At 39.4% G+C, this 66,075-nt stretch overlaps 1 long non-coding RNA gene and 1 pseudogene across 1 annotated transcript; one reads left to right on the top strand and one right to left on the bottom strand.

The window, feature by feature from the left end:
- Positions 1–26,155: 26,155 nt before the first annotated feature.
- LOC135322860 (uncharacterized) lies at positions 26,156–47,065 on the bottom strand. The gene is made up of 3 exons (XR_010383761.1): positions 46,849–47,065; positions 45,425–45,597; positions 26,156–27,916 (listed from the first exon to the last, which is right to left on the bottom strand). It is a non-coding gene; the product is annotated as an uncharacterized LOC135322860 (long non-coding RNA).
- Positions 46,818–65,751, top strand: LOC116156972 (guanylate-binding protein 6-like; annotated as a pseudogene).
- The last annotated feature ends 324 nt before the right edge of the window (positions 65,752–66,075 follow it).

Here is a 66,075-nt window from a genome sequence, read left to right as displayed (position 1 = left end):
ATTGAGATTGAAGTCAAGTTCTGAATGATGGTACTCGGTTGATCCTATCCACTACTAAACCAGCCACCACATAGGCTATTCTCTGGTACCTGGAAACAGCTTCAAAGCATCTTCTGGTACTCATTTTCAATGATGGGGTGTCCATCTCTTTTCATCACCAGGGTGAAATCCCGAGAGTCCCAACAAAGCCTGGGGAAAAATGTAAAACCTCAGTGGAACCTTCTACTTCATCGGGTGTCAAGGAAGGTTTTGCCCTAATTGGCTGTGTTAGTTGAGTCACACAGCTGGGAACTGAGCTAAGGAAGGAGAAGAGTTCTACATTGTGAATTTCCATATCTTATAAAACGTTTTTATAAATGTTAACTTTTGCCAAGTGTCCCATTTCCAAACATGATGAATGAGTCCCAGGAAAGAAGAAACAGTCTCAGTTGCCTTAACTCTAATCCCAATAAACCGTGGAGGTTTCATCCACCAGCTTGATGATGGTGCCCATGCTACTGTAGGCAAAATTGCTACTCAGAAGCACAGCCAGTGCAAGGTCCACAAGTCATTCTTAGGGTCACCCTAGAAAGTGTATTAGACCAAGGGGCTAAGAAGTTTGTTCTTCTTTCATTCATTCACTCAATGACTATTTAATTCATTCGTACATGGTCTAGTACACAGTAGGTGTGAACTACTCAGCAGGGTATTATATCTTTAGCAAATTTTATTTACCATGACAATATTAGAGACACAACACTAGTTGATTCAATTCAAAAACAATTCATTGGCTGTCTGCTAAATACCGGGCAGTGTATTTAGTTGTGTTTAATGCAAAGTTCCATATGACAGTCCTTGTCCTCAAGAAAATGACTTTCTGGATAGGCACACAACTAAAGTAAACATAAAACTGTGACCAAGTTTATCATCTCTGCCAGCTGTGGAACCAAAGCTTAGTGTAAAACACAAAGGAGTAAATTCAGTTAACAAAAACAAATATGTTTTGAAGACAGAGCAAGAGGACTCTACATCAGATTATGAAATGATGGCAGTAGGGGAAATAGCTGGGCACTACAGAACTGATACAATGTAGAGCAGTGGAGATGAGAGGATCGTGCAGGTGGAAGAACCAACACAAGCCAAGTCAGAACTGTTAAAAGCACCATCACGTGAAAAGTGTGGTAGAGTTATGACATTTGGCTGAGGCAGTGGATCGCTCTGTGGGAGTGAGAGACAAGGAGAGTTGGGGCAAGATGTGAAGAACCCTGAAGGCTGGGCAGATGGAATTAGACACCACCCAGATCCCACTGCAAGTGCTGAGATTAGCAAGCAGCTCTATCTCCACCAGTCAGTTACAGTTTCATATATCTTGGTCCCCTAAACAAATGCAGTCAGATGAAAATAAGTTTAGGTCAAAGTACAATCAATTTCAACATTGAACCCATCTAAGTTTTAGACTTTATACTGAAAATTTCAAATATAATTGAAAACATTTTCCAATTTTGAAATTAAAAATAACTTTAATTTAGAATTTCTAAATCCTCCCCCTCCCTTTTTTCAATAATGGGAGTCTCCAATCTGCTGGTTCTAATTTAAAGGTAGACTCTGACTCGAGTTATATTAAAATTATCGATTTCACCTAACAGAAAAAGTCAGTGTACCTAAAATTATCACATTTACTATGTTTTCCTTCGGTCAAGCTCCTGCTTTTCAGAAGTCAGTGAAGAATCAATCTTCAAAGCCCAAAACTTAGACCAAAACCTTTATGAATATTTCTAGTGCAGCTAAAGATTTACTGAACACAGTTTATTGCTTTTTTTCTTAAAGTCAGTTCACAATGTTGTGTCAATTTCTGGTGTATAGCACAATTTTTCAGTCATACATGAATATACATATATTCATTTTCACATTCTTTTTCACCATGTGCCCTGTGCTATACAGTAGAAACTTGTTTATCTATTCTAAGTATGCCTGTTATTATCTGCAAATCTCAAACTCTCAGTCTATCCCTTCCAACCCCACTCCCCTCTGGCAGCCACAAGTTTGTAGTCCATGTCTGTGAGTCTGTTTCTTTTTATATTTAAGTTCATTTGTCTTTTTTTTTTTAAAGATTCCACATATGAGTGATATCACATGTTATTTTTCTTTGTCTTTCTGGCTTACTTCACTTAGAATGACATTCTCCAGGGACATCCATGTTGCTGCACATGGCGTTATGTTGTCATTTTTATGGCTGAATGGTATTCCATTGTATAAATATACCACTTCTTCTTTATCCACTTACTTATCAAAGGACATTTGGATTTTTTCCATGTCTTGGCTATTGTAAATAGTGCTGCTGTGAGCATTGGGGTGCAGGTGTCTTTTTGAATTAGGATTCCTTCTGGATATAGCCCAGGAGTGGGATTATTGTGTCATATGGTAAGTCTACTCCTAGTCTTTCGTGGAATCTCCACACTGTGTTCAGCAATGTCTGAGCCAAACTGCATTCCCAACAACAGTGTTACGTTATAGGAGTGTTCCCTTTTCTCCACAGCCTCTCCAACATTTATCATTTGTGGACTTTTGAATGATGGCCATTCTGACTGGTGTGAGGTGATATCTCATTGTAGATTTGATTTGTGTTTCTCTGATAATTAGTGACATTGAGCATTTTTTCATGTGCCTATTGATCATTCATATGTCTCCATTAGAGAATTGTTTGTTTAGGTCTTCTGCCCATTTGTGGATTGGGTTGTTTCTTTTCTTCCAATTAAGTTGTAAGAGCTGATTATATATTTTGGAGATCAAGCCTTTGTCAGTTTCATCTTTTGCAAATAGTTTCTCCCATTCTGTAGGTTGTCTTGTTTTGCTTATGGTTTCCTTGCTGTGCAAAAGCTTGTAAGTATAATTAGGTCCCATTTGCTTGTCTTTGCTTTTATTTCTATTGCTTGATTAGACTGCACTAGGAAAACATTGCTGAGATGTATGTGAGATACTGTTTTGCTTATATTTTCTTCTAGGAGTTTTATTGTGTCTTGTCTTATGTTTAAGTCTTTAATCCATTTTGAGTTTGTTTTTGTGTATGGTGTGAGGGAGTATTGTAGCTTCACTGATTTAGATTCTGCTGTCCAGTTTCCCAACATGATTTGCTGAAGAGACTGTCTTTATTCCATTGTATGTTTTTGCATCCTTTGTCAAAGATAAATTGACTAAAACATTGCAGGTTCATTTCTGGGTTCTCTATTCTATTCCATTGATCCACATGTCTGTTTTTGTACCAATACCATGCTTTTTTGCTTACTGTAACTCTGTAGTATTATCTGAAGTCTGGGAGGGTTATTACTCCAGCCACATTCTTTTTCTGCAGTAATGCTTTGGCAATTCTGGGTGTTTTGTGATTCCATATAAATTTTATTATGTTTTTTTCTAGTTTTGTGAATGAATACAATTTAAGTATATTCCTTCATTGGAATCCCGTTTTCAAGGCTTTTTTATCGAACCTCATAACTCCACATATTTTAAATGGTATCACCCATGAACCTCATAAGTTACAGTTTAGAGGTTCTCTCACCTTGAAACTATCTCTACGTGTCCAATTGGGCTGCAACCATGGCATCCTATACTGATCATGATTTGATCATTCTGTTGTCCACCCAACTAGCCTCTGGTCCATTACCTTCCTCACAGTAGTTTTCATAGGACTTAATAGAAAGCCCTGGATTCACCTGTGAAATAAAATATTTATGAAATTGTGTTATTCTCCACCGTGTTAAAAATCAGATGAAAATCTTGCCCTGAAATACAAATATATTTGTACTGATCACAGAAATATGTTTAAAGTAAGAGAATTTAACTTCATTATCCACAATTTGGGTTTAAATTTGGCAGGAATATGTCACAAAAGTTGAATTAACATGGTAAATTAAAAGGCAAGAGCAAAAATGGTTTTCCCATGATCCTCACTGTCCAGGCCATCTGTGTCTAAAATGATAAGGCTTTGAAGGTATGGGGTCTATAATACATCTAGATTTCCTGGATTCAGATCTCACTGTACAGCCCAGATGGAAGCTTCCAAGGGAGAAGAAGTAAACAGCATAAAGTGCCAGGAGATGGTCCAGGCGGCCCAGGGACCACAGGGTTTACAGTTGTAATAAAGTAATGGCCCAACAGGGAGAGGAATTTCTTCTATCTCAGAAAAGACAGGTGATCCAGTCATAATTATAATTGAAGAATTTTCTCAAGAAACATGTTTTGTCCCTGATTCACCACATACTTTAAGAAACTAAATGCCAAAACAGTACAGAATTAATGTATCTTCTGTTAACTTGTATAGTTTTATCTGATGGGCAAGAAGAAAGAATAAGCATGCATTAATAAGCAGAATTTGTGAGAGGGAGGAGATAACAAGTCTGCATTCCTGGTCACCTTCACGTAGCACTTTGTTTCCTTATTTGTGTCATCCTAAGAGGAGGACCATTCATTGGGGGAGCTACCATCTGAAGAAGGAGAGTGGGAGGCTACCATCATGGTGCAGGCCTGAAACAGATTTTCAATAACACAGGATGGAAGACTGTGTCTTCAACCTAGTTGCAGAACCCATAATGAGAACCGAACACCCAGCTAAGTGGGCAGAATTTGTTAGACAACAAAACTACTTACCTCTTAGTGATGACCACGTGATGTTTAAAATGCATAGAATGAGAAAAGCAAAGGATGTCTGTCAGAGCCTTGAGAACGCTAACATTTCAGGGTTCAGCAGAGGCCGGATGGGACATGAAGGAGGTGAGAGAATTGACCAGAAATGTTTCTAGGAGTTCCAGGACAACATAATGTCGCATTAATTCAACCAGTATTTGTGGAGTCCTTACCTTGTGCTGGGCACAGTTCTAAGTGCTCAGGATCCAGAAGTGAACAAAGGGGTAAAATCTCTGCCCCAAGAAGCTCTAGTCTACTTGGGTCATCAGGTAATTTCCAAAAAAAAAAAAAAAAATCAAAGTCCGTATGTGTGTTAGACGATGGTACATGCTCTGGAGAATAATCAGCAAGGGATGAAATTCTCAGGAAATTGGACAGAGATTGTTGTGTTGAGTTATATGCAGTGTTTTCTGAGAAAGAGTCCAAATGAAGGTGATCAGCAACCTTGATGAGGGCAGATTTGGTGACATGATGGGAACAGGACACAGATAGGGTGGAGGTATAGCTGTGAAAGTAAGCAGAAGGGATGCAGAAAGCAGTTTGTCTCCACGTGGAAGGGAGGACCCACATGGTGCCTAGAGGAAGCTCTGAATCTAGGATTAATTTATTTAACTGGAAGAAGACATTTCTTATTTATACATTGACAGGATGACAGCAAACAGCAAGGTGTCTGAGGATCTCCCAGGTCTGACAGTCCCACATCTGAGGGAGGCTCTACTTTGTAATTTTCACCTCGATGAGAGGGATGTTTCATGACACCGAGGGACTTGTACGTCCCTTTAGTCTATGAAGTGCTAAGCAACATACTCATGTCCCCACATTGCATCCAGCCCTCTGACTAATGTGGGGGTCACTTCAAACAGTAACATTCAGGCCATCCTGGATCCCATGTCTGAAGAGCTCTCATGTCCAAAGGTGCCCAACTCTTAGACGTGAGTGTGTACAATTATAAAACCTATAATTTTATTTTTCAAAATATTCATTATCATTTAGAGGCTCATTCTTACATTGTTTCTCATTGGGGTGGATGCAGAACTTGGGGGATGGGGCTGCACTTTTATATTTTGGGAGCCCACTTTCAAAGATGCAAAAATAAAAATTAAAAAGTAAATATTTATTTAAATTTAAAAAGCAATCATAACCAACAAAAAATTTTAAAAATTTGTGAAATCATCAAACATTTTCTCTCAGTTTTCAGTTTTTCTTCTATTAGTGTACTTCTGATAATCACTGAATGTTAGTGTGGGCAATAGTTCTGGGGAAACTAAAAATATATGAATGTACGGCGTTTTTCCATATTGAACTGCAGAGCTATCTACATATGTCCTCAGCCAGGAAATACAAAGGAAAAGGAAACAAAAGGGATGACATCAAAGTAAAAAGCTCCTGCACAGCAATGAAAACTATCCACAAAACAAAAGGCACCTACTGAATGGGAGAAATTTGGCAAATGATATGTCTGATAAGGGGTTAGTATCCAAAATATAGAAAAAACTGATACAACTCAACATCTAAGAACCAAATAACCTGATTAAAACTGAGGATTTGTATAGGCATTTTTCCAAAGAAAATGTACAGATGTCCAAGAGACACATAAAAAGAGGCTCAACATCACAAATCATCAGAGAAATGGAAATCCAAACCATAATATCACCTTATATCAAACAGAACAGCTAATATCAAGAATCCAACAAATAACAAGTGTTGGCCAATAATATAGAGAAAAGGCAACACTTGTGCCCTGTTGATGGGAAAGCAAAAAATAAAGAAAAAGTAGCATCAATCCCCTTGAAACCCTCCAAAAAAACTGAAGAGGAGGGATCACTTCCAAATTAACTCTATGAGGCAAGCAGTACCTGATCCCAAAGTCAGACAAAGATACTACAAAAAAAGGAAGTGTGCTACAATGAGGTATCACCTCACACCAGTCAGAATGGCCGTCATTCAAAAATCCACAAATGACAAATGCTGGAGAGGCTGTGGAGAAAGGTGAACACTCCTACACTGCTGGTCAGAATGCAATTTGGTGCAGCCACTATGGAAAACAATATGGAGATTCCTCAAAGACTAGGAATAGACTTACCATATGACCCAGGATCCCCACTCCTGGGCTTGTATCCAGAAGGAACCCTACTTCAGGGTGACACCTGCACCCCAATGATCATAGCAGCACTATTTACAATAGCCAAAACATGGAAACAGCCTAAATGTCCATCAACAGGTGACTGGATAAAGAAGATGTGGTATATTTATATAATGGAATACTACTCAGCAATAAAAACAGACAACATAATGCCATTTGCAGCAACATGGATGCTCCTGGAGAATGTCATTCTAAGTGAAGTAAGCCAGAAAGTTAAAGAAAAATACCATATGAGATCGCTCATATGTGGAATTTAAACAAACAAAAACAAAAACAAACACAAACAAACAAACAAATGAAAACAAAGCATAAATACAGGACAGAAATAGACTCATAGACAGAGAATAAAGATTTGTGGTTGCCAGGGGGGTGGAGGGTGGGAAGGGATAGACTGGGATTTCAAAATTGTAGAATACATAGACAGGATTATACTGTATAGCACAGGGAAATATACACAAAATATTATGGTAGCTCACAGAGAAAAAAGTGTGACAATGAGTGTGTATATGTCCATGTATGACAGAAAAATTGTGCTGAACACTGGAATTTGACACAGCATTGTAAAATGATTATAAATCAATAAAAAATGTTAAAAACAAAAACAAAAACAAAACGGAAGTGTGAGTCCTCTAACTTGATTCTTTTTAAGGATTCCCATGGCTATTCAGTATCCCTTGAAAGTCCATTTGAATTTGAGTTTGGCTTTTAATGTTTCTGTAAAAGATACCATTGGGCTTTTGATGAAGAATGCATTGAATCTCTAGATTGTGTTGTGTAGTATGGTAATTTTAGCAATATTAAGTCCTGTAATCCATGAACATGGAATGTCTTTCCATTTATTTATGACATTTAAAATTTCTCTTATCAAAGTTTTGTGGTTTTCAGTGTATAAGTCTTTTGCCTTCTGGGTTTAATTTTATTAATTGTTTTTATAGTTATATATATATATAATTTATTATTTTATTCTTTTTGATGTATTATACTGAGATTGTTTTTTTAATTTCCTTTTTGGATTGGTTTTATTGTCAGTGTATAAAGATGCAATTGATTTTTGCATGTTGATTTTATATCCTACAAATTTGCTGAATTCATTTATCACTTATAACAGAGGTTTTTTTTGGTGAAGTCTTTACAATTTTCTTCATATAAGAATACACCATTTGTAAACAGGAATAATTTTACTTATTCCTTTCTGAAATGGATGCCTTTCTCTAATTGGTTTAGCTGGGACTTCCAGTACTATGTTGAATACAAGTGGCCAAGTGGTCATTGTTGCCTTATTCCTGATGTTTTACTGAAAGCTTTCTGTCTTTCACCTTTGAATGTGTTGTTAGATGTGGGTTTTACATATATAGATTTTGTTATGTGGAGGTAGTTTCCTGCTATTTCTATTTTATTTAATTTTTTTTTATCATGAAAGGGTATTGAATTTAGTCCATTGCTTTTTCTGCCTAAGTTAAAACAAAAACACAGTTTTTGCCCTTTATTCTGTTATATGGTATATCACATTGATTGATTTTCCTATACTGAACAATCTTTAATTGCAGGTATAATTCACATATGGTCATGGTATATATTTCTTTTATATGCTACTGAATTTTGTCTCATAGTACTTGTAGAGGATTTTTACTTCAACATTCACCAAGGATGCTGGTCTGTAATTTTCTTTCTTTCTTTCTTTCTTTCTTTCTTTCTTTCTTTCTTTCTTTCTTTCTTTCTTTCTTTCTTTCTTTTGTTTTGTTTTGTTTTGTTTTGTTTTGTTTTGTTTTTGTAGTATCTTTGTCTGACTTTGGTATCAGGTAATTCTTGCCTCATAGAATGAATTTGGAAGTGATCCCTCCTCTTCAACTTTTTTGGAGGGTTTCAGGGAGATTGATGTTAATTATCCTTTATTTCTTTATTTTCCCATCAACAGTGAACAAGTCTTCCCTTTTCTCTACATTATTTGCCAACACTTATTATTTGTTGGCTTTTTGATATTAGCAGTTCTGACAGATGTGAGGTGATATTGTGGTTTTGATATGCATTTCTCTGATGATCAGTGATGGTGAGCATCTTTTTATGTGTCTGTTGGACATCTGTATGTTTTCTTTGGAAAAATGTCTATTCAAATCCTCATTTTTAATCAAGTTATTTGGTTTTTAGATGTTGAGTTGTATGAGTTCTTTCTATATTTTGGATATTAACCTCTTATCAGATATACCATTTGCAAAAATCTCCCATTCAGTAGGTGGCCTTTTGTTTTAAATCCCAAAATTTTTGTTTTGTGGATAGTCTTCATTGCTGTGCAGGAGGATTTTAGTTTGATGTCATCCCATTTGTTTCCTTGTACTTTGTTTTCCTTATATATACATAAACATGACTGGTGTCAAAGATCTTACTACCTATATTTTCTTCGAGAAGTACTATGGTTTCAGGTTTATAATAAACCTTTAACTTGTTTTGAATTTCTTTTTGTGCATGGTGTGAGAGAGTAGTACAATTTTATTCTTTTGTATGTAGCTGTCCAGTTTTCCCAACACCTTTTATTAAAGAGTCTGTCTCTTCCCTATTGCATTTTCTTGCCTCCTTTGTTGTAAATTAATTGCTCATATATGTATGGGTTTACTTCTGGGTCCTTTATTCTGTGCCATTGATCTGTGTCTGTTTTGGTGCCAGTACCATACTGTTTCAATGACTATAGCTTTGCAGTATAACTTGAAATCAGGGAGTGTGATATCTCCAGTTTGTTCTTCTTTCTCAAGATTCTTTTTGCCTAATCACAGTCTTTTGTGTTTCCATACAAATTTAAAAATTATTAACTCTATTTCATTTATTTCTGCCCTGAACTTTATGGTTCCTTTTCTTCTGCTAACTTTAGGTTTTGTTTTTCTTCTTCTGCTGGTTTCTTTAGGTGTAAGATTACATCATGGTTTGAGATTTTTACCCTGGGTACCACTATGCCCAGCAATATCCAATGTGTTTTTCATTTTAGGTTCTTTTTACAGTTAAGTCACAGTAGCTATTCTCCCCTAGTATAGAGTGTGCTAAGACTATATGAATCTTATCCCACAAAAGTCTTTATTTCTTTATAGCCACATTATTATTAGCTGAAGAACCACAATCAACAAATTACTGAACTGAAAATGCTTCAAGAGTATGATCCTTAAGAAGAGATTGTCCCTCTGCAATTTCATGCTTTTAACCAAGCTTTGTACACAAGCATATTAAAATGAGACTGTTTCTGTGTATTTCCACTAGGCCCCAAGGCAAAGAACACTAGGTGACAAATAGACATGCTTGATAGAAACAGATGTGAGGCAATCTTATCTGGACTTAAATTATTGAACATAGACTCCTGTCAGTTAAATCAAGCCTTGTTAACCTCCAGTCATTTAGGAAACCATTTTAACAATACGCCTATAACACAGTTATACTCTTGTGTCAGTCTTTGTGACTTAGATGGATAGAATATAATTTTAAAACATACTTCTTCTCATAGTAATAACAAATCATGGAACCTAGAAGAATATTACAAAGTCCTTTTTCCTTCTTTTTCTAAATAATAAAAATCTTGCTTTGCTTTGTAGTATAGTTTGGAATCAGGGCATGTGATACTTCACATTTCGTAGCATCATGAACAAATATTTTAAAAAAGACACAGAAGCTTGTCGTTAAGGTGGCTGAGGAAGTATTCTCTTTATTCAGACTTGTATCAAATATCAAACTCTCCTCCTAAATTAATTTCTGTGTCTTAGAAATCCCAGGCCACTATACTTAGCTGAATTGAGTTCAATGCTTGAAGCTGCCAAGTTTAATATTGGGATTTAAAAATCACTCCCTGCTATTGTTATTTATCTTTCAGGTCTAAATAGTGTATGACTCTGTTGTACAAATGAGCTCATGGAAAATCATCCAGAAATTGTATTTTTCCAGCTGCTTTACAGCTAAGTGTGGACACATGATTAAGTTTGAACATGGACTGTGAGCAGAAGCACATGTATGTCACTGTGAAATTGAGCTGTGGAACTCTGAGCCTGTGCTCCACCAGTATCTTTTCCCTTCTTATTATCTGGATCACAGACGTGGCAGTAGTCAAGTTCTGACCTTGTAGATAAGCGCAATGTCTTAGTGGGTGCAGAACACCAAACTGGAAGGAAACTGGATCCCTGAATGACCCTGTGGATAAATGCTTCTTCATAAGCCTTGAGAGTTAGGACTGTACCATGCCTTTTAGACCACAGCAACACCCTCCTGATTGATCTCTATGTCCAGTATCCACCTTATTCTCTCTCTCCTCCTGCCATCAGAGAGATGGGCATGCTTAATAATAACCCTCAAGACTCTACCTGTCTGTGAAATAAAGCCCATGACTCAAGTCCCAACTGAGCTTTCAAACCTTTTCTCCATGAACTGTTTCACTGGCTACAGTGGATCCTGGCTGACTCCTAGAAGTCCCTCTCAGCACTATTATTTTTGCTTAATCCCCTCCCACTCCCTTGGATTACACGTCCCGGTAAAATGTACCCTGATGAGTTGCAGGAAAACCATAGCATTTCCCAATTTTAATACTACCAAATAAAGAGTATTTAAAAAACTGGTCCTCTAGTTTCATCATGATATCTTTAAAGAAGAGCATATTTTAACAGTTAAAATTAGGCAGGATCAGATGTAAACTCACATTTAAAGACAAATTTTTCATGGAAAATGTGATTGCTTTCATATCATAGGAAATTGGTATACTTAATTTTTGAAATTAGAAATTTCTTTTCTGGTAATTTTTATAAATAATGGCTTCCTCAATTCATCTGTCATGTTAAGAATCTATTTTTGACAGTATTACAAAAAGTGAATCTGCAACATCTAACTATGAGTACTTAGTTGTTGTTGTTGTTGTTTTAAAAGTATTGTCAAACAGCCAACTTCTCACAAAGATACTGGTGATGGTGGAGTTAATGCTTTTAATGTCTTTTCATCCACTCAGAATATTCTGGGCAAAAAACATCATCAACAAAAACAAGTATCGAACCAAAGTGCACAAAGATTCCATGATGCAGTTCCTGTCTATCTCCATAGAGAAGGTCACAGATGTAGTAAGACAGTAATTGATCATACAATCCTAGTTATGTAGTTCAATATGGACAAATGCCTTATGTTCTTATATTTTCAGTTTCCCCAGAATTATTGATCACACTAACATTCAATGATTATCAGAAGTACCATAACAGAAAAAAAATGAAAACTAAAACAAAATGTTTGATGACTTGAGAAATTTTTAAATTTGTTGTTGGTTATGATTGCTTTGTACATTTAAATAAATATTTTCTTTTTTATTTTTATTTTTGCATCTTTGAAAGTGGACTCCCAAAATATAAAAGTGCAGCCCCATCCCCAATCTTCTGAATCCAAATGATAGTGATAATTTTGACCTATAAAAGTATATGTTTTATAATTGTACACACTCACGCCTAAGTGTGGGGCACCTTTGGACACAAGAGCTCTTCAGACATGGGCTCCAGGATGGCCTGAATGTTACTGTTTGAAGTGACCCCCACATTAGTCAGAGGGCTGGATGCAGTGTGGGGACATGTTTATGTTGCTTAGCACTTCATAGACTAAAGGGACATACAAGTCCCTCGGTGTCATGAAACATCCCTCTCATCGAGGTGAAAATTACAAAGTAGAGCCTCCCTCAGATGTGGGACTGTCAGACCTGGGAGATCCTCAGATACCCTCGCTATTTGCTGTCATCCTGTCAATGTATAAACAAGAAATGTCTTCTTCCAGTTAAATAAATTAATCCTAGATTCATAGCTTCCTCTAGGCACCATGTGGGTCCTCCCTTCCACGTGGAGACAAACTGCTTTCTGCACCTCTTCTCCTATGTTTCACGACTACATCTCCACCCAATCTGTGTCCTGTTTCATCATGTCACCAAATCTGCCCTCATCAAGGTTGCTGATCACCTTCATTTGGACTCTTTCTCAGAAAACACTGCATATAACTCAACACAACAATCTCTGTCCAATTTCCTAAGAATTTCATCGCTTGCTGATTTTTCTATAGAGCATGTACCATCATTTAACACACCAATGGACTTTGATTTTTTTTTTTTTTTTGGAAATTACCTGATGAATCCAGTTGACCGGAGCTGCCTGGGACAGGAATTTTACCCCTTTGTTCACTTCTGGATCCTGAGCACTTAGAACTGTGCCCAACACAAGGGACTCCACAAATATTGGTTGAATTAATGGGATGTCATGTTGTCCTGGAACTCATAGAATCTCTTCTGTCCACTTCTCTCATCTCCTTCATCTCCCATCCAGCCTCTGCTGACCCCTGAAATGTTAGCGTTCTCAAGGCTCTGACATACATCCTTTGCTTCTCTAATTCTACTCATTTTACACATCACGTGGGCATCACTAAGAGGTAAGTAGTTTTGTTGTCTAACAAATATTGCCCACTTAGCTGGGCGTTTGGGCCTCATTTGGGATTCTGCAACTACCTTTCAGGACTCAGTCCTGCCTCCTCTGCTACTGGAAACCTGTTTCTGGCTTGGACTAGGGTGAGAGCACAATGCTCTCGTTCCTCTGATGGCAGCTTCCCCATTGAATGGTCCTCCTCTTAGGATGACACAGATAAGGAAACAAAGTTGTATGTGAAGGTAACCAGGAATATAGACTTGTCATCTCTGCCCTCTCACAAATTCTGCTTATGAATGCATGCTTTTTCCGTCTTCTTGCCCGTCAGATAAATCTATACAGGTTAATAGAGTTTACATTAATTGTATAATGTTATGGCATTTAGTTTCTAAATGTATGTGCTGAATTAGGGACATAACATGTTTCTTGAGAAAATTCTTAATATGTATATAGACTGGATTGCTGAAATGGAAGCAACTCCTCTCCCTGTTGGGCCGTTACTTTCTAACAAGTTTAATCCCTGGGGGCCCTGGGCCACCTGGACCATATGCTGTCACTGTATGCTGTCTACTTCTCCTCCCTTGCAGGCTTCCATCTGGGATGTACAGTGAGATCTGAATCTGAGACATCTAGATGTGAAATAGGCCCCATTCCTTCAAACTCTGGTCCTTTTAGACACAGATGGCCTGGGCAGTGAGGATCATGGGAAAACCGTCTTTGCTCTTGCCTTTTAATTTGCCATGTTAATTCAACTTTTTTGACATATTCTTGCAAAATGTAAACAATAGTTATGGGTAAGGAAGCTAAATTATCTTCCTGTAAACATATTTCTGTGATCATTACAAATACATTTGTACTTTAGGGGAAGATTTTCATCTGATTTTTAACACTGTGGAGAATAACACAATTTTGTAAATATTTTATTTGACAGGTGAATCCAGGGCTTTGTATTAAGTCCTATAGAATCTACTGTGAGAAAGGTAATGGACCAGAGGCTAGTTGGGTGGACAACAGCATGATCAAAGCATGATAAGTATAGGATGCCATGGATGCAGCCCAATCGGACATGTAGAGAAAGGTTCATGATGAGACAAATTGTAAACTGTAACCCATGAGATCGATAGGAGATATCCATTAAAATGTGTGGAGTTATGAAGTTGGATATAAGAGCCTAGAAAATAGGATTCTAGTGAAGGAATATACTTAAATTGTATTCATCCACAAAACTAGAACAAATCATAATAAAATTTATATGGACACACAGAAGATCCAGAATTGCCAAAACACTACTGAAGAAAAAGAATGTGGTTGGAGTAATAACCCTCTCAGACTTCAGACAATACTACAGAGCTACAGTAAGCAAAAGAGCATGGAATTGGTACAAAAACAGACATATGAATCAATGGAATATATTAGAGAACACAGAAATGAACCTGCAATGTTTTAGTCAATTTAATTTGACAAAGGATGCAAAAACATACAATGGAATAAAGACAGTCTCTTCAGCAAATCATGTTGGGAAAACTGGACAGCAGCATGTAAATCAGTGAAGCTACCATACTCCCTCACACCATACACAAAAACAAACTCAAAATGGATTAAACACTTAAACATAAGACAAGATACAATAAATCTCCTAGAAGAAAATATAAGCAAAACATTATCTCACATACATCTCAGCAATGTTCTCCCAGTGCAGTCTAATCAAGCAATAGAAATAAAAGCAAAAATAAGCAAATGGGACCTAATTATACTTACAAGCTTTTGCACAGCAAGGAAACCATAAGCAAAACAAAACAACACAACAACCTATAGAATGGGAGAAACTATTTGCAAAAGATGAAACTGACAAAGGCTTGATCTCCAGAATACAAAAGCAGCTTTTACAACTTAATAGGAAGAAAAGAAAAACCCAATCCACAAATGGGCAGAAGAGCTAAACAAGCAATTCTCTAATGAAGACATATGAATTATTGATAGGCACATGAAAAAATGCTTCATATCACTAATTATCAGAGAAACGCAAATCAAAGCTACAAAGAGGTATCACTTCACACCAGTCAGAATGGCCCTCAGCAAAAGTCCACAAATGATAAATACTGGAGAGGCTGTGGAGAAAAGGGAACCCTCCAATAATGTTACACTGTTGGGAATGCAGTTTGGTTCAGACATTGAGGAAAACAGTATGGAGATTCTGCAAAAGACTAGGAATAGACTTACCATATGACTCAGCAATCCCACTCCTGGGCTATATCCAGAAGGAATCCTAATTCGAAAAGACACCTGCGGAGAACAGAGAAAATGGCGGAGTAGAAGGATGCCCGTAGCACACCCTTTCCCACAAATACACCAAGACTCACATCCACAGACCCACTCAGCCAACCAGAGCACCTGTGGAACTCCGACAGAACATCACCCTCTTCAAAAGATAGAGACGCCAAAAATCTTGTAGGAGAAGAGGAAAAAAAGAACAAAAGGCAAAGCAGAGCGGGACAGGCCCCATGGGGAGGGAGTGGCAAAAGAGGACTGGCACTCTTTCGCTGGGTCTCCCCTCTCCAACTGAGAGGCCAGCGGGTTGGAGGGGGAGCCTCTGAGGCTCAGATCTGTACAGAGCAGCCCTTGACTGAGAGAACTAATTTAAATGGGCACAGAGGGTCCCCCCGACACCCAGCCTGAGTCGCAGGCTGGCAGCTGCAGGCAGGGCCAGGCTGCCCAAGCAGGGCAGAGGACGGGCGCAGCTGCATGGAGGCAGCCCTGGGGGACTGCAAGGGGCTGCGTGCTGTAGCTGTTGATGTACAGGGCAGAACAACCTGGGCCCTCCATAAAACCACATGGTTGATGTGCCCTGGGGGAAGGGTGCATACCCCCATCTCTGAAAACCTGCGGAAAGTTTTTGGGGGAAGAGAGGCGGGTCTCAGGCACAGCCGCCATATTCTCTGGCGCTTAGCATCCAGGCGGGGGCAGGGGCAAAACCTGCATCTGCACCGAAGGGCTTAGCAGCCTCAAAGGCCAGACGGAGACTTGTCTACAGCCTGAGGCAGATAGGATCCTTCCATCCTGGTCCCTCAGAGAACTTGCTCCACCAAGACAAACAAGGAGCTGGGTTCTGGCCCAAAGCAGGGACAGGGCTGTTCCTCGGTCTTCCCTGAACCCACCTGCGGAGCGCCAACCTGAAGCGGAGCGCGCAGCTGCACAGAGAAGCGGAATGTCCAGCGCCGGGAGAGGGCGGGCGGCCCCCCCACATTTTGGGCTGGCGGCCCCCCCACATTTTGGGCTGGAATGCAGTCCCTAACTGCGCTGCTGGGATGGGGCATGGCCCACCCTCCTACCTGGCCAGTCTGGAACATCTGACTGCGGCATCCGGAGGGGCAGTGACCCGCCCTCCCACAGCAAAGGAGAGCTGCACCCAACCCAGTGCTGGGAGGAGGCATGATCTGCTTGCCGACAGGTACTGGGAGCAGCACAGACAAGGGCGCCAACAGAGGACCTCTGGAAACAGCAAGCTGAGCTTCCAAAACAGGACAAAGACAGAAAGACTTCATATTAAAAGCACACAGACTCCAGGAGAACACCGAAACCCAACCCCCTTTTTTTAAAATCTGTTTTACCTGTTCTATTTTCTATTACCCTCTTAATTTTTACTTCTTAATACATTTTTATTTCTCTTGAGTTTTGTATCCTCCTCTTGATTAGACACATATTTCAAAACATCTTTTCCTCTTTTCACCCCCTTTTTTTAAAAAAGGTTTTAAAAGTACGTCTCAACCCGATTAATATTCTGCTGTGACTTGCACTTCTATTATTCATTATACACTGTTTTCAATCCCTTTTTTCTCCTTTCTTTTAAAGTTCTTTCTCTCTCTCTTTCCTATTTTTTCTTTTTTTCCTAAGTCTTATTCCTACATAGGCATTAGATAGATAAAATCCTTAAGGACCAAAATAAACAACTGATACTCCATAAACCACAGTGCCAGAGAGGTATGAGCAAGATGAAGAAGCACAGAAAACATTCCCAATTAAAAGAACGAGATAATTCCCCTGAAAGAAAGATGGATGAAATAGACATTGATAGCCTACTAGATCAAGATTTCAAAAAAGTAGTGATCAAAGTGCTGAAGAAATTAAAAGAGAGAGTGTTTAGAGATATAACATATGTCAAAACTGAGATTGAAGCTATAAGGAAGAGCCAAGTAGAATGGGTAAATTCATTGACTGAGATGAGGAATGACCTAATAGGTGTGCAAAGCCCACTAGATAATGCAGAGGAACGAATTAGTGACCTAGAAGACAGGACAATAGAAAGCACCCAATCAGAAGAGCTACAAGAGAAACAAATAAAAAATAATGAAAATAGCATAAAGGACCTATGGGATAATATAAAGCATCCCAATCTTCGCATAATAGGGGTCCCAGAAGGGGAAGAAAGATCAAACGGGATTGAAAAGGTTTTTGAAGAAATCATGAGTGAAAACTTCCAAAACTTAAAGAAGGGATCAGATATCCAAGGGCAGGAAGCTCAGAGGGTCCCAAACAGGAAGAACCCAAATAGACCCACACCAAGACATATCATAATCAAGATGGCAAGAGTCAAGGGTAAAGAAATGATTCTAAACACAGTAAGAGAAAAGCAAAGAGTAAGTTACAAGGGAAACTCCAAAAGGCTCTCAGCTGATTTCTCTACACAAACACTACAGGGAGTGGCAAGATACATTCAAAGCCCTGAATCAAAAAAAAAAAAAAAAAAAAGATGCAGCCTAGGATACTTTATCCAGCAAGGCTATCCTTTAGGATAGAAGGAGTGATAAAGAATTTCACAGACAAGAAAAACCTGCAGGAGTTTAACAACACTAAACCCATGCTCAAAGAAATATTGAAAGGTCTATTCTAAATAGAAAAGCAGCAGGATGCTACAGAAATGAGAAACTCACAACTGGAAAGGTGATAACTCATGAATAATAAATAAAATAAACATGAAAATATAAAATAAGACATACAAATCACTGAGAGTGGAAGAGGGAGGAAGGGAAATATAGAATATATTTTCTTCTTTCTTTTTAAAATTTTTTGTCATCGGTAGGATGGGTTTGAGATCATTTTACAAACAGTTTAATAGGAACAGTTATAGTAATGGCTAATAGATTTATGAAAAAGGGTAACCACAAGCCAAAAACTTACAAGGGAGTCTGAAAAATTGTATAAAATCCATGATAATACAAAGGAAAACTACCAAACCACAAAAGGAAGAAGGAAGGAACAAAGAGGATATGCCAATTCAACTGCAAAGATAAGTCCAAAATGGCAATAAACACACATCTATCATTATTTACTGTAAATGTTAATGGAATAAATTCTCCAGTCAAAAGACATAGTGTGGCAGAATGGATAATAAAGCAAGAACCTTCAATTTGCTGCATATGAGAGACCCACTTTAGGGAGAAGAACACATACAGATTGAGAGTGAAAGGATGGAAAGGATATTCCATGCAAATGGAAAAGCCCAAAAAGGAGGCGTTGCAGTACTGATTTCAGACCAAATAGACTTTAAAACAAAGGCCATAAGAAAGATAAAGAAGGACATTTAATAATGATTAAAGGAGTGATAAAAGATGAGGATATTACACTCATTTTATGTATGCACCCAATATAGGAGCACTTAAGTACATAGAACAATTACTAACAGAGAAAAAGGGGGATATTGATGGGAATACAATCATAGTTGGAGATTTTAACACTGCATTAACATCACTAGACAGATCTTCTAGAGAGAAAATAAATAAGGCAGCAGAGAAATTAAATAATACAATAGAAAAACTAGATTTGGTGGATATTTTCAGAGCATTACACCCCCCAAAAATAGGATATACATTATTTTCAAGTGCACATGGAACATTTTCCAGGATTGATCATGTACTTGGGCAGAAAAGAAACCTCAACAATTTTAAGAAGATAGAAATTATCTCAAACATCTTTACTGCCCATAATGCCATGAAACTAGAAATCAACAACAGAGAAGCAAAGGAGAGATAAAGGAAAGCATGGAGATTAAACAGTATGTTATTGAAAAAACAATGTGTCAATGAGGAAATCAAAGCTGAAATTAAAAAATACCTTGAGACAAATGATAATGAAAGTACAACCACTCAAAATCTATGGGACACAGCAAAGGCAGTGCTAAGAGAGAAGTTTATAGTGATACAGGCCTTCCTTGAAAAAGAAAAACAATCTCAAATAAACAATTTAACCCACCAGTTGAATGCATTAGAAAAAGAAGAACAAAAAGCCCCAAAAGGCAGCAGAAGGAAGTAAATTATAAAGATCAGGGAGGAAATAAATACAATAGAGATTAACAAGACCACAGAAAAAATCAACCAAACCAAAAGCTGGTTTTTTTTAAAAAAGTAAATAAAATTGACAAACCTCTTGCAAAACTCACCAAGAAGAAAAAAAAGAGAGCACAAATTAGCAAAATAAGAAAGGAAAATGGAGAAATTACAACAAATAAAATAGAAATACAGACTATCATACAAGAATATTATGAAAAGCTATATGGAACCAAACTGGATAACCTAGAGGAGATGGACAAGTTTCTGGAAACATACTGTCCACCAAGACTGAATCAAGATGAAACTGGACAATTGAACAATCTGATCACTAGAAGGGAAATAGAAATAGCAATAAAAAACCTCCCTACAAATAAAAATCCAGGACCAGAAGGCTTCACCGGGGAATTCTACCAAACATACAAAGAAGAACTCATACCAGTCCTTGTCAAACTCTTCCAGATGATTGAAAAGGAAGGAATACTCCCAAACTCATTCTATGAAGCCACCATCACCCTGATACCAAAACCAGGCAAAGACACTACCAAAAAAGAGAATCATAGGCCAATGTCACTGATGAACATAGACGCCAAAATCCTCACCAAAATATTTCCAAATAGAATCCAACAACACATAAAAAATATTATACATCATGACCAAGTGGGGTTCATCCCAGGGACACAAGGGTGGTTCAACACTCACAAATCAATCAATGTAATACATTACATCATCAAGAGGAAGGACAAAAACCAATGATCATCTCAATAGGTGCAGAAAAAGCATTTGATAAAATTCAACACCCATTTAGGATAAAAACTCTCCCCAAAGTGGATATAGAGGGAACATATCTCAACATCATAAAAGCTATATATGACAAATCTACAGCCAGCATAGTACTCAACCATGAAAAACTCAAAAGCTTCCCACTAAAATCTGGGACAAGACAAGGATGCCCACTATCACCATGCCTATTCAACATAGTCCTGGAAGTCCTAGCCACAGCAATCAGGCAAGAGAGAGAAATAAAAGGGATGCAACCTGGAAAAGGAGAGGTAAAAGTGTCACTATATGCCAATGACATGTTACTATATATAGAAAACCCTAAAAGGTCCACACAAAAATTGCTAGAGCTGATTGAAGAATTCAGGAAGGTAGCAGGTTACAAAATTAATGTTCAAAAATCAGTTGCATTTCTTTACACTAATGATGAATCAACAGAAAAGGAAAGTAAGGAAACAATCCCCTTTAAAATAGCACCCAAAGTAATAAAATACCTGGGAATAAATCTAACCAAGGAGGTGGAAGAATTATACACAGAAAACTATAAACCATTGATGAAGGAAATTAAAGAAGACTTTAAAAAATGGAAAGCTATCCCATGCTCTTGGATTGGAAGAATTAATATTGTTAAAATGGTCACACTACCCAAGGCAATCTACAGATTTAATGCAATCCCTATCAAATTACCCAGGACATATTTCACAGAACTAGAACAAATCATAATAAAATTTATATGGAACCATCAAAGATCTAGAATTGCCAAAGCATTACTGAAGAGGAAGAAAGAGGCTGGAGGAATAACTCTCCCAGACTTCAGACAATACTATAGAGCTACAGTCATCAAGACAGCATGGTTTTGGTACAAAAACAGACATATAGACCAATGGAACAGAATAGAGAGCCCAGAAATGAACCCACAAAGTTTTGGTCAACTAATCTTTGACAAAGGAGGGAAGAATATACAATGGAATGAAGACAATCTCTCCAGCAAATGGTGTTGGGAAAACTGGACAGCAGCATGTAAAACAATGAAGCTAGAACACTCCCTTACACCATATACAAAAGTCAACTCAAAATGTATCAAAGACTTAAATATAAGACAAGGTAAAGTAAACCTCCTAGAGGAAAACATAGTCAAAACATTATCTCACATACACCTCAAAAATTTTCCCCTAGTAGAAATAAAAGCAAGAATAAACAAATGGGACCTAATGAAACTTACAAGCTTCTGCACAGCAAAAGAAACTATAAGTAAAACAAAAAGACAACCTACGGAATGGCAGAAAATTTTTGCAAATGAAACCGACAAAGGCTTGATCTCCAGAATATATAAGCAGCACATACGACTCAATAAGAAAAAAATAAACAACCCAATCCAAAAATGGGCAGAAGACCTAAACAAGCAATTCTCCAAGGAAGACATACAAATGGTCAAAAGGCACATGAAAAAATGCTCAATATCCCTAATTATCAGAGAAATGCAAATCAGAACTACAATGAGGGACCACCTCACACCAGTCAGAATGGCCGTCATTCAAAAATCCACAAATGACAAATGCTGGAGAGGCTGTGGAGAAAGGGGAACCCTCCTACACTGCTAGTGGGAATGCAGTTTGGTGCAGCCACTGTGGAAAACAGTGTGGAGATTCCTCAGAAGACTAGGAATGGCCTTATCGTATGACCCAGGATTCCCACTCCTGGGCTTATATCCAGAAGAAACCCTACTTCAGGATGGCACCTGCTCCCCAATTATCATAGCAGCAGTATTTACAATAGCCAAAACATGGAAACAGCCTAAATGTCCATCAACAGGTGACTGGATAAAGAAGAAGTGGTATATTTATATAATGGAATACTACTCAGCCATAAAAACCAACAACATAATGCCATTTGCAGCAACATGGATGCTCCTGGAGAATGTCATTCTAACTGAAGTAAGCCAGAAGGAGAAAGAAAAATACCATATGAGATCATTCATATGTGGAATCTAAAAAACAAAAACACAAACAAGCAAACAAACAAATAAACAGACAAACAAACAAAAACAAAGTGTAAATACAGGACAGAAATATACTCATAGACATAGAATACAGACTTTTTGTTACCATGGGGATGGAGTGTGGGAAGCGATAAACTGGGATTTCAAAACTGTAGAGTAGATAAACAAGATTATACTGTATAGCACAGGGAAAGATACACAAAATCTTATGGTTGCTCACAGAGGAAAAAATGTGATAATAAGTGTGTATACGTCCATGTGTGACTGAAAAATTGTGCTGAATTCTAGAATTTGACACAACATTGTAAAATGATTATAAATCAATAAAAAATGTTTAAAAAATACATTAAAAAAGACACCTGCACCACAACTTTCACAGCTGCACTATTTACAATAGCCAAGACATGGAAACTATCTAAATGTCCTTCAATAGATAGCTGGATAAAGAAGAAGTGGTATATTTATACAATGGAATACAATCCAGCCATTAAAAAATTACAACATAATGCCTTTTGCAGCAACATGGATGTCCCTGGAGAAGGTCATTCTAAGTGAAGTAAGCCAGAAAGAGAAAGAAAAATACCGTGATATCACTCATATGTGGAATCTTAAAAAATAAAAAGACAAATGAACTTAAATATAAAAGAGAAACAGACACACAGACATGGAATACAAACTTGTGGTTGCCAGAGGGCAGTGGAGTAAGAAGGGATAGACTGTGAGTTGGAGATTTGCAGATAATGACAGGTATACATAGACTAGATAAATAAGTTTCTACTGTATAGCACAGGGAACTATATTCAAGATCTTGTAGTCGCTCATGGTGAAAAAGAATGTGAAAATGAATATATGTATATTCATGTATGACTGAAAAATTTTGTTATACACCAGAAATTGATACAAAATTGTGAACTGACTATAACTCAAATAAAAAAAGCAATAAATAGTATTCAGTAAAGCTTTAGCTGCACTAGAAACATTCATAAAGGTTTTGGTCTAAGTTTTGGACTTTCAAGATTGATTCTTCACTGACTTCTGAAAAGCATGAGCTTGACCAAATAAAAATATAGTATATGTGATAACTTTAGGTACACTGACTTTCTCTGTTAGGTGAAATCGATAATTTTGATATTACTCGAGTCAGAGTCTACCTTTAAAGTAGGACCAGCAGATTGGAGACTCCCATTATTGAAAAAAAAAGGGAGGGGGAGGATTTAGAAATTCTAAATTAAAGTTATTTTTAATTTAAAAATTGGAAAAAGTTTTCAATTATGTTTAAAATTTTCAGTATAAATTCTAAAACTTAGATGGGCTTAATGTTGAAATTGATTGTAGTTTAACCTAAACTTATTTTCATCTGACTGCATTTGTTTAGGGGACCAAGATATATGGAACTGTAACTGACTGGTGGAGGTAGAGCTGCTTGCTAATCTCAGCACTTGCAGTGGGATCTGGGTGGTGTCTAATTCCGTGTGCCCTGCCTTCAGTGTTCTTCACATCTTGCCCCAACTCTCCTTGCCTTCCAATCCCACAGATCGATCCACTGCCTCAGCCAAATGTCATGATTCTATCACACTTTTCACATGATGGTGCTTTAAACAGTTCTGACTTGGCTTGTGTTGGTCCTTCTGCCTTCATGATCCTCTCACCTCCACTGATCTACATTGTGCCAGTTCTGTAGTGCCCAGCTATTTCCCCTACTGCCATCATTTCTTATTCAGATGTAGACTCCTCTTGCTCTGTCTTCAAAACATATTTGTTTTTGTTAACTGAATTTACTCCTTTGTCTTTTACACTATAGCTTTGGTTCCACTGCTGGCAGAAATGATAAACTTGGTCACAGTTTTATGATTATTTTAGTTGTGTGCCCATCCAGAAAGTCATTTTCTTTAGGACAAGGACTGTCATATGGAACTTTGCATAAACACAACTAAACATACTGCCCAGTATTTAGCAGACACCCAAAGAATTGTTGTTGAATTGAATCAAATAGCATTGTGTTTCTAATATTGCCATGATAAATAAAATTTGCTAAAGATATAATACCCTGCTTAGTAGTTCACACCTACTATGTACTAGCCCTTGTACGAATGAATTAAATAGTGATTGAACTAATGAATGAAAGAACAAACTTTTTAGCCCCTTGCTCTAATACACTTTCTAGGGTGACCTTAAGAATGACTCGTGGACCCTTGCATTGGCTGTGCTTCTCAGTAGCAATTTTGCTTACAGTAGCATGGGCACCATCATCAAGCTGGTGGACTAACCCTCCAAGGTTTACTGAGATCACAGTTTTAGCAACTGCGACTGTTTCTTCTTTCCAGTGACTCAATCATCATGGTTGGAAATGGGGCACTAGGCAAAAGTTAATATTTATAAAAATGTTTTATAAGACCTGGAAATTCACAATGTAGAACTCTTCTCCTTCCTTAGCTCAGTTCCCAGCTCTGTGACTCAACTAACAGAGCCAATTAGGGCAAAACCTTCCTTGACACCCGATGAAGTAGAAGGTTCCACTGAGGTTTTACATTTTACCCCAGGCTTTGTTGGGACTCTCTGGATTTGACCCTGGTGATGAAAATAGATGGACACCCCTTCATTGAAAATGAGTACTGGAAGATGCTTTGAAGCTGATTCCAGGTACAAGAGCATGGCCTGGGTGGTGGCTGGTTAAGTAGTGGATAGGATCAACCGAGTACCATCATTCAGAACTTGACTTCAGTCTCAATTGGAGCCTGGACTGAGAGCCATGCTAATAGTGATGAGTGTTAAGTGGCAACTGGTGATTGATGTTCTTGGGTTATTGCTTGTAAAACTCCTGTGCTGGATAAGCTCACTGAAGAAAATTGTACTAGTCAGGGTTTTCCAGAATAATGGAATACACACACACACACACACACACACACACACACACACACACACACACACATATACATACACACAAACTTACACACACACACATACATATATATACATATTATATATAAAAATTGTATATAATTATGAGAGTTATAAGAATTGGCTCATGCAATTATGAAGGCCAAGCAGTACCACATTCTGTCTGCAAGCTGGAGAACCAAGAAAGTCATTGGTGTTATTCAGTCTGAGTCTGAAGTCCTGAGACCAGGGATTGGATGATGTCCACCCACATTCATGAAGGTGGATCTTTTTACTCTATTGAATCAAGTATCAATCCCCTTCAGAAACTCCCTCACAGACCTACACAGACATACTGTTTCACCAACTCTCTGGGTATCCCTTAGCCTATGCAATTGACTTATAAAATTAACAATCCCCAAATTTGAGAACCAGGGTTGGGGCAAATGAGTTTATAGCAATTGACACCATGAAAATAATTTTCCAGGCTACACTCAGTGCTGTAATTCCCCAAGGCTTACATACATATGTTCCAAATTTGTGGTCCTCCTATTCTGTACTGCCAAAAAAGCTTATCTGAGCAGGATTTAAAACACATAGAATCTGAAGAAATAAAGTAATTTCATCTAAAAATTTATTTTCCAAAGCATATTTTGGAAGTGCCTGGACAGTTGCATTTTTCAGAGAAAGAATATACATACACCTAAATTTTCATCCCAAAATGACGTATCCTTGCAGAGGACTACCGAGCCTTCACTTTACTTTCCCTAGGACCTAACTCTACATTCTTAGAGCTTTATCCATTGTAGTACCATTTTGTTATTTACCATAGTGCATTGTTGTATGTAGCACAGTGAGCAACTGATGGCGCCTAAGAAGAATATTCATTTCTGTTTACTCATTCATTTATTCCATCAGACACATTTATTAAACAGTTAAACACCAGGTAAGTACCACAGAACGACTCTGTAAGGCACTTTCAAGTGTGTTGAAATCTGATACAGATGAGAAGTGAGTTCCAAATTATATTTAGGTTGACCTTACTCTCTGGAGTTTTCTGTTAAGAGAATTCCCAAACACATTTATGGGGTGTGTGTGTGTGTGTGTAAAATAAGCTCTGATTTCTATATTTGTTTCACTCTTTTCCACATTGTATTTCCTCAAGGAACATTGTGTTCTTTCTGGCAGTACTGTATTACTTTAGGGCCCTTCATTTCAGCCATGGAGACAGTAGGATCATGAGGAATTATGACCATGTTTTCATTAATCTCTCATTCAATACACATTTAAGAAACCCTAAATTCACCAAGCTCCATATCACTGCTAAGAACACCAAACATGCATTTCTTCACTTGGGCTGCCTGCCTCTCCTTCCTCCCCTAAAGTTCTTCCGTGACTCTTGGCTGGTGCAGAAAATGATGTTCCTTCTCTTTGCTGGATTAGCACAGTTTTATTTGAAATAACGTGATGCTAGATTGGATTAAAGGAAATTTAATGGCTTAGGAGCTGCAATGATTCAAAGGTTCCCAGAAAGAGTCTTGTCTGAAGGCTCTCCATTCAATGACCACGATTCTGCCATGTCGGCAGGTAAAAATTCCCAACTCCAGAATTCCAACATACCCAGAATGTATCAGGCCATTCTTTCTAAAATGGAAGTTTTGTCCTTGACCAGCTAACAAGTGAAAAAAATCTCTCATTCCGTATTGATAAAATACAAGAAGACCTGCTGAATTGTAATTTCCTGGGGCAATCAAACTTTTTCTAGTCCTCTTCCTTCACCCATGCAAAAAATACCAAGACCACAAAAGAAAAGGTCATTGTCACTGGGAACCCTGAGTCGCCCATGTGCCAAAGCATGTCTCTGTGTTCAGTATGTCTGGTAGACCTTTGGTTATACTGTGGGTTCATCATGATATGGTTTTTCCCAAAAAGCTTTAAGATTTGACTCCCTAACTTCTTCAATATAAACTATATGGGAGGTTGGCTGGAATGGCATCTAAATACTCCCGGATTTATAAATTTGGTGCATCAGGATGAATCGTTTTCTTCAGTGTCAATTCCATTTGGGGAAGGCTTTATGCTGTCCGCTGTTGTAGATGCTGCTGTAGCTGGAATCAACTCGTTGGAATCCTACAAGCTAAACATACTATCAGATCTATGGGCCTTTGCTCACAATGCACAGACTTCTTCAAAAGACACTCTTGCTTCCCCCTACAGTCCTCCTTGTTTGCCAGCCTCCATTCCTCTGTATGGTCTCCTACTTCCTGACTTCCTGAGCCTGGGTGAGGGGACCCTCCTCTCTGCTGCCACTGTGCCTTCCTGTGCTCACTCCTATCAGGAATTTTCATACAATCATAAAGTTGAAGGTTTCCTGTGCACTTTTGTCTCCCCTGCTATTTCTTGATCTCAGGGATTAAGTCACCGTCATGTATCTCCATTTCTCAGAGCAGAGCCCACCACATAAGCAGCTGGTGTGGGTTGCATCAGCACACGAACAACCACTCAATTTTCCATTTCCTCACTGTATTCCCTGCTCTCCACGGTTCTCAACATCCAGGACACTCTTTGAGGAACTAGTGTAGAAGGGACCCGCTGAGGTAGGAAGGCCGTGCACCACATGGGAACCTGTTGTCTGTTCTTTCTGAGGAACGGAAACTCCATGTGCTCTGTGTCCTCAAAATTCCTTTCACGACAGTCACCAGGAATTACACAAGGGCCTTTGACTCACAGGGTCATTGTGCTGTTTAAAAGGAAAATAAATTACCAAATCATGAAAACGCCTCATAGTTCCATCATAGTTTTAAAAAAATCAGTTCAGGGTGTTTGTGCTGAAATAAAATCATGCTTTTTCTATGAGAAACAACATCTCACTGAATGTGACACCTACCCGCATGCTGACAGTGTGGTGGGATCTGAACATTGTCCGCTGAGCCATCAGACAGCAACTCTAACGTAAGCCCTCATGTCTTCTCTCCTTCTGAATTAGGAGGCACACAGCTCTGCACTCCCGAGGGAAGTGAGGTAATTTTCAGTTACCTGTAGTTTCTCCTGCCAACAGAGGAAGGAGAGATCCTAAAGCTGAGCCTGTCCTGAGCCCTTTGGTGTCTCCTGGAGAAATGTGCTGCAGGCTTCATGTCTGGATGCTCTGGGAAGGTGTTGAGGGGCAGGGAACAGTGCTGCATCCCCATCAGGTTCCCCAGTACCCAGGACCAGTGCACAGAACATGCAGCAGTCAACACAAGGCTGCTGGTGTGGAATTAGAGCTATTTATATATCAGGGAGGGATTAGGAGTGAGGTAAATATCAGTGAGGCTGAGTAAAGGAGAATGCCCCCAATTTGACATTCAAACATAAGCTGTCATCTGTTGTCATGTGTTATATACACCCCAATAATAGGCTCTAGGAGAAAGGTTTCTCACATACTTCAAAACTAATTCATAATCATTGAATTATTGCAGGAAAAAAAGGTCTATTTTAAGTAACGTTTCAAGAAATTTTTTTGGAAGCCAGGGTCACGATCACGCTTGCACATGCTATTGTAATACAGTTAGTCAGCAGCTTGGCACTTCTAGAATTCTTTCCTGACTTTCTCAGACTTAGTCTGCAGCTTGCCTCACGGATGCTGTGTTCTCATCTGTTAGCCTGCTCTCAAGTAGGCCTCAGACAGTGTACTTCTTAAGGAAACACTCAGAATCGGGGCAGGAAATAGTTAGAAATGCAAAGAAAATAGAGGAGGCCTCTCTCCAAGAATACAGGGAAGAAGTTAAGAAAGCTCAGATTTGAGTCGCAGGTAAGAGTGTCAGGAGGACTCCTGCAGCCCCCTCAGTCTCATATGAAATTCTGCCTCATTGTGAACCTTAAACATGAGAAGATGGTAAAAGGACATCAGCCATCTCTCTGCAGCCAAGGTTGGACCCTCTGTGTGAGGCAGAGCCTGACCGCAGGGAGGAGGCAGTGAGACGCTAAGGCAGAGGCAGCATCTTCCCTCTGGACAGAAGCAGGGCCTCAGGCCCTACTCCTGGACTAGGCCCGGCAGGCAGGGAGAACAGTTCTGTCCTCCTCTCCTGAGCTACCACATGCGTTAAGATGAATGGCTTCAGTATTTCTTCCAAAGTGATGTATATGAACAAACGCCTTGCTGGTAATTCAGAAAGCCATTCTTCCTATGCTAAACCACCAACTTTTAACATGATGATTCCACATTAGGGGAACTCACATGCTCATTGTCGACCCACGGGTGTAAATTGGAGGCAGCTTGGAAACACACCCAGCATATTTTAAAGTAAATCAACATATGGATAAAATACTGGTTTGTCTTCCTGTTGGACCACCAGGATAAAACAATGGATGCCACAGCAACAGAAAATGAGTCTGTTTTCTGTCCAAACCAAGAGGGCTAGTGCACTCCCTCATTCCAAGCTGCCTTTCCCACACAACCCACCTCAATGGAATAACTCTCCTGTGTGTCCACAGTTGACCACTAAAGTGTGACGGACTTTGAACATTGTCATTGCTTATTAAATGTCTGTCTAGCAAATGAGTAACCAATGGATTGTGGGACACAGCATCTAGCAGAAAATACTTTTTGAATAAATAAATTTCTTTTTCAAAAGAGAAATTGCTTTCTTCTGGCGTATGTTCTTTTCTATGATAAAGTAATTTTCATTTATTGAAAAATATTTGCAATACTCAGAAGTATAAAAATAAAACAGTCTCCAATCCTATCAATTAATAAGAAATAAGATTAATCTTGGGGTATATACTGTATGCTTCTAGGCTTGTCTATGCTATTAGATTTATACATTTTTCAAAATAAAATAATCTTTTACCTACGATAAATTGAATTCTTCTCAAGCAAACACTCCCAAATATATTAAGAAGATTAAGTTGAGTTCATTTGGAGAAGGGTTTGGGGATAGATAGCAAATTCAATTGTTTCATATTGTTGGTGAATGAAAACTTTTATCAGCAAAGAATGTCCTGTCCATAACAATGAAGAAAAGAAGGAAGAGTGTTTCATTGCTGAGTTCACACAACTAAGGACATGCATGTAGGTAGACTGAAAGTGACCAGAAAGGCAGGATGAATTTCCATACTTTTTCTATAAACAAGCAGGTAAGATCCGTTTGCACTGTTTTTAGCCCACATGTGACATGTCTCCTTGGATAAGTGGTATCCTTTTTTCCCATGAGGACTGGACAGCACAATTTACTGTGTCATCCTGAACGTCCTGTACCTTCTCATACAGAGTTCACCCAATGTTCACTTGAAAATTGAGGTCACTATCATGTAGGTAACTGCCTTCATCTGACATAATAATTAAATTTCATCCTCTCCCCAAGAAGGAATGTTTACAGACAAGACTGAACCTAGGTTAAGCTCCCAAGGTGAAAAAGTTTCTGGGTGGAGCCCTGAAAGTTGTAGATCTCTCTGAGTGGTAAAGTTGCCAGTGGTTTTCACAAGAAGATTCAGCTATTCTGCAACTGTTTTGGGGTTATCTGAAATAAACCACACATTTTATTGTTCTGGAGAAGCAACAAGTGATTTCTCAGCATGAACCCTATTTCAAAGCAGCCCTGCCCTTCTTCCACTTTCAATCTCACATATACTAACAGAAACTAAAGTTTCAGATTTGCTTTGTCCTTAAATTGACAACAGAAGTTTAGATTCATGCAAAAGATGGGGATGAACTCTAAAACTTGTATTTTGCAAAATGTTAATCAGAGTAAGTCAGGGACAGCAAGAAAAGAGACAGCAGGACTGGTGGGTCCTTGCCAAGTTTCTCTCAGATTAAAGTTGGTATAGTCCCAACCTCAATGGTCACATTACATTCCACACATAGTAATCTACTGACTGATTATTTTAGGATCTGAGCCTATTTGCCTGAAAGTGTGGGTAAGAATCTCTCTCTTTTTTTAAAATTCAAATGTAGTCAGTTACACTGTGTCAGTTTCTGGTGTACAGCAAAATGTCCCAGTCATATATATGTGCACTTATTCATTTTCATATCCTTCTTCATTAAAGGTTATTACAAGATACTGAATATAGTTCCTTGTGCTATACAGAACATATTGACTCTTTTAAATCTATTTTTATACATAGTAGTTAATATTTGCAGTTCTCAAACTCCCAAATTTATCCCATCCAACCCCGTGATAAGCATAAGAGTGTTTACCACGTTTGTGAGTCTCTGTTTTTTTTGATAAGTCCATTAGTGTCTATTTTATTCTATTTTAAGATTTCACATAGAAGTGATATCATATGGCACTTTTCTTTCTCTTTCTGTCATATTTCACTTAGAATGACATTCTCTGGGTCCTTCCATGTTGTGGCAAATATTATTTTATTCATTTTTATGGCTGAGTAGTATTTCATTGTATAAATATACAACAGCTGCTTGGTCCAGTCCTCTTTCTATGGACATTTAGGGTGCTGCCATGTCTTGGCTATTGTATATAATGCTGCTATGAACATTGGGTGCCTGTATATTTTCACGTGGGAGTACCCTCCCTATATGGCCAAAAGTGGGATTGCTGGATCATATGAAAATTTTATTTTTAGTCTTTTCAGGAATCTCCATGTTGTTATCCATAATGGCCACACCAAACTACATTTCTGCCAACAATGTAGGAGGATTTCCTTTTCTTTGCACCTCCAGAATTTATCCTTTGTGGCCTTTTGAATGATGGCCATTCTGACTGTTGTGGGATGATAACCTCATTTAACTTTGACTTGCATTTCTTTGGTAATTAGCAACAGTGAGCTTTTTTTTCATGTGCCTATTGGTCATTTGTATGTCTTCATTGAAGAATTGCTTTTTTAGGTCTTCTGTCTATTTTTGGATTTGGTTGTTTTTATGTTATTAAGTTGTATGAGCTATTTATATACTCTGGAAATGAAATGTTTGTCAGGTGCATCATTTGCAAATATTTTCTCCATTCTATAGTTTGTTGTTTTGTTTTCCTTATGGTTTCTTTTGCTATGCAAAAGCCTAAAAGTTTCATTAGATCTCCCTTGTTAATTTTTGCTTTTCTTTCTATTGCCTGTCTAGACTGCCCTAGGAGAACATCACTAAGATTTATGGTAGACAATGCTTTGCCTGTGTGTTCTTCTAGGATTTTTACCATGTCTAGACTTATATTTGAGTCATTAAGCCGTTTTGAGATTACATTTGTGTACGGTGTGAGGGAGTGTACTAACTCCATTGATTTACATGCTGCTGTCCAGTTTTCCCAGCACCATGTGCCAAAGTGGCTGTCTTTTCTCCACTGTATGCTCTTGCCTTCTTTGTTGAAGACCAATTGACTGTAGCTCTGTGGGTTTATTTCTGGGCTCTCTATTCTCTTTCATTGATCCGTGTGTCTGTTTTTGTGCCAATAGCATACTGTTTTGATTTCTGTAGCTCTGTGGTATTCTCTGATGTCTAGGAGGATTATTCCTCCAGTTTCATTTTTCTTTGGTATTGCTTTGTTGATTCTGGGTCTTCTGTGATTCCATATGAATTTTAGAATTATCTGTTCTGGTTCTGTGAGAAATGTCATGAGTAATATGCTAGGGATCACACTAAATTTGTAGATTGCCTTGGGAAGTATGCCCCTTTTAATAATACTGATTATTACCACATAAGCATGGGATACTTATCCATTTCTTTAAGTCATCTTTAATTTCCTTAATCAGTGTTTTGTAGTTATCTGCATATAAGTCTTTCTCCTCCTTGTTCAAATATATTCCTAAGTATTTTATTGTGGATGTGATTTGAGAAGGGATGTTTCTTTACTGTCTTTTTTTTTTTTTTTTTTGATATTTCTTTGTTAGTGTAAAGAAATGCAACTAATGTCTGTATGTTAATCTTGTATCCGGCTACCTTGCTAAATTTTTATCACATAAAGTGGCTTTTTTTTTTGTTGTTGGTTTTATATATACTATCATATCATCTGCATAGAATGAGAATTTTACTTCTTCTCTTCTAATTTGGATCCCATTTATTTTTTTTTCCTGCCTAACTGCTGTCTCTAGGACTTCCAATTGTATGTTGAGTAGAAGTGGTAATAGTGGGCATCCTTGTCTTATTCCAAACTTTAGTAGGAAGGCCCTCAACTTTTCACTGTTGATTATTATGCTGAATGTGGGTTTGTCATAAATAGCTTTTATTATGTTGAGGTATGTTCCTTCTATACACACTTTGGTAAATTTTTATCATAAATGGGTGTTGAATTTTATCAAATGTTTTTTCTGTATCTATTAAGATGATCGTGTAATTATTGTCCTTTCTTTTGTTGATGTGGTTTATCGCATTGAATGATGTGCATATGTTGAAACATCCTTGTGACCCTGGGAAAAATCCAAGTTGGTCATGGTATATGATCATGTTTATGTGTTGTTGGATTCTGTTTACAAATATTTTCTTAAGGATTTTTGCGTCTATGTTCATCAATGATGTGGGCCTGTAATTTTGTTTTTTGGTAATGTCTTTGGATGTGGCATCTGGGTGATGGTGCTTTCATAGAATGGTTTTGGGGAGTATTTCTTCCTCTTCAGTCTTTTGGAAGAGTTGGAGAAGAATCAGTATAGTTCTTCCTTGTATATTTGGTAAACTCCCCATCAGGTCCTACAATTTTGTTTGCAGGGAGGCTTTTATTGCTAGTTCTTTTTCAATTTTAGTGGTGAATCTGTTCAAGTGATCTATTCTTTATTCAGTTTTGGTGGAATTTATGTTTCTAGAAACTTATCTGTTTCTTCTAGGTTGTCCAATTTGATTCTATATACTTGTTCACAGAATTCTCTTACGGTTTTTTAAATTTCTGTGGTGTTGTTTGTAATTTACCCTTTTTCCAGTCTTATGTTGTTCCTTTGTGTCTTCTCTATTTTCTTCTTGGTGAGCCCAGCCAGAGGTTTATTGATTTTATTTACTCTTACAAAAAAAACAGCTTTTGGTTTGATTGATTTTTTTCTATTGGTTTTTAATCTCTATTTTATTTATATCCTCTCTGGTATTTATTATTTCTTTCCTACTGCTGGATTTAGGTTTGTTAGTTTGTTTTTCTAATTCTGTCAGCTGGAAGGTTAGGTTGTTTATTTGAGATTGTTCTTGATTTTTGAGGAATGCCTGTATTGCCATGAACTTCCCTGTTAGGACTGCTTTTGCTGTATCCCATAGATTTTGTGTGATTGTGGTTTCATTGTCAGTTGTCTCAAAGTTCTAAATTTACTTCTTTGATTTCATCAATGAAAAATTGGTTTTTTAGTAGCATGTTACTTAGTCTTTGTACAGTCATTTATTTTCTCATTCATTTTTCTGTCATTGATTTCTAGATTCATTGTGGTCAGGGAAGATGCTTGAAATAATTTCTATCCTCTTAAATTTATTGAGGTTTCTTTTGTGCCTGAGTATGTGGTCCATCCTAGAGAATATACCAGGCACACTTGAAAAGAATGTATATTCTGTTTTGGGAGGAATGTAATGTCCTGAAAATATTAACCAAGTCTGGGTGTTCTGTTATGTCATTTAATATCTCTGTTTCATTACTGATTTTCTGTCAGGAAGAACTGTCCAATGATGTTACTGAAGTGTTAATGTCTCCTACTATTATTGTGTTCCCATTAATTTCTTCCTTTATGTATGTGAGTATTTGCTTTATATATTAAGGTGCTCCTATATTGGGTGCATGTATGTTAACAAGTGTAATAGTCTCACGTTGTATTGCTCCATTGATCATTATATTGTCCTTCTTTATCATTCTTTATGGCCTCTGTTTGAAAGTCTATTTAGTCTGATATGAGTTTTCCTATTCCCACTTTCTTGTCATTTCCATTTCTATGGAGTATCAGTTTCCAATTTCTCACTTTCATTCTATGTGTGTCTTTTACCCTCAAGTGGGTCCCTTGGAGGCAGCATGTTGGAGGCTCTTGATGTAGTATTCCATCTGCCACTTCAAGTCTTTTGATTGGATTATTTAGTCCATTGACATTTATGGTAATTATTGATAAATGTGTGTTTATTGCCATTTTGAACTTTGTTTTCAACTCGATTTGATATTTCTTCTTCTTCCTTTCTTTTCCTTTTTGTGATTTGATAATTTTCTTTTATATTAGCTTGGATTGTTTTTGGCATTTGTGACTCTATAGTATGCTTTTGATTTGTGATTACCCTGCTTTTTAAGTATGTTTACCCATTACTATGTTGGCTTTAGACTGGTAGTCATATAGACATAAACACATCCTAAAAAGATTAAAAAATAGAGGAAAAAAATCCACTTTTTCTTGCTCCCCCTCACACCTTTTATGATTTTGATGTCCTCTTTTCCAACTTCAAGTTTATTCCATTACAACTCATTGTGGTTATTGCTTTTCCAATTTTTTTCTCATTTCTGTAGCTTCCTGCTTCTTTACTATATAGAGTAGACTTCTCAGTATTTCTTTTAGGATAGGTTTAGTATTTCTGAATTCTGTTCATTTTTGCTTGTCTATGAGATTCTTTCTCCTTCTATTCAAAGGAGAGTCTTGCTAGATAAATTATCATAGGCTACAGCCTTTCCTCATTCAGGAGTTTGAATGTATCTTGCCACTCCCATCTGGGCAGCAATGCTTCTGTATAGAAATCAGCTGAAGGCCTTATCGGAGTTCCCTTTTAACTAACTTTTGTTTTTCTCTTGTGGCCTTTAGAATCATTTCTTTATCTTTAACTTTGGCTATCGTAATGATAATATGTCTTGGTGTAGGACTGTTTAGGTTTTTCTTTGGGACCCTCTGTGCTTCCTGTTCTTGGATATCTGTTTCCTCTTTTAGGTTTAGGAAGCATTCAGTCATGATTTCTTCAAATACATTCTCATAATTTCAGTAGATAGAGAATTCTAATTTGGCTCTGTTTTTCCTTTCAACACTTTAAATTTTTCTCTCCATTCCCTTCTTGTTTGAATGCTTTAGAAAGAAAATTCTGCTGTAATTGTTAGCCTTGTGCCTCTGTGGGTAAGGTATTTTCCCTCTTGCTTCTTGCAAGTTTCACTCTTTGTCTTTGATTTTCTACAATTTGAATATGATGTGCTTTTTAATTTGAGAAGTTTCTACTGACACATCTCCAAGCTCACTGAGTCCCTCCCAACCATGTTCAGTCTATTGATAAACCCATTAAAGCCATTCTTCATTGTGTCAATATGTTTTTGGTTTCTAGCATTTCTTTTTAATTCTGGGAGTTTCCATCTCTCTCCTTGAAGTACTCATTTGCTCTTTCCTTCTTTCCATTAGAGTTCTTAGCATATTAATCATACATATTTTAAATTCCCTGTCTGACAATTTCAAAATTTCAACATGTCTGGGTCTCATTCTCATATGTGATTATTCTCTACAGACCACTTTTTTTTTTTTTTTTTTTTTTGCCTTTTAGCATCCCTTCTGATTTTTTGTTGCAAGCTGGCATGATTTCATAGGTTAAAGAACTTAGGTAAATGTGTGCTTAATGAGAACTTTTATGTCATCTATCTAGGAGTTAGTTTGTGTTTACTACTTCTTGTTATAGCTGAGGTGTCAGGAACTAAAATTCCCTTACTGTTCTTGTTTTTGTCTCTGTGTTGTTCTTTTGCTTTCCCTAGAGAAATTTTCTGCTCCCATCTGAATGGGTGTGTCTCCCCAAAATTCACATGTTGAAAATCTAATGCCCAGTTTGCTGGGTTTGCAGGTGGGGCCTATGGGATGTGTTTAGCTCATGAATGAAGAACACTAATGAATGAGTTTAATGCCTTTATAAATGAGGCCCAAGAGACCTCTCTTGTACCCTTGCCTGGGTGAGGATACAGCAAGAACTCGTCAGTCTGCAGCCAAGAAGAGGGTTTTCACCAGAAACCCACTCTACTGGAACCCTGATCTCAGACTTCCAGCCACCACACATGTGAGAAATAAATTTCTATTGTTTAAGTACTGCCAGATCTGTGGGATTTTGTTAAAATAGCCCAAATGGACTAAGACATCTTAAATAGGGTCTGAGAGTTGCAGATATTCTAGCTTTGATCCCCTGTTAACATACAGGAGTCCTGTTGATGTAGTGGTGAGGTATGGGAAGGGGAAGTATCGTATAGCCCTATTGTTAAGTCTCAGTCTTTCAGTGAAGCTGAGATGAACATTTCCTTTACCCAAAATTGAAGGCTGGGGACAATAGGGGTAAAAAGAATTGGATAGATGTCTTCCCCCAGGTTGCTTTGGCTTTGATAAAACCCAAGGCTGTTTGGGCTTGGCAAAATAGTTTCCATTGAAGGAAAGTTTTGTTGAGGAGAACAAAATGCTCTGGGCGTATTTCAAATTGTTACATCCCCCTCCCTTGCTGGAATCATTCACAAGTTTTTCTCCTACTTTCACAATGAGAACCTGATGGTTTTTGTCTTAGAAGTAAAACTCAAGAAAGTATGGGGCACCCCCCTACACCACCACCCTCCATGTTTTTAAGTCACGACTTATTCCACACTTACCCTCACTCAACTCATCAGTTACAGTGGAAGTCTTACCACCCCTGCTGGGGCTTGCCTTTGGTGAGTTATGGTGCTCTGTTCACCTACCTCTCTCTCCAGACAGGGGGACGGCAGTTAACCTATGACCTCTATGTTCCCATGTATCTAGGAAGACCTGTTGATTTCAGTTTGCTCAGCTATTTTCTTGTTGTTAGAATCATGACTTGCAAGCTTTTTAAATGTCAGACTAAAAATGGTTTGCCTTTACATTCATAAGTGATAGAAACTTTATTTTCATTTATACTATTTTGGTGATATTTTGGAATTAAATATTTCCAAGACTCAAATAATGAGTTTACTAATTCAACTTATTTTTTGTGCTTCATGGTAGTTTGTCCAACAGTGAAATTATTGTTTTTGAATGTAGAAATTCACAGTTGAAATGGCCAAGCTATGAGGTCTCTTAAAAGAATTCTCACTGACTAAATTTCTTTAATACGTATTACGACTTTCTGTTTTGTATTTTGCCCTTGAATCAGTTGTGGTAATTTATATTTTAAGGAATTTATTTATCCAACTTTTCAGTTATTTACATAAAATTATTCATTAATACCTTAGTGTTTAATATTTGTAAGATTTTAGTTGCAAATAGACGCTTTTTTCATGTCTGATAGAGTCTCATTTCTCATATGTTGTCTGTGCCTTCTGTTCTATTTATTTTTGGTGAGAACTTTACCAATTCAAGTCTTTTATTAATTTGTGTAGTTCTAACTTTATCCCCGCTGTCATTTCTCTTTTTGCTTGAGGAACTTCCTTTAGCATGTTTTAAAGTGAAAGCCTGATGGCAATAAGTTCTGTCAGCTTTGTTTCTTTCTTTTTCTGATTTTTAAAAATGCATTTAATATTCTTCTAAGTGGTTAGGCATTAAAGTTTTACAGTACCAGACTCACTCTCAGCCACTGCTTCCATGTTTTACCTTTTTTAAAAAATTGAAGAATAGTTGATTTACAAAATTACATTAATTACAAGTGTACACAGCATACTAATTCAGCATTTGGACAGACTACACTCTACTCAAAGCTATTACGATATAATGGCTGTAATCCCTGTGCTGTGCAATGTCTCCTTGTTAGATGTCTGTTTTATACATTGTAGTGTGTGTATTTTATTCGTGTACCCCTGATATGCCCCCTGGCCTTCCCTCTCCCCACTGGTCACCTCTAGTTTGTTTTCCACATCTGTGAGTGTGTTTCTATCTTGTATGTATATTCATATGTATTATTTTTTACATTTTGTGCAGATAAATGATATCACATAGTGTTTGTGTTTCTTGGTCTGACTTACTTCAGTAAGCATACTGTTCTCCAGGTGCACCCACATTGCCACAAATGGTAGAGTCTCAGTCTTTTATAGGACTAAGTGATATCATTTTATATGTATATTTACATGTATATACACCACATCTCTATCATTTCAGCTGATGATAGGCATTTGTGTTGCTTCCATGTCTTAGCTATTGTAAATAGTGTTGCTATAAACACTGGGGAGCATGTGTTTTTTTCAAATTTTTGTTCTTTTTCACATACAAACACAGAAATGGAATCACTGGATCATATGGTAGCTCCATTTATAGTTTTGTGAGGAACCTCTATATTGTCTTCCATAGTGGCTACTCCAATTTATATTCTGACCAACAGGGTACAAGTGTTCAAACCATACTTTAAAAGTCTTTATTTTGCATTTACTTGAAAAACATTTTTAGTATATAGCTAATAATGGTAGACATTTTTCACTCAGCTCTTTAGAAAGGTTATTCTACTTTCTCTTAGTTGATATAAGTTCTAGCAATGTTTGTTTCCAATCCTAATTTTTCTTTCTCTGTATGTAGTGTTTCATTTTTTCACTAGCTCCCTACAAGGTATTTATACTTGGTTTTTACTGCTAGTCTGTGAGGTACATGGCCATATTTATCTTCTGTCTGTTTTGCTATGGGTTCTATGATATTTTGACCTGACATTTGTTTGCCTTTCATTACTCTTGAAAATTTCTGGCCATTTTCCCTTCAAATATATTTTCTTCTTCCTTCTTTACTTCTTCTATTTGGATTTTTCCTATTACCTACAGTAAACCTTTAGACCTTGTCCTGTGAGATGTTCTCAGCTACTAAATGCTCAGTTGCATTTTTTTCTCTTTCTTTTTGATTTCCATGTGGTTAAAATGAGTTGCTCTATCTTGGATTCTCTGATTCTTTCCACCAATTTGCCTGCATCTTTTTAAGTTAATTCCTCTAAAATAATCCTTAATCAATGATATTGTGCTTTACTTTTATAGGATTTTCATTTAACTCTATAAGTAGTTTCCATGTCGTCACAAAATTTCACAAATGTTCCTGAGTGTTTGTCACCTTCTCACTAGATCCCTCAGCATAATAATAATAGGAATTTAAAATCTGTGCCCTGTCTGATTGTTCCAACATATGATGTATCTCTGATTTTGGTTCTGTTCCTCATCTTATCTCATTAAAATGGACCATTATAATGTGTTTTGGTTTTGTTTTTCTGCTTGACTACATTTTAATTGTATGTTTGGCATTGTAAAACAGTAGACACTGAGATAGTAATATTTATGTTTGAAAATTTTCAATTATTCTAATTGTGGGGAATTGACTGAGTTTAGCTTTATTCACATGACTGGGCTTTTTTGTTGCTGTAGCTACAAGCTTCCCATTAATCCATTGGAATTCCACCATGGCATTGATCTGAGTGGGAAGTCTGAGGATTTCCTGAGTATTCCTGTTCCACCCTCAACTTTTAGCAAACCTGCAGAGCTGTCTTACAGCCTCTCTCTGTGCCCTTGATGTATTCCAATGGTAGACTGCTGCATTTGTCACCCAAGGCAAGGCTTTGTTGAAGGCCTGCATGCTCTAGGTTCTCCAGGTCTTCCTGCTGCACCTCAAACCTTGGGAAGCCCTGTCAGCCTGTCCAGCCAAGGATGTCACACATCTCCTTCCCGGCATCTGCTGTTTCTTATGAGCACCTGATGGAGGCCAGTAGGACACTTTTTATCAATAGATGTGGATTCCTCTCATGTCAAGGTTGCTCAAGATTCTAGCCCTCACCAATGAAATTATTCTGTGTGATACTCTAGTGACTATATGTCATTATGCATTTGTCAAAACCCAAGGAACATACAGCATCAAAAGTGCATCCTAATGGAAACTATGGGCTTTGGTTGGTAATAATGTGCCCATGTTGGTTCACTGAAATTACCAAATATGCCACAGAGATGAGGGATGATGAGGGTAGAGGAGTATATATGTGTGGGTGGGGAGGGCTGTGTGGGAACTCTCTGTATTTTCTGCTCAATTCTGCTGTGAATCTGAAACTGCTCTAAAAGAATAGTCTATTAAAAATAAATAAATCAGATAAAAATGATAAATTTTAAAAAAAAGAATTCTAGCCTTCACTCAGTCTTCAAGAAATTTATTAAAATTTTACTTACTTTTCTCTTATGTCTATAATTTGCTAATGGTTAAAAACTTTAAGTGGTTTCTGAAAGGAGATTTGGGCCTTTTGGAATTCAGTTTATCTTCTTACCTGGTCACCTAAATCATCGCGGATTTTTAAAAGCATGATCTTATAGATTCTTTGGTCCTTTGTTGTTTTTCAGACTGTGACAATAATTTTTGAGGCATTTTGGAGTCTCAGCAATTTGCAACACGGGTCTCATTTCTTTTGATTTGTCAGTCTAGCTTTGCCAGTTTCACAAAGTATGAACATTTTGGACGCTTTGATCCTCTTACTCTATATTGATTTTCTGTTTTGTTAAGTATGCTTCCATTTTTAGTTTGGTTTATTCTACTTTTTCTGTAGTTGTATCACATGCAGAGATTGATATTTAGCTTGTTTTCCACTTTAAATCTTTACTAGCATGTGGTTCTGAGGCCATGAATTTCACTGAGATTAGTGATTTGGCTGCATCCTGAAAGTTTGATGTATAGTATTATCATTATTGTTCATGTTAAAGTATTTTGTAGTTTTCAAAATAAAAGGTTCTTTGACTTATAGGTTATTTATATAAATATATAAGAATTTCTAGTTACATTTTTGTCAGCATTTTTTAAAATTTTCTTATGGTAAATTCATATACTCAGTTTGACTTTAATTCTTAAAGATGAAAAAGTATGTTTTCTACAGTGTTTGATCACAGTTATCAATATACTAAATCTCTAGTTGTTCAGTTTTGTTAATTCCCCTCTACAAAGCTCCAACCTCACTATTGATTTTGTATGTTTGCTCTAATGATCAATCACAGAAGTGGGATGAGTGTGCTTTTAAAATTGTAGACTTAACTAGTCCTTTAGTTCTACCCACTTCCTCTTAATTTATTGGAGACTATGTAATAAAGTACATACAAATGTAATACTATTATGTCTTTCTGGAAAACTGAAACTGTCATCATTTTTCTATATGACTACACACAGGGTCTTTTGCTTTTAAAGTCTACTTTTAAATGCTGCTATATATTCCATGCACAAACTATCACTTGTGTTTTTATAAGATACTAAATTTTTGTTTTCTATAGTGCTTTTTTTTATTTGTGTTGTATATCAAATCCCCTTTCTTTACATTTGACCTTTCCATATCATTATATTTTGATGTTTCTCAAGAATAACATAAGCTTTAGTTGATATTATGTACATACTATGCATTATTCCTGTTGCATTAATTTCATATTTATTCATTTATTGCTATATACATATTGCTATATGATTTTGTATATTATATAGTTTCACACTTTCCTTCCATTTGGCCTATTATGAGTTTATTTTTCTCTCTTATGCTTTCTTTCAGAGAGACTGAATATATTTAATCCTCCATTTGTCTTCTGTTTGTTTAGAAGATGTGAATTGAGTTGAGTCTGTTGCTTAGCTTAGAATTTAAAACACGCATAACTAACATATCATGATTTAAAAGAATCAATGGCTTTATTCTGCTTTTAGGAAAACATGGTCTGGGAAGGTAAATGTATACCTTGGAACTTACATGTTATTATTATAGTGAAAATATTCCTCCCTGCCCCCATCATATGACAGTAACCTACCTCTTCATGATGATCACAGTCAATTGTTATGATAACTAAAAGATGCTGACTCATCCCTGTGCCTGTTCTATTTGCACAAGATGCCCAGAGAGAACAGGCAGCAGCATGGCTTTAGCTTAGTGGCCCTTAGCTCGTCCACTGGTGGAAACACTCCCTCTCTAGGAACCAGGATCTTGGGAAACACAAGCCAAGGTTTTCAAGTTCAGGAAACACAAATTCCCCTAAAGTTGTCATCAGGAGTGATACTGAGTGGGACTACTAGTCATTCTGCCATTGGCCTCCAATCCCATGTATTACGTCTACTGGGTGCACAGAACCCTATCATGACTATGGGTTTAAGTTACTTACCTTATTCAGAAAAATGGTACCCCATCTTCACAAAAGTCATGGTTAAACTGACCTCTCAATTGCCTCTATAACAATGTATTCCACAGCTCTACTGGGCAAGCAAGTGTTGAATCATATGATTTGTGGTAGAACCAGTGGAATGCATGTCCCACAACTGTGGGCTTATTCTGTGTTGTGGAAGTGGCCAAATTCATTCCTAAAATTTTGGGGAAAATCTCATCTTGGGAGGGATATGTTGACATACTGCCATGGTCTTTACCAGCACAGACAGCAAGCTAAATGAAAAACCATAGTTTTAAAGAGAAATGTATATGTTTTCCTCCAAATTTGGCTGCTTTATCAAGTAGGAATTTCCTTGCTTTTCTTATCATTATCAGGAATTGGATAGAACCAAAGGGCACAAAATAGAGAGAAGAATTCAGCTGAGTATATTTTAGTGTTGGGAAAAGGTTGAAATAGAGTATATCTACACAGGGTAGATCCTTGTCAGGTCATGGCTGCAATTTCTGCTCCCTTCACGGCCAAGCAGGAACCAAGACAAATGAGAGAGGTTCATTGACAGACAGCTACACCATCTCTCATGCAGGAATTAGGTGAGCTGGATACGTAGTTTAAATTTGCATTATACTCCTATAATTGTAATATCACTGTTAGGCTCCCATATTCTTGAAAAAGATTTGAGGTGGGTGAGAAGGTAGACACCCCCATAAATTATGTGTAGATCTAAACAAACTAAATCCAACAAAGCTGATTGTACTGAATGAGACCCACTGCAGTGGATGAATGCAGAGGCACTTGGAGCTTCCATTTTGCATTAGTTTCTGGTTTCCCTTTCAGTGTAGCTCTAATGGACACCTTCCCCTCACCCCCACCCAACAATAGTATTCTGTGAACTCTGATCAGGTAAACTCTCATCTCCTAATAAAAGGAAACATTAAAGTAGCAATGAGTTTTCCCCTCTATAAATGGGATCTAAAGAGAGTTTACCCTGAGCACCATCACTCCTTCAGTGAACCCTGACACCCAAGTGATAAATTATACATTCCTCAACGTTCCTTTAAATGGACCCTCCCTGACAAGTGCTCGGAATGTGTAAAGGAGGTATAAATACACATCTGTCTTTAGCACACCGAGGGAGATGAACAAAACTGTCATTTTGGTATTCCCTTTACCTCATGTCCCAGACAGACTATGGCTGAGTCTTCTCGGGTGATACACTGCACTCCGGTTTTGAGCAGGGTGACATGTTTATTATGGCCAGATCAGCACACCAGCTCTGTTGCCTTACATTCTGTACATTTCTGAGTGCCTGTTCTTGGCCTTGTTTATTTCTGTGCTCAGCAATATACAAGGTGCTTCACTTCTGCCTTGTTTTGGCAAACATTTTGTCCCACTGGCCACTCTCTCCAAGTCTAAAGCCCACAAGCCTATGAATCTTATCCACAGAGGCCAATATTCCTTTGTATGCACATTTTCCTCACCTGAATGACTGCACTCAGGTTTCTGAACTGAATGCTGCTACATCCCCAGCTGTGTTCCTTCACTAACTCTGAGTAGCAGGATGGGAAAATGAGGCTCTTTCTGGCAGGATTCTCGCCAGACACCCAGCTGAGTGCACTAGGTGACTGATAAGTACAATGTCTAAAATAAGATGCTAGACCACTTTTTCGGAGTTAAAGTAACAGACTATGAAAACACTAAATTTCAGCCTCATTGACTGCCTTCAGTTTTGGATCTCCTTTTAATCATTCATCCTTTTCCAATATTATACTTTTGGGAATTAGACTTATGGAATACACTTTCTTAAAGTATTTTTCTTGAAGAAATTGCACAAAATGGAAGCTGAAAGTAAGACTATAAATTTATTTCCCCCTCTGTAAATAAATTTCTGTCATGTTTTAAAGCCAAGAATATCTAAGTGCCCTTTCAGTCTTCATCACAAAACACATCTTCACTTCCTCATTGTCAACAATGAAAAGTTAATGGAAACAGAAGAGAAGACAGCTTGAGAGCCAAACAAGACCAAGACCTGGAGAAAAAGGAAAGACAGAGAGAGAAAGGGAGGGAGACAAATCCCTTGTATCCAAGTAACTGAGAAAGGATTAAATTTGTTTGGTCTTGGGTCATGTAGCACATGTCTCCCTAAATCAGTCATGGTGGCTCAGGAATTATAGGGCCATGGTTGTTTTCTCAGCTTGGGTTCAAATTTTAAATATGCCACGTTTATTTTCAGGATTCTAGAAAAACCTGTTCCTGACTCTGCTGTATATACGTTTAGTTATAACATGCTTTGCAGCTCAAATATTGTATCAGTGTATTTTACAAAGTGATTTTGTGGCCGTCCAGCTAAGGACGATACTCACCTAGCTGCTCGTGCAGCTGAGCAAGTCTGCGGACAGAACATGCACCAGAGCACGTGCTCTGGGGGAGTCTTGGCCGTGGATCTTTGCGACTGTAGCCCATCTGCCTTCCTCTCCCTTCCTTCCTTCTGACACACAGATGTGGCGATGAAACCACATCCCTGATGGTTAAATACCTGTAACAGAAACTGGTAACTAACAAATCTTGAGCTCATCTTACAGAAAAGCAGATAAAGGGACAGCTTTCTTTTTTCTTTCTTTCATTTTTTTTAAGCCCTCTTCTTGTAACACAACCAAAGTGACTGAAACCACTGGTACCAATATGGCTGAACAGACCCTGAGCAGAACAGACTTGCTTGTCCCATGGGTGATCTATTTATATCCCAGCCTGCTTGTTTCACACCAGCTTCCCATGAATCTGCACACGCATCCCATGAAGAAGCACGGAACTCAGGTAGGCCTGCACACACACCAATGAGCTCACCTTTTCCTCACTTCCAACAACTTTTTCTCAAAGCCTAAGTCCACCCTGCTCCTTTATCCCATCAATATCCCGAGCACCTCCCATTCTTGGGGGCACAGCTAAGACTTGTTCTCCTGCCTCCTTGCTTGCTTGCCTCCCAAATAAACCCTTTCTCTGCTGCAAACCTCAGTGTCTCAGCGTGTTGGCTCACAGCTCCTCAGAGAAAGGAATCTGGTGCCATAATTGCAGATGTCAAGCTTTTACCTGTTGGGTAAGTACAATACTTTAAAGCATACACAACAAGGCAGAAGGAATCTCAGTCACCCACCAACTGCCAAATCTGGATCCTCCCTAGTCAAACACAAGGGAAAAATAGTATGACAAAATAATAGTGAATATGTCTGGGCTATAAAATCAAGGATTTTATACACACATGTAATGCTAATGAAGAAAAATCACTAAGTGAAAAACAAAACATTTTTTTTTAAAAAAAGAATGAGAAAAGAAATAAGCACATAAAATATTTCTGAAATCAAAGACAGATTAATAAACCTCTTTCTTCACAAAAGCACCCCTGACTGACAGGCACATGAACTCTCCTGTCTGGCAGCTACTTGCCCCATGTTCACAATTGGGTCAAGGACACACCTAAGGAACCCGTGGAGGAGGGACAAAGGTGGGTTTGTTCAGCCAGGTGTGAAACCTCTCTTTCCCTGACTTCATCCAAATTCCTGCCTGCATAGGGACTTAGGAAGGAAGGAAGGAAGAGAAAGAGAAAGAAACAGAAAGCAAGAGAGAAAGGAAGCAAAAAAAAAAAAAAAAAAACAAGAAAGCAAGAAAGAACAAAAGGAAAGGAAGTTAAGGAGACAGTCTCTACCCTTCCCAGAAAATGCGTTGTCCTTTCGCTTTCATTTCCCATAAAGCAGTCTGAACACTGTTAGGATTGCTTTAACACCCAGCCCACCTTTCATCTTCTAAAGAGAAGAATCCGTTTCCAGAAGAGCCAAAGGCCAGAGGAGCTTCTGCGCCCAGGGCAGCTGAGAACTTGATCCGTGGTGTATCGGCAGCGCCACGTGAGTTTGTTTCTAAACTTCAGCTTCCCTGCAGGTTGCCATTGACTAGCAACAAGCATAGCAAGAACTCCCCCAGCTCACACCCCACGCTGAAGGTGGGGAGGCTCGTGTGCCAGCTCCGTAGAAGGGAGAGCGGCTGATCTGGCCCTGGGCTGGGCCAGCTCTGAGGCTCCATGTGGATGCAGGGCGGCTGACAGGCCTGTGCATGTGAGAAGGAAGAATGTGTCCTGCCTCATCTGAGGAACGGGGATGGAGGTCCTTTTTAGCACTGATAACCCTTCACCAGCCTCTTCCCAGAGGCGCTGGATGGGGTCCCTACCAAGTCAGTTCCCTCCCTCCTGGCCCTCCTCCCCACCTCAGACAGGTCCTGCCCCTGCCCCTCTGGGCATTGGAGAAGCAGAGAAAAGATGGCCCTTGACATATAGACAGCTTACATCCTGAAAGACTGACCCTGGATTAGTTTTGTGTTAACATTTGCTATTCCAAATACTGCAGAGCTGGATTATGTGCAGTAGTTAAATGTGGCTCTCAGTTAAAAGCTATTAAACATAACTGTAAGTGTAAGCATGTTTGTTTATCGTGGATTATTTTTGAGTACCCCAAACATGATCTGCATCAAGAATACTTCATAATTGCTGAAGACACAGGGCATGTGGTATTTTTAACCATCACCCCAGACAACACTCAGGAATAAATTTGCAAAGTGTTGATCATCTGCCATCTAGTAGCACTATTCTACTTATTTAGTTTCAAAGTTAAAAGGCTTCTTGATTTTGGTAACTCAGTATAGTCTGAATTAAAAACAAAATCTTTGTAAACTCATTGACTCTTACACAAAGCTTTATCAATGTTCAGTCTAAGAAGTGATTTCCACAATTCCTCTTGCTTATTCACCTTAAAAATTAAACAGTTAGTTTTCAAGTAAAAGTGGGTTTGTTCAAGTATAGCAGAAAAATTGCAATTTGGGACAAGCAAGCTCTAGCAAAATCTATCAGCAGTCCAAGAAACAAAGAAGAGGAATCTTTTTTTATAGAAAAAAAAGAGGAAGTTGGGAAGGACTGTTTTCAAAGAAAGTCCATTGGAGAAAAATAAGATGATGACTGGTTCTCATTGGCTGAGGTGTCTGGGTGGACAGTTCTTGTCGACCTGCTCCTTTTGGGAACTGGCCTTGGTGACTTTCCTGTTGATGATTCTTCCCTGGGGGTCTGTCATTGACAAGTCTTTCTGTAACTGACAAGTGGTACCGCATGAGAGCGCCCCCTTCTGGCCTCCACTTGAGTGAAATTTCCATTTATTAATTTTCACATAACACAGCAGTAAAAGCTCATTTTAGTCCCCCATCTCTTCTCCCAATCCACTATAGAAAAAAGAGAAATTACGGAGAGGAATTCTGTTAAAAAAAATCATGTTTTTTTCTAACAAAAGATTGTATATACCTTATGTTTCTTGGCAACTGACAGCTCACAGTATGCACTGACACAGCATAACACATTGTCTAACTTACTTGCTGTTGAAAGAGTAAATTAATGCAGGAAATGTTTTTTAAAATTTCTGAGAACCTACATGTTACCAGTTGTGCAGTAGTCAATCAGGCAAGAATTCTTGTTTTCCATATGATATTAATCAAAAATTGAGGCTTAAAGTTTCAAGTTCCTTTGTCAAGGTCTCAACAGACAATAAGTGACTTCAACTCCTGGGTTTGATCCCTGGCAGCCAGACTGTAGACCGGGTGCTCTGACATCCCCGTGCAGATCTGAGGGCCTCCCATCTGACTCTATCTCCCTCGGTTTTGTCCCTCTCATTTGTTACTGCTGAGCCTCTGGGGCCTGCTCAACATCCTCATGGCATGTAACCTCCAATTTCTTGCACCCACTGAGGGAATTGCCACTGCCTCAGGACACAGCCAATCCTCCACCTTCATTCAGAATTGACCAACACTGCCTTCGGCCTTGTGAATACTCAATTTTAAAACAGTAGTTATTCAGGGTTTAACAGGTACCAGCATGATTTTTAAGAGAAGTATGAACATTCTGAGGTATTTAATTCCCTAGTGACCCTAATGAACCATATATACAATTAGTGCTGCCATTTTACAGAAGGAAAACCTGAGGCCCAGGGAAATGAATCTTTCTGGTGGTCACACAGCTACTGGAGTATAAGGAGGTGTGACTGTTGCTTTGTAATGTCTGAAAGAAACTAAAGGGACAGTCAGAGCTCTCTGTTTGCTCTGGGTATCATGAAACACCAGATCATCATGCTGGAACCATTTAAAGTAGAATCTGGCCCAGATGTGAGACTCTGACAGATCTAGGCAGATGCCCCTGTTGCTTGCCTCTCTCCCCTATCAGTCTTAATAATCAAAGATGTGCTGTCATTTCAGTTAGTAAGTTAATGATTGCATGCACGACTTTTTGTAGGTAGTACAAATCTCTGTCCTGTTGTGTTTGAGGGAGAGCTGGCTTCTTCATCTCTCCTTCTTTCTCTCACAGTCACGCCTCCTCCAGCCCATTCCTGCTCCCAGCAAACCACTGTATCTGTCCTTACCAAGGTCCCCAATCATATTCCTTTTCCCTTTATGGCTGAGGCCTTGGCTGACTACCCTCTATGTAAATTCTACCTCCCATTCATTCTGTCCCATGCTTTACTTGTTTCCTTTGGAGCATTTAAAATCATTTAATAGACACTTAGTGTTTTGCTCCTCCACTTTGGATTGTATCTGTCTCCTCCATTAGGTGGAGCTCCAGGAGGCAGGGATTTGTATCCACTTTGTTCACTGTTTGATACTAAGCACCTAGAATAGTGTCCAACACATAGCAGTATATCCATAAATATTTATCCAGTTACTGAGTGACCAAATCATTCTGGAATTCCTGAAATCTTCTGTGGTCACTCCACAGATCCTTTAAGCCCCATTCTGCCATTACTTACCCACAAAATGTTAGTATTCTCAAGGCTCCATCGGGGGAGTGTATAGCTTTAGTGGTAGAGTGCAGGCTTAGCATGCCCAAAGTCCTGGGTTCAATCCCCAGTACCTCCTACAACAATTAAATAAGTAAACCTAAATACCTATGCCTGTCCCCACCAAAAATGAAAAATAAAAACCTCAGAGACCTGTCAGGTCTCCATCATCAGGCCCTTGCTTTCTCAGTCTATTCACTGTGTGCATCATGTTGTCATCGTTGTTCTTGGGTTCATCTGAGGATCACTAAGAGATCCTCAGAAGGTACCTGTATCCAGCCTTGGCACAGTAGACTAATATTTATCATTTGAAAGCTTACAAAACATAGAAAGTTGATATAAAATTTCCACAAGCAAAAAGCTGACATGCACGTGACTTGTGTGACCATGAGAGGTGAGCTGTGTTCTACTGATTTGTTGCTCTAGGTAACAGCTTCCCATGGCATCTGGACTCAGCATGATGAACCCCATCTGTCTGGTGGAAAGACAGAACAACCATATGACAGTAAATCAAAATGCGCTGAAGATTCTCGACCAGATATCTCAGCCTGTGCTGTTGGTGGCCATTGTAGGGCTGTATCGGATGGGAAAGTCCTACTTGATGAACCATCAGGTGGGACAGAACCATGGTGAGTGCTGCTCAGGGCTGCTCAGGGCCATGTGCTTGGAAGCAGGGATAATTAGGGTGCTGAGCATCCTCCTACAGGTTCCTGCTCAGAAAGAACCTAACCCTGCACACTGAAGGGGGCTTCTGCCTCTCACCACCAAATTTATAACTTCATACACTTCTCTCCATGAAATTTACTCTTTTCTCCAGTAATAGGGAATTGCCACACCTTTCAAACCATCCACCTACTTAGTCCTGATCCCATCTACTCCCAGCTGCTGAGGGGCTCATCTGCAATCATTATTCTCTTCTTTTCTCCTTCACCACTCTTGTCTTAAACCACATGGTCATTTCAGACAGCACACAAACCTGTTCAATATGTCCTTTTCTTTTTTTTAAAGGAATGGAAGGAAGAACGGACAGCAAATTCCCTGCATCACATATCTCATTGCGGCTACTACCCCTTTCTTTGGCTTTATTTCAAATGAAAACTTTCATAAACTACACTCCTTCTCTTTCTCTATATAGTATTTTCTAATGTGTGAAGTATAACACATGCAGAAGAGGGCATAAGTATATATACATATATATACTGTATATATACATATATGATATGATAAGTATATATATATATGATAAAGTTGATGATGCAAAGTGATCATCTGTTCAGTCACTGCTCAGGTCAAGAAATAAAACATCACCAACCCCCAAAAGCCCATGTCACGTGCCTCACACCCTCACTACAGCTAAGCGATGTTTTGATTTTTGTCCTGTATTCTTTCACTCTTCCTATGTATACATGAGTTTACAATCTATGTATATGTTTCTGAAACATAGCTTGGACTTGGTATAGGAAGTTGCATGCTGGTATTAATTAGGATCTTGCTTCATAGTCTTGCTAAGATGTTTACGAGGCTGATCTAGTTCATCATATGTGTCTATAATTATTTTCACTGATTGAAGAGCATGCAGTTGTCAGAGGGCACCACGGTGTATTCACCCACTGGTGCTGATGGACATTTGTGTCACGTGCAGCTCCGCTGCTTTATGAATGGTGCCATTGTGAGAGTTCTTGTCTCTGTGTCCTGGTGCCCATGTGCACAGCTTCCTTGTGTGATGTGCCCAGATGTGGACTTGCTGAGTCAAGGAGTCTTTCTGTCTTCAGCCTTTCCAGATGGTATTGAACAACCTTTTAAGCTTCCTATTCAGTGAGTATGCTCATTAGAAGTAATTAAGAATTTTTCACATCCTCATGAAACCTTGGTAAAAACAAGTTTAACTTCTGCTGATGTGGTGTGTGTTTGTAGTCGCATGTTATTTGCCTCAATACAATTAATGTTGAGCACCTAGTCACACATTTATTTGTGATTTACATTTCCTATCTCAAGAAGTTGGGGTTTTTTCCAAACAAATTGCTTGCTTGCTTCTTATTGGTTTGTAGGACCATCTACCTACATCCTGTTGAGCATTTCTGTCTGAAAAAAAACATTCACTATTTTTTACTAATTTTCTCTTCTGTGGCTCAGTGGCTCACAGTATCAGAGGGTAGGACCTCAGTCCACTAAACTCAAAGGATCTCAGGAATGTCTCACTGTCTCTCTCAGACTCTCTGTATTTTTGTCTCACACTCTATTTTTTTCCTTTCTTCTTACCTCCTTGGTTTGCAATCTCTCATTGGTTGCAAACAAAAAACACAATCCACAATCCTTGTCTTTATTTTAGAGGAACTCTTGACCAACAATCAAGGATTTTTCCTTGCCAGATTGAACATGATTTTTTTTTGTTTGTTTTTTTTGTTTGTTTGTTTGTTTTTTTTTTTTTTTGAGGAATGCAAGATTTGAGAACTCTAAGAAAAAGATACCAGTCAAGGAGTTTGAACAGTGTGTTTTTTATTCTACTTGAGATAATATTAGGCAATAAGGGAGTGATTTCCCTCATGGAGGAAATCCCTACACTAGTTATATTTTAAAACACCTGAACTGTGACCCACCATGCCAATCATATCACAGGAAGAGCAACACACACACACGAAGAAAGACACACACACATATTAGTGCCCAATCAGAGGGTGAGCAGAACCAGGTCACCACTCTCTCCTTGTGATCGCTGCTGTCTGGTCCTTAACTCTCCTTACTGACAGTGATGAGCACCAGGTACACCTTGTCTTTTCTCCTGGGGAAGGTCAGGTTGCTCTGCATTGATCAGCAAGCAGTCAAGTATGATTAATATGTAGAATAGTGTGTATCATCTCAGGTTTTATAGCCTCTCCGTGCAGAGCACACCACGTGTGGAAACTGAAGTGCCTGAGCCATGCAGACCGTGCTCCCCTTGGTGTGTCATCACATCCATTTCTGCTCTCAGGTACAGGTGGCATTGGCATATGACAGATGCTATAAGTCTTGGACAAGATATATTACCTTCAGCTTCTCAGGCATATACTTCACATCTCCTTTTGTGGGTTGAAGCCTTTGCAAAATAGAACAGAATGTCTGACAGGTCATTTCTGTTTTCCCTTCTAGTATATCCTGAGGCAATGAACCAATAACTCATCGCTTTTGAGGAGGAGAACAGAAAGGAGAAAAATACAGAGATAAAGGGGAAGTAAAAGAATCTAGCAAAGCTGACTTACCAGTCCAGGTGCTGGAAGGGCACTGATGATCCACTTAAAGGTTAACTGAGGATGGTCAGTGGTGGGACACCTACACGAGCACCAGCAGGGCAGAGTGAAACAGTGAAGAAGGTGGAGGCACCCAGGGAGTGGCAAGAGCAACAGCCAGGCAGCCATTGTAACTCCTGCAGCCTGAGGGGACAGGCAGTGAGTGGATTCCAGAATGTGCCAAAGTCCAGAGCAAGTGGATGGAGCTAAATGAAAGGATATGTGACCAAGAGAGAGGAGTAGAAGCCTTGGGAAACTGTGGGTCACCCGGGTGGAAGAAAAGCCAGGCACCTGCTGCTACTTCTCACTGGTTCATCTCCATCAGAAAGTGGATCAAGGCAGCTCTTCAGTGTCAGATAAAAATTAAAGGCATTAATAAAGTTTACATTAATCTCAGAATGTGACATTTTGAGCTGTTACTGGTAGGAGGTGAACAGGTCACAGAAAGTGTTTCTTGAGACGGTTCTGAAGAGGTACAGAAGTTGGATTTGCTGTTCTTGCTTAAATGGAGGAACCTCCCTTTCAGACAAGCTCTCACGTGCAGACAAGGGTAGCCAAGGTAACCCGAGCTCATCCTGGACTGTCTTACATCACTGCGCACTGTTTTCTTCTCTTCCTTTGCAGGTTTCTCTCTGGGCTCCACACTGAGGTCTGAAACAAAGGGCATCTGGATGTGGTGTGTGCCCCACCCCTCCAAGGAGAGCCACACCCTGGTCCTTCTGGACACCGAGGGCCTGGGTGATGTGGGAAAGTTAAAGCAGAAAATCTTTGCTCTTGATAGTCCACTTATATTTTAAGTTATTTTAGATTTGTTTTGGAGGGAGGCAATTGGATTTTTTTTCCTTTCAATACAGGTACTAGTGATCTCGACCGCAGGCCCCCCTGCATGCTAAGCACATACTCTACCACTGAGCTCTACCCTACCCTTCCACTTACATTTTATTTCCCATCTCAATTTAAATTTGATAACATATTCCTATATACTGCAAACCCAATGTTGAATAAGAGGTAAAATTCTCATCCCTTGAATATATTCTTTAATAGATTAAATACTTTGAGAATTATTGAGAGATATTACTTTTTACACTGCGGTCAAAGATCCAATTAAGCAAAGACTTACTGGGCATCAGAATTCCAGGGCTTTGTGTTCAGTGCCACAGACATAGCCGTGAGTGAGGTCTGGACCCAGGGCTTTATTGGGGAGATAAGAAATATACAGAATTATCAATACAGGGAACCATGGGTACCGAAATTGAGAACCTACACCTGCTGCTCAGGTTTGGGTACACAGACTGCTGGAAGGTGTAACCCATGCGACCAAGGAAATCTAAAATTTAAGATGTGTGTGGTTAAAGGGTTTACAGGAAGAACTCTGGAAAATAGGGTTTCAGTGAAATACGCTATTTCAATTATCTCCAGAAAAGGTTCAGCCACATCAAGGTCATTCGTGAAAATTTTAGTCCAAGCATTTGGGCTGTGAGGAGAGATTCATCAATGACGTCTATAAACAGTGTGCTCGGACCCCCATAAAAAACTTGACATGGGGTAATTGTAGAAGTTCTGGTTTTACAGTCCTGCTTGCAGTCATCTTTTCCCCTTTATATTAGTCTGGGTCTATGTCAAATTTAGTGGCCATGAACCGTTAGCTTTCATTACTGCAGAAAAGAGCTGTGATATGAATTCAGACATTCTGAATTTAAACATTCAGGTTTAAATATTCAAGACTCACCTCGGTGTCAACCAAAAATGATTTACAGTTCCTAATAGTCCGTACTTTGCATAACCTTCTTATTCTTACCTCATTGCATTTGTCAAGGAACCAGAACATAGCAAATTGTAAACTCATAGCAAACGAACACCTGCTGCCCTCACTACATGTCGTGATAGGATCTGACTCCCTTCCAAGGCCACTCAGGACTTGCTCTCATCTCGTTTTCAGCCTCACCATCTCCTAGCACCACCATGAGCACCATTTCAGACAAATAAATTAGCCCTGTGATTCCTCTGTGGAATCGCAGTTCCTGGCAGTACTGATTCACTTTTCCCAGTCCTTCCATCTGCACCTGCCCTTTCTCTCCACAAACCCACATCCTGTCAGTTCTATAAAGCCCAGTTATTTTCATCTGAATGCCATCCCATCTCTGACAGACATAAGGATTTCTGGCTCTGAATTCAGAGTACATTTCTTTTGTCTTTATTTTATTTTATTTTTTTCATTCCATCTTTGTCATTCACATGAGTATATGTGGATCCACTCCAGGCAGTTTATCATCTTGGATACATTTATATGTTCGCACATGTATTGGCCCCTCTAGAAAGCCATGTCACTGGTGCTAGGGACTGTATTGTGGAGCTTTATAGCAACACAAGCAAATGCAGTATCTGGTGTTTTCTAGACACACAATGAACAGCTGATGAGTTTAGGTAAGTGGCATTTGTGTCCCTAATGCAGCCCATAATCAAGAGAAATTGGCAAAATCAACATTGTTCCCTTATTGCTTTGATTCTATGTGCCAGGCAGTGTATTAAACACGTGACAGACATTTACGGTGTCATTCCGTTCTGCTAAAAGCTAATGTGACTGAGGCCCTGAGAGGGGAACACATCATCATAAGAAAGGTTTGGGTTGAGCATTGTTTTGAAGTTTATGTCATTTGCCGTCATGTTGAGTTACGGTACAGCTGACAGAAAATGACCAAGCGAATGAGAGAATGAGGTGTGGGGACCCCACTGCTTTCTAGGATGACTCCAAGTGCGATTTGTGGACCTTCACCCTGGCCGTGCTTCTGAGCAGCTGCTTTGTTTACAACAGCATGAGCACCATCAACCACCAGGCCCTGGAGCAGCTGCAGTATCCTTCCCAGATCAGAAGCCCTGGGTCCAGTTCACTGAGTCAGTGGAAATGGCCACTGAGGCTGCTTCACCTTTCCCATGACTCCGTTCTCATGGCTGAAGACAAGGGGAAATGGGGCAGAGAGGAATTCTGATAAAACTTGTTTTGTGGAGCAATCTGGAAATTGTGTTGCGGGGCACCTCTCATTCCTTAGCTAAGATCCCAGCTATGTGACCGAACTCAATAATCTGATCAGGACAAAATCCCCGTGCAGCTCTGATGATGGAGAGGACTCAGCTGATTTTGTGAGTTTCTTTCCCGACTTCGTGTGGACTGTGCGAGATTTCATGCTGGAGCTGGAGTTTGATGGACACCCCATTACTGAAGATGAGTACCTGGAGAATGCCTTGAGGTTGATTCCAGGTATCATAGCCTGGCCAGGCGGCTGGGGAGGTCAGGAGGTCATGGGGTCTGCAGAGCCCTGCCACCCAGCATGTGACCTCAGTCTTTATTTGAGATTGGACTTGTGCTGGGTGAATGACAAATGTCATGGCTCCAGTCATTATTCTTGTGGAAAAACCCCAGTGGTCAGAGTTTAAGTTCACAGAGGAAATTTAGAAACCAGTGTTAGACCAAATGATTTCAGGAAACTTGATGCCATGAAAAACCGAGGCTCACACATTTATGTTCCATATGAAGTGCTTCTCCTTTCCTGTGCAAAATAGCTCATCAATACGGAAATTGGTAAATACAGAATCACAAGGTAAACACAAGAACTAATCTTTGAATTAACCTTTGCCCTGTACATTGTACTTGCCCATGTAGCCACATCCCTCATAGACAGGCTGTTTGTACACTGAAAAGTTCAGAAAGAGCATAGCCATGTTCTTCCAGGAAGACTGTCCAATGCCTCGTTTCCTCTTTCTCATAACATCACACTTCATTCTAGAGCCTTGCCCGACACGTGATATAATAAATTAATTTCTCAACTTATATTTAACAGAGAGGATAATGGTGGTACCCAAAAGCAATAAGCATTTGGTGTATTTAATCATTTATTCATCCTTTCAATAAACATTTATTGAACTGCTGTCATATGCCCAGACATGCTCTGTATAATAATGTCACATCCAATATAAAATAATGCAGAGGACTGCTGAGGTCTAAGCTTCACATAAGCTAGTCTCACCATGAGAGGGTGTACACTGAAGACATTTCCAAGTATATTTACACCATGTGTATTTTTTGACTCTGATTTTATAAAGCTGTTCATTTACTGTCCTGAGTATTATCTGCTCTCCACATGTGATCTTCCCAGCAAGGTCATATATATCCTGACCATGATGTTAATTTACCGCCCACATTTCCTCTCTGTCTCAGGGTCTGTCATGTCAGATATACATTTCTGACAAGTTTTGTATTAATGTATCTTTGTAGAAAATTCTAATAACGAGTTGTTCCGCTGCACATCATGCAAGAACTAAGGAAAATAATCATAAGATTTTTCATTTGGAACAGATCCTCTCCTTCTTGTTCAGAAGCACTTCCTACACTCTTAGCTCTGTACAAAAACAAGACAAAAGAAAATTAAAAACAGGGAGGGAGGTATCCATGCCCAGGGTAGAGAAGCATAAGTTCAATTTGCATGATTCAATAAAAGGATATTTACAGGCAGGGGAGCTACTGGGATGCAAAGCTCCCTGGAAATGAAAGTCCTCACCCCCTGACCTGAAGTCTGTTTCTTCAGTGTTTATTCTTTCTCCACTTCTGCAGGCAATGATCCCCAAGTCCAACATTCCAACATGCCCAGAGAGATGATCAGGAGTTTCTTTCCAAAACGGAAGTTCTTTGTCTTTGACCAGACTGTCACTGCCAGAAAACTATTAGTCCATATGCAGAAAGTGCCAGATGACCAACTGGATGAGAGTTTTCAGATGCAGTGCCAGGATTTCTGTTCCTATGTCTTCACCCATGCAAAAACCAAGACCCTAGAGGAGGGAGTCACGGTCACTGGGGGAGGTGAGTCTTTCATTGCAGCCTCTCCCTCCGTGGGTCAGGGTGTGTGATGGAGCTGTGAGCGCACTGTGGGTTTGTCAGCAATTGTGTTTCCTTCTGTATGTAATGTGGGAAAGTAGATGTTCATGCCACACAGTGAAATGCATGCTTCTTCACTAAAATTTTCCTACATAAAGGTTGTTGAAGCCTGTCAACCCTCATAATATTATTACAGTAATAGTATAAGGACAGGCATCTGTAAAGTTAGGAAAAATGCACATTGATGAGATGTCTCATGGGATGTGTTGGAAGTAGTGATACACAAGATGTTCTGTGAATTTGCATGAATGAGGAAACAAATACCATGTCATGAACCATGTAGACTCACTGAGTGAGAGAGAGATGCATACTCAGTCTCACGTCCGGTGCTGGCTTCATGCACGTGCCCCTGGGCAGTCACACGGGGCCCTGTTCTGAGATGGGCCCTGCTTGGTTTAGTATTTCTGCCACTGTCCTGAAATTCTTGATGACACTTTTACATGGGGATCACACTTTCATTACAAATAGCACCCACAAACTGTGTACATTATGTATGTGTTTAATTAGTTTTATTTATTCTACTAAACTGGGAAAGGATGTTCTTGGAGACCCTTGAATATATTGTTTGAGATCTTTCACCTAATATTATAATGTGATGCATTTGAGAATCATAAGATGGAGTGAGTAGGAGACATAGTGATGTTATTATAAAGAAGAGGATTCATGGAAGAAAGAGAAGGAGGAGACAAGGCTGAAGACAAGATGAAGATGAGAAGAAAGTGAAAGAAAAATAAATTCAGTCAAAGCCTAGTGATTTTTAGAATGCAGATCTCTAAAGCTAAAAAAAACACAAACAAACAAACCTGTAAGAACTGTCTCTGCTGCCCTAAATATCCTGTGTCCATCAGGGCTGGGGACGCTGGCGGTGGCCTATGTGGACACGATCAACAGTGGGGCAGTTCCTTGTTTGGAGGATGCAGTGATGACTCTGGTGGAGCGTGAGAACTCAGCGGCCATGGAGAAAGCAGCCACCAACTACTGTGAGCAGATGGCCCAGAGCATGTCCCTCCCCACTGACACGCTGCAGGGGTTGCTGGAGGTGCACACGGCCTGCAAGAGGGAAGCCATCGCTGTCTTCATGAGGCACTCCTTCAAGGATGACGAGCGGGAATTCCAGAAGAAGCTTGTGGTAACGTACTTTAGAAGGTCTCCTTCCTGAGTCTGTTCTTCTGAAATAATCCCAAACTCCCTCTTTTGTCCCCATGGCTCGTGTGCAACTCATCATAACATTAGTTTAGATTCTTATGACTGACAAGATCTGTTGGCTACAGCCCATCATTTTTTCTAAAAGATGGGCTTTTATTTTGGACTGTGAAACATGAATTCCCCTCTGCTTAGCAGTGTAAACCAACACATATTTACTGGTTTCCATTTCTTCAGATCAACTCCCAGCCCAGGGCACGTGGATGTTTTTCTCAGTGCACTGTGGCTGGAGATGAGGGCTTGGTCCTCACATGGAGGCTGCGGGGAACAACCCTTCATCTTCAACCCAGCCATGGTGCATTGCAGCCATCTCTTTTCTGATCTCTCTGACTTCATCTTCTGCTACCAACTGGGAGAAAACATCTTTGAAAGGGCCTGTGATTAGGTAATGTCCACTCAGGTAATCTCCATTTCATACAGTCAGCCTGTGCCATGTAACATAATTTAAACATGGGATGAGTGTTCATTGTATTCACAACTCTTGGGACTCTGCAGAGTGTGGACAACAGTGGGGACAATACTTGGAGATCACAATTCTCCTTGCCATAGTCACCTTTACTGAAAGTTTGACTTTTGACCATCCTACAAGTTACAATTATCTTAGTTCACATAGGGCAAAGCCTGCTCAATTGTAATTTATCACTATATGCAAAAAAGCCTGTTCCTAAATTTTCACACACACAAATCCTCAATGAAAAAAGAATCCATGAAGAGTTCAGATCTCTGGTTAGTTTGTGGTTAATTCATTAATAGGCAAGTGACTTGCTAAGTATATATTTTAATCCATAGCTCCCAAGTTTGCAGAAGAAACTCTACTTTAACTCATAATGAATATTTCATTTTTGTTGTGGGTAAATGGCTGACTGTTACTCCTACTACAGTTAAGGGAATCATGGACATCACAATGCCAAATCGATCATTTCACAGGTGTGGAGTCTGAGCCCAGAGGGGTTCAGAGACTTCCCACAAGGCACACAGAGAGCTAGTCAGAAATGGGGCAAGAAGTAGTTTCCTGACTCCATGTCTATTACTCTACATCTCCTGCACCCTGATGCTGTCAGACTGCTTCTTCCAAAGGACCACAGTTGGCCTTTCTCTCTAACAGTTTCTTTGTATTGGATAACCCCACATTTCCCTGGCAGGTCACCATCCAAAAAAAGGAAGAAATCTTGGTGCAGAATGAAGAGGTCTCTGTCTAATACTGTCAGGCTGAGCTTCAGAAGCTTTCAGAGCTCTTGATGGAAGGTTTTAAGGAAGGAACTTTCTTTGCTCCTGGAGGACACAAGCTCTACTTAGAAACAAGGGACAAGCTGGAACAGGGCTATATGCTGGTGCCCGGGAAAGGGGTCAAGGTGAGGAGTAATGGGGTGGGAAAAGAACGGCAGATTGGAGTCAGAGGGTCTGTTCTGATTCACGTGGTTGCCAGGTCCTGCCTTGTGCAGAGGCCACTATCTGGTGCTTTGGACCAGGTCACCAGGAGGCTGACTGTGGAGCCCTGGGGGCCTTTAGTGTAGGTTTGCTGGTGAGGGAAGTAAGACTCCAGAAGACCCTGGGATGTTGGCCACCCACTGGTGGGGGAGGCCAGGTCCCAGGGCTAATGCCAGCCAACCCAGAGGACAAAGCCAGGTCCCAGATGTGGCTGCAGGACCCATTGGCCCCAGAGCATGTGTTGGGCCACTGTTGGTTAGATCCCATTCCTGACACATTTTGTTGCTGAGTCTGGGGTGTCCTGAAGCTTGTGTTTACCTGCTCATTGGGCAGAGCCTGAGCCTAGTGTTCTGGCAGAATCGGGCCTGCTGGTGGGGGGCAGGGTCTGCAGGGTAAAGGACTGAGGCTTTGTTGTGGCTGGTGTCTTCCCAATATTGGGTGGAGCTGGTCCAGGGTTCTCTGGCTGGAGGGCAGTGCCCTGGGTGCTTCAGGTGAAGTCCTGTACGCTGGTGTGAGGGGCTTGGTCAGGATCCCGTGTAGAGGTGGCTGTGGGCTCAGGAGACCCTAAGGTAGCCTGTCTGCTGATGGGTGGGGCTGTGTCCATGCTGAGCTAGGTGCTTGCCCTCAGGCATCCCAGCATTGTCACCTGCAGACCATTGGGTCAGGGTGGTGCTGGATCTTGGGGCTAAAATGCTGGAGAGAAAATTCCAAAATGGTGATTGCCAGCAAGATGTCCATAAGGTAGAAGGAGCTCCCCAAAGGGGGCCACCAGTGTCCCTGTCCCTGGGTGAGCTGCAGGTGCCCTATGCCTCTCTGGGACACTCTCCAGAATCTGAAAGTAGATCTGATCCTGGCTCCTCAAATTACCGCTTCTGCCCTTGGTCCTGGGTCCTAGGCCCTGGGTCCCACTCCCTGGGTCCCAGATACCTGGTCCAGGCCCGTTTGAGGTTCTGTGTGTGCCCTTTAAGGGTAGAGTCTTGGGGGAAGGATACAGCTCAAGGGGAAGAGGACAGAGCTCAAGCGGTGGAGCACATGCTTAGACTTCACAAGTTCCTGAGTTCGATCCCCAGTATCACCTTGAAAGCTAAATAAATAAGTAAACCCAGTGACACCCCTCAAAAATAAATAAATAATTAAAGCATTTTAAAAAACCTGTTACCAATCAAAACAAAAGCAATGTACAAGCAAACAAAAGAGAGCAGTCCTTATTTCCATTATCCTTCTGGGACTCCTGGAAGTGAGCCCCACTGGCCTTCCCTCTGTGATCCTCCTTGGGCTAGACATCTTATTGGGGATCCCAGTTGAGGTTTAGACCCCTCGCTCCTCTGGGAGAAAGTCTGCAGGTCTCATTATTCTCCCAGTTGTGAATAATCCACCCGGGGGAAGGGATTTGTCTACATTGAAGCTCCACACCTCTTACCTACAACCTTGTGTTTCCTTTTTTGTTCTTTCAATTGTATGAGATATTTTCTGATAGGTTCTGGTCTTTTTGTGGATGGTTGTTCTGCAAATAGTTGTGTTTTGATTGGCCTGTGAGAGGAGGTGATCTCAGGTTCTTTCTGCTTTGCTAAGTTGCCTAGACATTCAATGTAGGAATCAGAACAATGATGTTGGTACCGCTGTCATCCTCATTATCAAATTGAGAAAATGATGCATGAAAATGTAATCTGCCTGCGATCACATCGCCCACAAGTGGTAGAGCTGGTGGGGCAGCTGCATGTACTCAGCAGCCATTCAAAGCTCAGAATAAATCTCAGGAAAGCTTCCTGGAATAGGAGACAGAATCTACAAGTTGAAGTTAAAAAAAAAATGGGATTATAATAAAGAAAGATTAGATGAGCATTATTCAGAAGGAAAATGATGGGCAGGTGCTGTGGTTGCAGACAATGGAGGATGGTTGTTTGTAGAGCTGCACATGATACTGACATCTGTGACACTGTGGGATCCTTTGAAAGATGAAGATTTCATGGGGTCCGATCTGTAGTTTTACTGAACTAAAATTTCCCCTGCAATAGACTAGATCTTGGCTGCCTGACAAATCCTTGCTTCTTGCTGCTTCCTCAGGCAAATGAGGTCCTTCACAGCTTCCTGCAGTCCCAAGCAGGAGTGAAGGAAGCCATCCTGCAAGCAGACAAAGCCCTCACTGATGGGGAGAATGCCATGGGAGGTACGGGGCAGGGATGAGCCCACAGACGGGAAGGTGGTTCCTGTGATGCACTTTGGTGTGACAGAAAACATGTCCTAACACCAGGGACTTCTTTTCCTTCTGTGGGAGCTCTCTTATATGTCTGAAGGCAACTCCAGGAGGTTGGGATTCATGTACGTCTGATCAGTGCCTTTCCATCCCATGCTGAAGCGTGTCTTCCTGATTTGGATAGAAGGCGTGTTCCGATTCCCTCCTGCCATTTTAAAGTCTCTTTAGTGGCTGAGCTCAGGAGGGTACAGTTCTGCATAACTGATATTTCTTCCTTCTTGAAAATTGCTATGAGATTGTTGAATGTGCCCAGAAGGAGGCTTCTGAAAGGGAGCAAGAATTGCTAAAGGAGAAACTGAATGAGCAACAGCAAAAACTGGAGATGCAGGAGCGAAGCATGAAGGGGAATATAGCACAGCTGGAAGAGAAGATGGATAGGGAGAGAGAAGACCTTCTGAGGCAGCAGGAGAGTGTGCTGGAGCACAAGCTGAAGGTAGGTCTGGAGGGGCGTGGGAAGTACCTGATGGATGATACCCCAACTCCTTAGGAAGAAAGGAGCATAAATTCTACCTAAAGTCAAATCCCAGAGGGAAATCCATTGTAACATCAAAGAGATGTTGGACAAGCTGGAGGCTTATGTCTGTAAGACTCAGCACTTCCTGTAGTCTTAGGGTTCACAGGGTCCAAATTACATGACCTGGGTTCCTAGGCTGCTATTTGTGGTGACTATAGGGTCTCACTTGCCCCCAAGTGAACAGGACTTCAGCCCTGTAGTTCTTAGGACTTTCAGTACAACCATCAGAGGTGTGAAATAGACCTGCTCCTGAAAGTACCAGATTGTGCCTTGTTGGAAGGGCTGGAGGCTGAAAGCTCTACAATTTGCAGCCTTTGGTTCCAGATCCACCTGACTTATATTACACAGCTTGAGTCAATGCATTCTTTGTCCCAAACTGGACTTCGGTGGCCAGTGTTCCAAAGAGAGTTAACAGTTGCCATTATCTCTGACATACGTGTGGTCTTCTTACCCCTGGGCAATAGGAAGTAACTGCAATTCACCTACATTCCCTCCCGAAGTGCATTCTTAGGCTTGGAGCACATGACTGAGACAGTTCTCAGGCCTGACATGGGCCCAACCCTCCCCACCCAGTGACATGGTGTTGAGGGATCGTGGGAAGCTGTAAACCCTGCCCTGGTCCAAACATTTGCAAATATTGGCCAAACATCAGAAAATATCTCAGGGACTGAGAAACAGACACACGTGCTTTGCTGCCGCAGCTGTTAGACACACAACGCTGACACCTGTGTGTTTTCAAGTGGGTGTTTTCTCTCCTTTTCACAGATGCAAAGAGAACTACTTAGAGATGGATTTAAAAAGAAACTAAGACATTAATTACTCAAATAAATAAACTAAATAAAAGAAAACATTGAAAGAACCAGAAACAAGTCGACAGTGGCCCGTGTTGCAGCGAGCTTTGCATTACTTACCGTGTTCCTGGGCATTAAAATGTAGCTGGTTTTAGGCTGAAAATGCTCAGTGAGACTTCTAAAATGCCTTAGAATTCCTCTTAAGTATATTTTGGAAAATTTCTTATGTTTGAATAGAGTAACACTGTAGCTCATTTAAAATATATTTGTCATGGTAGTTTTGTTCAAGGAAAATTTAAACATAAAAAATGATTACCAAAGAGGTACCGAAGTGATTACCAGGGCTTGGTGTCAAAAAGAACAAAAAAATGGATTGAATTAGTTAATTTGAAGACATCTAAAAGAAGCTGTAAGACAATGATGAATTATAGAAAAGCTTTAAGAAAAGCAAAACAACAATCACTAAGAGGACGTACGTTCACTGTCAGTGATACCAGCATGGAGGTCAACTCTTTAAACTATAACAAGCCCTTATGACTCAGTGAGGAGAGAGCGACAAACACATTTTTTAAAATCAGCCAAAATATGTGAAGAGAGTAAAAGTGTTTAATTTCGCTGACTCTCTGTGCAGAAGAGATTAAAAATATTATACTGTACAGCACAGGGAAACAGATACATGACCTTGTGGTACCTCACAGCGAAAACAAATGTAACCATGAATATATGTATGCCTTGTATAACTGAGAAATTGTGCTCTACACTGGAATTTGACACAAAATGCAAAATGATTATAACTCAATAAAAAGAATGTTAAAAATAAAAAAACCTCACTCACTCTAAAATATGCACAAAGTAAAATTACCGAGTACATGTGTCAGCTCTCAGATGGGCCAGAAATTCTTGGTTTGCCATGACACTGGCGGGCAAGGGTTCCAGGAATCCAGTGGTGTTTGATCTCCACCAGGGAGAATGCCAACAGTGCCAATGTACATCCAACTTTTAAATACAAATACTGTTAATCCAGCAAGACAGCATTTGGGAATTCATTTTATAGATTTTTTGACCTAAATTGAAACTGGCATATGTAGTAGTCTGTTTGTTGCAAGACTGTTGAAATTCCACAAGACTAGAAACAACTTTCAATTGTTGTCACATACTGGGGAGGTCAGTCCCCAGACACATGTATAAAGGACTACTCTGCACTCACTGAAATGAAAGAGGAGCTTGATTTGTGCTAACATGGGGAATATCCAAGGTGTATCTTTCATAAGTAGAAAAAATAAATATGCAGGAAGCGTGTGTAGTTGTAGTACTGACTTTGTAAAAAAATAAATATATGCACATGTTATCATGAATCTCCAGAAAATATAAGAGAACCTGGTACCCATAAGCTGACGTCTCCTGGGATGTTGACTAACATGGTCCCTAAACACCAACCCCACATTCATAAAGATGATGATTTCAAAAGGAAATTACACTTCAAGATCACTGAATATTTTAGGAATTCTTCCTAGTTGTCTAGGGATTAAGACCACTGTGGTTAGAATCAAATGCTTGTAATTCCACAACTGCACATAAATCTGACTCTGGGAGTTGGCTCACAGAACACAGACATCCCTAAGCACCCCAGCTTCCTCACTCACTACCCGTTATGTGTTAGTATCTGTTCCTCCCTCCAGTCTCCTGTTTGCTGATGTCCTGAGCCTGGATAAGGCGTCCCCCTCCATGATGCATATTGTTGGCAAATGGCTGTGTTTTCTTCTGAATAGTATTCCATTAT

Source organism: Camelus dromedarius, chromosome 14 (assembly GCF_036321535.1).
Source record: "Camelus dromedarius isolate mCamDro1 chromosome 14, mCamDro1.pat, whole genome shotgun sequence".
NCBI classification, from domain to species: Eukaryota; Metazoa; Chordata; class Mammalia; order Artiodactyla; family Camelidae; genus Camelus; species Camelus dromedarius.
This window is presented reverse-complemented; position numbering and strand designations above follow the sequence as displayed.